Here is a 71,828-nt window from a genome sequence, read left to right as displayed (position 1 = left end):
GAATTTTGTAAATGAAAATAATCTCTCCATTTTTACTCAGTCTTTATTATTTTTGGCTACCTATTTAAAAGAGTGTGGATGCATCCCAGACAAGCTCTCACCATGCCAAACTCACAGAGGTCACAAGCAGGTGACATTGGGGACCATACTTCTTCTTCTTTCTTGTTAATGTTTAAACAATTAAATTAATTGGGGTGATATTGGTTAAGTAAGATTATATGAATTTCAAGCAACGCATTCTGTAAGAAATCATCTGTACGTTACATTGTGTACTCCCAACCCAGAGGGGAGTGTCCCTTTGTCACCACGTGTTTGAGCCCCTCTGCCCTCTTCTGCCTCACCCAGCCCCCTCTTTCCCTCTGGTGCCCACCACACTGTTGTCTGCGTCTGTGACTCTGCTTGTTTGGTTCTTTATGTTTTTTGTTCCTATGTGAGTGACACTCTGTGGTTCTGGCCCTTTCCCACCTCACTTATTTCACTTAGCATGATCCTCTCAGGATCCACCCCTGTCATCACAGTGACAGTATTTTTTAATACAGGTTTTACGTGAATGCATTATTGTGATAAAGCCCAGAAGAATCCAAGGTGATGCATTGAATTCTCCTCCATCTCTGCCTCTCCATGTCAGTTGTACTTTACCTTGTTTATATCTGTCCCTTTTTCATTATGCCATGAATTTCTAAATCACAAGTCCTGTTATTATCGCTCCTTCTCAACACGTTGAATAGTGTGCCTGGCATAGAGAAAATAGTCAAACATATGCTTAAATGAATGAGTGCTGGTACAGCAGAACCCATTTTGTGAGTGAGTCAAAAAATGAACGAATGGAGGAAATAAATGAGGGAGGGAAGGAAGGGAAAAAAGGGAGGAGAGAGGAAGGGAGGAAGAAACAAGAAAGTAAAGGAAAAGAAGGGGACAGAGGGAATCTGATTTCCCTACTTATCTGAAAACACCCACTAATATTAGGGAGGAGAAAGGTACATTATGACTAAGAAACAAACGTCAAAGAACTCATCGGAGCCATGAAGTAAGCAGTAACCTTTGTGGGAATGAAAACAAAAGGAATTTCATTTAATAAAGAGCTTTGGGGTCAGATTGACCTTGATTCACAGCCCTTCATCTTCCCCTTACTAGTTGAGAGACCTTGAAATAGCTTTTGGATACTTCAGTTGTACCTGTGCCTTTGATGAGGAATCAAGTACCATCCTCCCGTGTGCCATGTAAGAAAAGGGGGCCATTGCAGGAGTGAGTGGCTGGCTGGTGCCTCTCCATGCAGAGCTGTGCTGGAGCTGACGTCCCTGCTAGGGAACCATCCCAATGCAAGAAGGGCTTCCCAGGCAACCTCTGGGTTTCAGAAATTACACCAGCTGTTGGTTTCTTCCATTAAAAACTGGAATGTGTCAAAAAAAACACTGCAATGTAAAACTGGAATTAGACCAAATTGTGGTTTTTTTTGGCGGGATGGCCCATGAAATTAGAATCTGGTAGTGAACCTTCTGTCATTTCTGGGATGGAAGAAAGATGATCTTCTAAAGAACCTAGAATTGTAGGTAAGTTCACACAATTCCCCTCTGCATTTCACTTTTTGAATGGCTCCACAGATGAATATGTTTCCATAGTTTATTCCCTTCTTTCTTGCTGGAGCAAAGGTGAAATGAAAGTTTTGAATCTTTGCATCAGCATTTGAATTTTTCACTAAATAGGGACCTATTTTAGTTTGGTGATATTCACTTAAAAATAGAGTAATTGTAGTAATCTCTCTACATAGTAGCTTTGAGAATCTTACTTCTTTGACCCTAGCAAAATAATAATAGAATGGTAATAATAATAATAATGACATAACAGAAAGTATATAGTGAAAGCTTTTGTTCACATTCCTATGTCCTATGCTTGTACACTGAAAGCAATCATTTTTATTGACTCATTAAATATTATGATTTATTCCCACCTCTCTTGCTACCACATCTGGCTCTCTCCTGAACACCCACCTTGCAATAGGTTCATTCACCCTTCACAGGCTGTCTGCTGCTGTCCTTCCAGGCAGGGACACCTAAGAGCAGTTGCCCATTGTCACATAATTTGGGTTTGGGTCAGGTTACGTCACAGTGGGCAGAGAAAGGGCTGAGTGAGGCCAGCATATGTTAGGATTCCTTCTGGACAGGGGTCAGTTTGGTGCAGAGGTGGGGGTGAGTCAGACTTGAGTGATGTCACCTCCCCTGGGAGAAGGTGAGAAGTGGGGACTGTAGACACTCCCTCCAAAGGGTGTTGCTCTAACAACTAAGCAAAGACAAGAGGCAGGTGAGACCAGCATCTCTGTGCTCCCCCTGCCATCTCTGTTTTCTTCCTTGTGGTGTGTGGTCCCCTGTTCTGTGTCCCATGCTCAGTCGTCTTCCTGTACACGTACCTTCAAAAGGACTGCTGAGCTGCACCCCTGGACCTGCCTCATGTTGTGTTCCCCTGGAGAGACACACTGTGTCTGACTCCTCATTGCCACCAATAGGTCACAATGAATAAGGCCATGTTCTCTTCAAAGACCAGTTCATAGATGAAGTGCGCCAAGTCCATTCCTCAGAGGGTTTATAGCCAAAGGGAGAATTGGAGGTTGACCCACAGAAACCAAAAAGAACGGAGGACTTGGGCAGCCTAAAGGAAGGAGGGTTCCCTTCCTGTGTGAAGCATGGGTCCGCCCCTGAGGAGCGGGTACTCTGTGGGGACTGGGTGAAGGAGTCACTTGTCAGTGGGGTGACATGAGGCAGGTGAGGAGTCACAGGGCAAGAGCCAAGTGTGCCTACTAGGGAAGCACAGGGGTCACTGGGTAGTTCAGGTGACCCAAAGGGGCCCCTGAACCAGAAAAACAAGAATAGAGAGCAGCATGGCATCCCTGAAGGTCAGTAGGGGAGCTTCAAAGGGGACCTGCAGGGATTTGGGGATCCACCCGTGCAGTCTATCTCTACACAGTAACTAACCAGAATAACAAAAGAGCAAGATTCTTGGTTTTTGAACCAAGTGGTTCTATTTTATTTAAATTCCATGTCTTTGCAAAGGGCACATTTCTGACTTCTCTGTGACAACTGATTCTCAGTTTTCAAATTACTTCCGTACACAGCATTTCATTGTTGGCCAGAGACAGTTGCCTATTGATCTTCTATATCCAAGACAACGCAATGGCAAGCATAGACCACTTCTCCTCAGGCATGCTGCAGGATTGCGAACCTGAGAAAAACCTACAAGGAAAGTAAAAAGGGGCAAAGAATGTCAGAAATCAAAGCACCATTTTCAAAAGCAATCTGTGTCTGTGTGTACTTGAGAGAACCCTCAAGGTCATGGTCACCCCATTATGATAATAAGAGATGAGTCTGTAAAGTTAGGATCCCCTTTCCAGACAGGTGAGAACTGCTGAGGTTCAAGAGGTTCCTTATGTTTCTAGAACCAGCTGCTTAAATTCTCTGAGCTGGGGGCCTAGGGATGGGTGGGACTAGACAGATCCCGTGTCTGTCCACGACCTCCAACAGAGAGTCACCAGGAAGCCCTGCAAGGTCAGGTTCGCACACAGCCCAGTGGTTTCAGAATCAGAAACAGCCAGCAGGTGTCTATTTTTAAGTTTGTCTTCCAAATCATTTCCTCAGTGAAGTATGGGAGCTGAGATAGAGCTTAGGTGGAGAGATTGTTGAAGGAGAACCTAATGACTAAGTAAGTGACCATTGAAACTAAAGATCGCTTCTAGGACTCCTTCTGTAGTAGTGTTTCTCATCTCTGGGAAGTATGTGAGACCTCACACTTCCTGGATCCTCTCTTCCTGGCCTTTTCAGTCTTTCTGCCTTCCTTCCCCTCTTCCTGCTCTTCCCTCCTCCCTCCTTGATACTGCTCTGTGTTGGAATACAACCATGGACACAACAAATAAAATGACAACTTTCCAACATAGTGTGCATCGAAGAGAAAAGACGGAGAACAGAGAGATGTGGGTGCGGAGACACAGGAAGACAGGGGAGAGAGAGAAGGTGAAGGAGAGAGATCAGGGCACAGAGAGGGACTGCCCTGCCGTGCCCACCTGTGCAGCCCCTGGCTCTGCCCCACTCACCTGGCACAGACACCAGGAACACAAAGAAGAGGGCAAGCAGAAGGTGGTGGAGCCTCATGCTGGCGGCTGGGAAGCTGAGCAGCTGAGTGGAGGGGAAGTGAAGCCTTGCCTTTATATAAGACTGCAGGTTCCTGCGGAGTTCAACAGAGTGGTACCTTGGGTGACTTCAGAGTTACTAAATTGTCCATTTCTCCTGTTCCTCATGAGCAAGTCCTCCAGAGGACAAAGCATACCTCCTCCTCTGTATGCAACCTGGGAGGGGGTAACTCTGGGAGAACGTGCAGTTCGGGCAAGGACAGAAGCAGGGCAGGGCTGTCTCCAAGCCAGGACAAACTTTGTGGAGCTCATCTGCTTGCCCCGTGCAACTTTGAATCTGTCAGTGCTGTGTTTCCTGTACAGTCTCAGGTCACACTAGGAACTGGGTCTTTCTACAGGAATTGTGAGGGACAAGAGACAGGTGGGCCTGAGCCTCTGCAGGTTACCAAGGATGGTGAGAGTGGTGTGGAAAATCTCCAAAATTTACCATCATCCCAGGTGGCAGGTGATGAGACAGTACATCGTCGGTTTCTCTTCCTCAGAGGAAAAATTGAGGATGAAATGGTGACTCCAACTTCTCCTCGGAGTCTCTGTATCACAAAGCAAGGGCAGCCCTTGCAGCTTAGGGTCACTCAGATACTCAGGGGACATGCAGCTGTCCCTGACAGCAGTGCTGGAGAGCCAGTGGTTTGTCCTCTCCTCAGACATGTCAAGGCTGGGCTCTCCCTGTCATTTGGGTCCAGTGGGGACTCTCTGAGGGAATGGAAGGAACTCCACACCCTCTCTGTCCTCGATGGCACCAGGTTCTGAATGCACCCATGACCTCAGGCTATGGGAGGTCTGGGGGTGTCACCAGAACCTCCCTGTTGCTCTGAGACATAGCCCAGTAAATGGTGGCCCCTGGCCAGGGGCAGCCCTGTGCCCCACACCCAGGGGTAGCGAGTTCATAGACCAAAGAAGGCGCATCCATCCCGATTCCTTTTTCTGCAGTCTGAGGATATTTGAGAGAGAGAAACATCTACTCACATAGATTATAATCCTCTGTAGAGAATGTATCAATGCATTTGTTTCAGATGTGGTGGTGAAAAAATCCATAATCCAGGGTCATTTATGACCAGTGCTCTAAGGAGACGCTGGAGAGAGATGTGGAATGTGGTCACGGTCCACTCTGTGTGCTCATTAACATGCTGAGCTTCAGAGGCCCCAGGTGACGGGCTGGGTGGAGATGCACTCACAGGAAGCTGTGGGTGCCATCAGGTGTCAGGGTGGGGGTGGCCTTCACACGGGAGTTTCTGATGGGCCCTGGAGAATGTCGCAGCCAGGCAAGGAAGGATGTTGTGAAGGAGACCCCATCACTGGCATTCCACTTCTCTGTGGTAATTTTCTTCCCCTCCTGGTGTCCATGTTAGTTCTGAAACCTGGTCCCCGTCATGCTGACCCTAACGCTGTCCCTTCCTGGCCAGGCGAGCCTCCAGCAAAGCTGGGTGGGCAAGGGGGTCTCTGTGAGTTCTGTCTGGACTCATCAGGTTTCCAAAATATTTCTCTGGTCTGGTGAAAGGACTCAGCCAGTATTGTGGGGGTCACCCTGGTGATCTCATCCTGTGTCTCTGAAGAGCGAGGACAATCCCCTTGCAAGTCCCAGTGCCATTTACAGACACCAAATAACAAGTCATTTTTAAGAAGTGAGACTGAGTGTCATTTACAATGATCCAGGGAACACTCTCATTCCCCAGGGGTTCCAGGAATGAGCTTCACAGCTGTGGGTTTCATCCCTCGTCAGTTTTCCATCTGGACCCACATGGGAGGAGGCTGTGTCCTGTCTACGTTGCATTAAGGAAGCTTCCTTGGGGAAATTCCACGCCCTGCTCAGGGTCTTGGAGGAAGCTGAAGGGAGTTAGAGGTTTTCAGGTTTTTCCTGTTTGGTGTCAGTTCTGACCCCTACTGCCTACAGTTTCCAGTATCAAAGGAATACTGGTATACTGATATTTAGAAGTCCACTGTGGAAGAGGTGGATTGCAGGATTCCCCCGCTACCATTTTCCAATGCCAGAGAGCCAGCAGGAGCATTTTAAAGGAATTGTTATGGAGAAATCCTTGGCATATCACAGTGTATGAGCCCCAGGTTCCATTATAAAGATCTCTTATTTTTATCTCTTGTAAAATGATTTTCCAGTAAGTCTAGTGAACATGAACTTCCAGATTATAGGTTTTTCCTTACAATGAGGATTTGTCAGATCCACTCTCTTAGCAGGTTTCAGATACACACAATGGATTATTAACTGTACTCACCATGGTGTGCCCCACATGCCGTGGATTGTTGCCCTTATAACTGCTGCTTTGTTGGGTCTCAGACCACCCTCACCCCCACTTCCCCAGGAGACCACCAGTCTGTTCTGTGGATCTGAGTCAGTTTTTTAAGATTCCACACACAAGGAGTTTAGATGGTGGTTGTCTTTCTCTGTCTCCCTTACACCACTTAGCACAAGGCCCTCGAGTTTCCTGGATGGTGTTGCAAAGGGCAAGGTTTCCTTTCTCCTTGTTGAGCCATGTGCCTTGGCACATATGCCTGTGTTTCTTCACTCATCCATCCGTGGTGGAAACCTCGGTGGTTCCTGTGTGCTGCAGGGGGCACAGGGGGCAGATACCTTTCCTGGGCAGTGTGTCATCCCTCCAGACAAGAGTGTTCTTCAGTACTTTTACCCCACTTAGACCCGAGCCCCCACGTACATGTCACATGATCTGTATTCACCTGTCTGTCAGTGAGCATGAAAGCTGTTTTCGAGGCTTAGCTACTGTGAATATTCCTCTAGGGACCAGGGGAGTGCAGATATCTTTCTGAGGCCCTGCTTTCTTTGCCTTTAGGTGCACATTTGGAAGGGGATTGCTGGATCGGGTGGTAGATGTATTTTTAGGTTTTGGGTGAACGGCCATACTGTTGTCCTCAGTGGCTGTGCCTGTTTATAGTCCCTTCAAACATGCAAAAGGCTTCCTTTTCTCCCCATCTTTGATCTTCTATTTTCCTCAGTAGCTATGCTAACAGGTAGGAGGTCATATTGAGATTTTGATTTGCATTGCCTTAGTGATTAGTAATGTTGACCATCTTTGCACACACCTGTCGACCACGCATGGCAAAGGAAACCATCAACACAGTGAACAGGCATTTTGGGGAATGGGAGAAGTATTTGCAAACCGTGTATCTGACAAGGGGTTAATATCTGATATAGAAAGGATCTCATGAAACTCAGTAACAACAACAACAAAGAACCCCTGATAAACTTGCAGAGGACCTGAGGAGCATTTTGCCAAAGACATACACGTGGTCACTGGACTGTTGACAAGGAGTGCCCTGAATTTGTAGTTGCTCCTGGTGGTACACCTCAAACTCCTTTAAAGACAGAGTGTGGCCTGACCTTGCATGAGGTCAGGGTGAGGGTACCGACGTCTGCCACCTGGTGGCAGCTCTCTATCTGTGTCCCTTGAGATGCAGAGCTGTGGTCCTGCTTCCCTGAAGCTTGGGCTACAGCTGCGGCCTCCTGTGAGTTGTTCCTTTGTCCTCAGTGACCCAGTGAGAGCACTCCCGGTGGCATCTATCCTCTCCAGGACCCAGCGTTTGGCTTTTCCTTCCCTGCTGTGTGTGCGTTGTCTCCCCCTCTGGTGTTTCCTGTGGGTTTATCTCCTTCAATGCTGGCTTATTGGTGGTAGAAGGTGAGCCTGTTGATTTATGGAGCATTTCTCACTTCTACCAAACAAGCCTTCAATTGTTATAAATCTCTCTCTTTGAGTGCTACTTAAGCAGGGTGGCTACAGAGTTTTGTATGTTGTGTTTTAAGTTCTGATTTGTTAGAAATATTTTCTAATTTGTTCTGTGATTTGTCCCGGACCCACTAGAAACATGCTGGTTAGTTTCTGCAAAGTTGGAGGCTTTCCAGATATTTTCCTGTTATTGATATCTTTTCAATTCTGCTGGAGATACTGACATACACTGGATGATTTTAAATTACTTTGATGTTTGAGACTTGTTCTATAGCTCAGTGTGGGCTATATTGTGTAACATGTTAGTGTATTCTGCTCTGATTGGGTGAAGTGTCTAATAAATTCCCATTGGGTCTATTGGCTGATAGGTTTTTTCAAGTCTTACACATCTTTACTGATACACTGATATGTTTTCTGCTTCATTTTCCTTGTAGGCAGATAAATGTTGAAATATCCACTTATGATTAATTAATTTGTTTGTTCTCTCATTTCTGTCAGTGTTTCTTGAAAATGTTTGCCATTCTGTTATTAGGTACATTCTGAGTTTGTATTAGTGTGTGTTCCCGGTGAATGAATGAACCACCTTAAGACTGGAAACTGCTCCCTGCCCTCCGTCTGTTTAGTTCTGTTAATGCTTTGTCCCAAAGTCTACGACGTGATTTATAGTCAGTTAGCTGAGTAGAGAGACTATTTCCTTTCTTTGGATTAATATTTCCAATTTGTATCAATTTCTATCAGTTTCACCTTTAATCTATGTCCTTATGTTTGATATCTCACGTGATTTTTAAAACGTAAATAATGTGCATCTGAGTCTCATCTTTACTGGCTTTACAATCTTTCCCTTTAAGACTGAGTGCCTAGGCCCTTAGCAGCTGAATTCATTTCTCCATGTACAGCCACATTCCACCTGGCTTCACTTTTTCTTCTGCCTAAAGAAATAATAATTCTCCTCCTCCTCCTCATTCTTCTTCCTCCCCTTCTTCTTCTCTTCTTTCTTTTTCCTCTTCCTCTTCCTCTTTTTCTTTCTCTTCCCCCTCCTCCTCTTTCTTCTTATTCTCTTCCTCTTACTCCTTCTTTTTTTAAAATTTTAAACAGTGCCAGTTTTTGCTGGTGAGGATTTTTCTAAGATTTCTTATTGTGGTTTGAAAATTTATAGCTCCCCTTAAGACTAGACTTGCATTTTTAGAGCAGTTTTAGGTTCACAACAAAATTGAGGGCAAGGTACAGAGATCCCAGATATACCCTCTACCCCGACCTGCACAGCCCTTGATAGCGAGCACACCCACCAGACAGTAGGGACACTTGTGAAAGCCAACAACCCCAAACTGACACATCATCATCACCCAGAGTCCATTTTACCATTTAAAAAAATATTTTGTTTATTTGCATTTAGAGATAGGGGAAAGGAAGTAGGAAGAGTGGGAGAGGAACATCGATGTCTGGTTGCCTCTCATGTGCCCCTTACTGGGGAGCTGGCCCCCAATCCAAGCATGTGTCCTGACTGGGAATCAAACCTGAGAGTTTATTTTATTATTTTTTTTAAATTTTTATTTTAATCATTATTCAAGCACAGTTTTCTCCCTTTTACTGCCATTCCAGCACACCCACCCAACCGCCCCCCTCTTCCCTCCCGTTACTACCCTCCCCCTAGTTTTTGTCCATGCGTCCGTTAAATTTGTTCCTGTAAACCCTTCCCATTCTCCCCTAAAATTCCCTCTATTCTCCCCTGTGGTCACTGTCAGTCTGTCCTCTATTTCAGTGACTTTGACTATATTTTGCTTGTTTCTTTGTTTTGTTGATTAGGTTCCTGTTAAAGGTGAGATCATGTGGTATTTGTCTTTCACTGCCTGGCTTGCTTCGCTCAGCACAATGCTTTCCAGCTCCATCCATGCTGTCTGCAAAGGGTAGGAGCTCCTTCTTTCTCTCTGCTGCATAGAATTCCATTGTGTAAATGAACCATAGTTTTTTGATCCATTCATTTACTGATGGGCATCTAGGTTGCTTCCAGCACTTGGCTATTGTAAATTGTGCTGCTGTGCACATTGGGGAACACAGGTTCTTTTGGATTGGTGTTTTGGGGTTCTTAGGATAGAGTCCCAGCAGTGGAATTGCTGGGTCAAAAGGCAGATCCATTTTTAGTTTTCTGAGGAAGTTCCATACTGTTTTCCATAGTGGTTGCACCAGTCTGCAGTCCCACCAACAGTGCACTAGGGTCCCCTTTTCTCCACAACCTCTCCAACACTTGTTTGTTGCTCTGTTTATGATGGCCATTCTGACTGGTGTGAAGTGGTATCTCACTGTGGTTTTAATTTGCATCTCTCTGACAGCTAGTGATATTGAGCATCGCTTCATGTGTCTTTGGATTTTCTGTATGTCCTCCTTGGAGAAGTGTCTGTTCAAGTCCTTTGCCCATTTTTTAATTGGGTTGCTTGTCTTCTTAAAGTGGAGTTGTGTAAGTTCTTTATATATTTTGGTGATTAAATCCTTGTCTGAGGTATCATTGGCTAATATGTTTTCCCATACAGTTAAACCTGTGACCTTTAGGTTCACAGGCTGATGTGTAATCTACGGAGCCACATCAACCAGGGCTTACATGCAACTTAATATATAAGCTTAATTTTTTTCTGGGAAATTGTTAATCTATCATCATTATCAGTGGTGGGCAAACTTGGAAAACCTTCTAAATTTCTTCATGCTTCTCCTTCCTTATTTGTCACATGGAGTGTGTTGTGCACAGTATGCTTCTTCTCAGCTATGATGTTAATCTGTTTTTACATATTTTAATGCCTCAGTGGATTAAGAGACACTTTGACCCCTCTACTCTGGGCTCCTAGGTCAGCCACTGGCTCATCCTACTAGTTGGATCTACAGTTTACCCGGTGCCATCTGGGTAAGATACACAAGGAGGTGGAAGACAAGGGACAGGAACCTCATGGTGGGCATAAATTTTGGGGTTACAGGAAAAACTGGTAGTGTCTGGTGGTGTCTCCTTATTCTGTGCACATCAGTGGAGGCAGGTGATCTGTGAAAGAGTTTGAAACGCTCAGCCAGACACAAGAAGCCTGTGTTCCTAATGAAGGTGTGCAGTTGAGTCTCAGCTGTAATTTGATGAGGGTTTGTCTATAGACACATGGGTAGAGATCCAACTTTCTGCCTGACCATAAGGAAGAACTTGAGAGTTAAGTCAGCATTTCCCCCTTGATTTTCACTTCTGCTTATGACTTGGAGGTTTGGTACTTACTTCTTCTGCTTGAGAAGAACAATAATTCAAAATCTTAGTTGATGGGCAAATTATCTAGTCATTCATTCATCTTTATGGCAGATGTATATAGCCCTTTATGACAAGTTGGTTTCTTGTTTAGGAATATGAACACCATCTCCCTTTTTAGGAGGTAAATAAGGAGGTGAAATTTTTTAAATGAAAATAATCTTTCCTTTTTTACTCAGTATTTTTGTTTTTGGCTACCTATTTCCCAGAGCGTGGATGCATCCTATACAGGCTCCTACCTTGCCAAACTCTCATAGACGTCATGAGCAGGTGAGACTTTGGGGACCACAATCCTTCTTCTTCTTTCTTGTTATTTTTTAAACAATTAAATTAATTGGGGTGATTTGGTTAAGTAAGATTATATCAATTTCAAGCATAGCATTCTGTAATAAATCGACTGTATTTTACATTGTGTGCTCCCTACCCAGAGGGGAGTGTCCCTTTGTCACCATGTGTTAGAGCCCCTCTGCTCTCTTCTACCTCACCCAGCCCCCGTTTCCTGCTGGTGCCCACCACACTGTTGCCTGTGTCTGTGACTCTGCTTGTTTGTTGCTTTATGTTTTATATCCCACGTGTGAGTGACATCCTGTGGTGTTTGCCCTTTCCCAGCTCACTTATTTCACTTAGCATGGTCCTCTCCGGATGCACCCATGTCATCACAGTGACAGTATTTTTTAATACAGGTTTTACGTCAATGCATTATTGTGATAAAGCCCAGAAGAATCCAAGGTGATGCACTGAAGTTCTCCCCCATCTCTGCCTCTCCATGTCAGTTCTACTTTACCTTGTTTATATGTCTCCCTTTTTCACTATGCCATGAATTTCTAAAATAACAAGTCCTGTTACTATCTCACATTCTCAACACCTTGAACAGGGTGCCTGGCATAGAAAAAGTAGTCAACATATGTTTAAATGAATGAAATCTAGTACAGCAGAACTGATTTGTGAGTGAGTCAAAAAATGGATGCATGATGGAAATAATGAGGGAGGAAGGAAAGGCAAAAAGGAAGGAGGGAGGGAGGGCAGGGAACAAGAAATCAAGGAATAAAGGAAAAGAAGGGGACAGATATCTGATTTCCCTTTTTATTGAAAAACAGCCACTAACATTAGGGAGGAGAAAGGTACATTATGACTAAGATACAAACATGTGAGATCTCATCGCAGCCATGAAGTAAACAGTAACTTTTGGGGGAATGAAAAGAAAAGGAATTTCAGTTAATAGTTAATGAGCTTTGGAGTCAGATTGATCTTGGTTCACAGTCCTTCATCTGCCACTTATTAGTTGAATGATCTTGAAGTAGCCTTTTAAAACTTCCGTTTCACCTGTATCTTTGATGAGGAATCAAGTACCACACTCCCTTGTACCATCTCAGAAACTGGGAGATCAGTGGAGTGAGTGGCTGGCTGGTGCCTCTCCATGCAGAGCTGTGCTGGAGCTGACGTCCCTGCCAGGGAACCATCCCAATGCAAGAAGGGCTTCCCAGGCAACCTCTGGGTTTCAGAAATGACACAAGCTGTTGGTTTCTTCCATTAAGATATAGAATGTCTCAGAAGAACACTGCAATTTAAAACTGGAATTTGACCAAGTTGTATTTTTTGGGGGTTGGCCCATGAAATTAGAATCTGGAAGTGAACCTGCTGTCAGTTCTGAGATGGAAGAAAGATGATCTTCAAAAGAATCTAGAATTGTAGGTAAGTTCACGCAATTCCCCTCTGCATTTCACTTATTGAACGGCTCCACAGATGAATAAGTTTCCACAATTTGTTCCTTTCTTTTTTGCTGAAGCAAAGATGAAAGGAGAGTTTTGAATCTTTGCATCAGCATTTGAATTTTTCACTAAATAGGGACCTATTTTAGTTTGGTGATATTCACTTAAAAGTAGAGTAAGTGTCGTAATCTGTTTAAATAAGTCACTACTGAATTCCACACAGTAACTCTGAGGGTTGTACTTCCTTGACTCTAGCAAAATAATAATAGTGTAATAATAATATTAATAGAACAAAGTGTATGGACGGAAAGCTTTTGTCCACATTCCTACCTCCTATGCTTGTACACTGGAAGCAATCATTTTTATTGACCCCCTAAGTGTTATGATTTATTCCCACCTCTTCTTCTCCCACATGTGGCTCTCTCCTGAACACCCACCTTGCAATAGGTTCCTTCACCCTTCACAGGCTGTCTGCTGCTGTCCTTCCAGGCAGGGACACCTAAGAGCTGCTGCCCATTGCCACATAATTAGGGTTGGGTCAGGTCACATCACAGTGGGCAGAGAAAGGGCTGAGTGAAGTCAGCATGCATTATGATTCCTTCTGGACAGGGGTCAGTTTGGTGCAGAGGTGGGGGTGAGTCAGACTTGAGTGATGTCACCCCCCAAGAGAAGGTGAGAAGTGGGGACTGTAGACTCTCCCTCCAAAGGGTGTTGCTCTAACAACTAAGCAAAGACAAGAGGCAGGTGAGACCAGCATCTCTGTGCTCCCCCTGCCATCTCTGTTGTCTTCCTTCTGGTGTCTGTTCCCCTGTTCTGTGTCTCATGCTCAGTCATCACCCTGCACACATACCTTCAAAAGGACTGGTGTGATAGACCCCTGACCTGCCTCATGTTGTGTCCCCCTGGAGAGACACACTGTGTCTGACTCCTTGTTGCCAACAAATGGGTCACAATGAATAAAGCCATGTTTTCCTCAAAGATCAGTTCATAGATGAAGTGGGCCAAGTCCAGTCCCATAGAGGTTTTATAGCCAAAGGGAGAATTGGAGGTTGACCCACAGGAACCAAAAAGAAGGGAGGACTTGGGCAGCATAAAGGAGGGCGGGGTCTTTTCCTGTGTGGAGCACAGGTCCCTGAGGAGCGGGTACTCTTTGGGGACTGGGTAAAGGAGGCACTTGTCAGAGGGGTGAGATGGGGCAGGTGAGGGCTCATGGGGCTAGAGGAAGCAAGAGCCAAGTGTGCCTACTAGGGAAGCACAGGGGTCACTGGGTAGCTCAGGTGACCCAAAGAGGCCACTGAACCAGAAAAACAAAGAAGAGAGCAGCATGGTGTCCCTGAATGTCAGTAGGGGAGCTTCAAAGGGGCCCTGCAGGGATTTGGGGATCCACCCATGCGATCTTCTCTACATAGTAACCAGAATGACAAAAGAGCAAGATTCTTGGTTTTTGAACCAAGTGGTTCTATTTTATTCAAATTCCATGTCTTTGCAAAGGGCACATTTCTGTCTTCTCTGTGACAACTGGTTCTCAGTTATCAAATTACTTCCGTACACAGCATTTTATTGTTGGCCCGAGACAGTTGCCTATTGATCTTCTATTTCCAAAGCAACGCAATGGCAAACATATACCTTTTCTCCTCAGGCATGCTGGAGGATTGAGAACCTGAGAAAAACCTACAAGGAAAATGAAAAGGGGCAAAGAATGTCAGAAATCAAAGCACCATTTTCAAAAGCAATCTGTGTCTGTGTGTACTTGAGAGAACCCTCAAGGTCACGGTCACTCCATTATGATAATAAGAGATGAGTCTGTAAAGTTAGGATCCCCTTTCCAGACAGATGAGAACTGCTGAGGTTCAAGAGGTTCCTTATGTTTCTAGAACCAGCTGCTTAAAGTCTCTGAGCTGGGGGCCTAGGGATGGTTGGGACTAGACAGATCCCGTGTCTTGAGGACCTCCAACAGAGAGTCACCAGGAAGCCCTGCAAGGTCAGGTTCGCACACAGCCCAGTGGTTTCAGAATGAGAAACAGCCAGCAGGTGTCTATTTTTAACCTTTGTTTTCCAAATCATTTCCTCAGTGAAGTATGGGAGCTGAGATGGAGCTTAGGTGGAGAGATTGTTGAAGGAGAACCTAATGGCTAAGTAACTGACCATTGAAAATAAAGATCGCTTCTAGGACTCCTTCTGTAGTAGTGTTTCTCATCTCTGGGAAGTATGTGAGACCTCACACTTCCTCGATCCTCTCTTCCTGGCATTTTGTCTTTCTGCCTTCCTTCCCCTCCCTCTGCTCTTCCCTCCTCCCTCCTTGATCCTGTTCTGTGTTGGAACACTCCATGGACACAACGAATAAAATGACAACCTCCAACATAGTGTGTGTAGAAGAGAAAAGACAGAGAACAGAGGGATGGGGTGGGGAGACAGAAGAAGACAGGGGAGAGAGAGAAGGCGATAGAGAGCGATCAGGGCACAGAGAGGGACTGCCCTGCCCTTCCCTCCTGTGCGGCCCCCTGGCTCTGCCCCACTCACCTGGCACAGACAGCAGGGACACAAAGAAGAATGCAAGCAGAAGGTGGTGGATCCTCATGCTGGTGGCTGGGAAGCTGAGCAGCTGAGTGGAGGGGAAGTGCAGCCTTGCCCTTATATAAGGCTCCAGGTTCCTGCAGAGTTCAGCAGGGGCTGTAACTTGGGTGACTTCAGAGTAACTAAATTGTCCATTCCTCCTGTTCCTCATGAGCAAGTTCTCCAGAGGACAAAACATACCTACCTGGGAGGGGAAACTCTGGGAGAACCTTCAGGTGAGGCAAGGACAGAAGCAGGGCAGGGCTGTCTCCATGCCAGGATAAACTTTCTGGAGTTCATCTGCTTGCCTCGTGCAACTTTGAATCTGTCAGTGTTGTGTTTTCTGTACAGTCTCAGGTCACACTAGGAACCAGGTCTTTCTACAGGAATTGTAAGGGACAAGAGACAGGTGGGCCTGAGCCTTCATAGGCTACCAAGGATGGTGACAGTGATGTGGAAAATCTAAGATTTACCATCATCCCAAGTGGCAGGTGATGAGACAAGTGTATGCTGTGTTTCTTTCTCTTCCTCAGAAGAAAAATGGTGGGTGAAATGGTGGCCCAACCTGTGTCCCCGGATGTCTGTATTGAAAGCAAGGGCAGCCCTTGCAGCTTAGCGTCACTCAGATACTCAGGGGACATGCAGCTGTACCTGACAGCCGTGCTGGGAGCCAGTGATTTGTCCTCTCCTCAGAAATGTCAAGGCTGGGCTCTCCCTGTCATTTAGGTCCAGTGGGGGACTCTCTGAGGGAATGGCAGGAGCTCCACACCCTCTCTGTATTCGATGGGCACCTGGTTCTGAATGCACCCATGAACTCAGGCTCTGCATGGTCTGTGGGGGCCACCCAGAACCTCCCTATTGCCCTGAGACCCAGCCGAGTAAACGGTGGCCCCTGGACCAGGACAGCCCTGTGCTCCATGCCCAGTGGTGTGTGTTCAGAGACCAAGGAGGGAACATCCATCCCAATTTCCTCCTCTCCAGTCAGAGGATGTTTGAGAGAGAGAAACATCTACTCACAAAGATTATAATCATCTGCAGAGAATGTATCGATGCATTTGTTTCCGATGTGGTAGGAAAAAGTCCATAATCCAGGGTCATTTTTGACCAGTGTTCTAAGGAGATGCTGGGAGAGAGATTTGGAATGTGGTCATGGTCCACTCTGTGTGCTCACTAAAATGCCGAGCTTCAGAGGCCCATGGTGACGGGCTGGGTGGAGATGCGCTCACAGGAAGCTGTGGGAGCCATCAGGTGTCAGGGTGGGGGTGGCTTCACAGGGGAGTATCTGATGGGCCCTGGAGAATGGCACAGCCAGGCATGGAAGGGACGTTGTGAAGGATACCATCACTGGCATGCACCACTTCTCTGTGGTCACTTTCTTGCCCGTCCTGGTGACCAGGTTAGTTCTGAAACCTGGTCCCCGTCATCCTGAACCTAACGCTGTCCCTTCCTGGCCAGGTGAGCCTCCAGCAAAGCTGGGTGGGCAAGGGGGTCTCTGTGAGCTCTGTCTGGACTCATCAGGTTTCCAAAATATTTCTCTAGTCTGGTGAAAGGACTCGGGCAATATTGTGCGGGTCACCCTGGTGATCTCATCTTGTGTCTCTGAAGAGTGAGGACGATCCCCTTGCAAGTCCCAGTGCCATATACAGACACCAAATAACGACAGTCGTTTTACAAAGTGAGACTGAGTGTCATTTAAGACGATCTGGGGAACAGTGCCATTCCCCAGGGGTTCCAGGAATGAGCTTCACAGCTGTGGGTTTTATCCCTCCTCTGTTTTCCATCTGGACCCACAGCCCAGAGGAGGCTGTGCCCTGTGTGCATTGCTTTAAGGAAGCTTCCTTGGGGAAATTCCACGCCCTGCTCAGGGTCTTGGAGGAAGTTGAAGGGAGTTAGAGGTTTTCAGGCTTTTCCTGTTTGGTGTCAGTTCCGACCCCTACTGCCTACAGTTTCCAGTATCAAAGGAATACTGGTATACTGATATTTAGAAGTCCACCGTGGAAGAGGTGGATTGCAGTATTCCCCCGCAAATATTTTCCAATGCCAGAGAGCCAGCAGGAGCATTTTAAAGGAATTTTTATTGAGATGCCCTTGGCATATCACAGTGTATGAGCCTCAGGTTTCATTATAAAGATCTCCTATTTTTATCTTTTGTAAAATGATTTTCCCAGTAAGTCTAGTGAACATTCACTACCAGATTATAGGTTTTTCCTTATAATGAGGACTTCCCAGTCCCACTCTCTTAGCAGGTTTCAGGTACACACACGGGATCATTAACTGTACTCACCATGCTGTGCCCTGCATCCCCCGGACTGTTGCCCTTATAACTGCTAGTTTGTTGGGTCTCAGACCACCCACACCCCCACCTTCCCCTGCAGACCACCAGTCTGTTATCTGCATCTGAGTCAGTTTTTTAAGATACCACCCACAAGGAGTTTAGATGGTGGTTGTCTTTCTCTGTCTCCCTTACACCACTTAGCACAAGGCCCTGGAGTTTCCTGGATGGTGTTGCAAAGGGCAAGGTTTCCTTTTTCCTGGTTGAGTTATGTTCCTTGGCACATATTCCTGTGTTTCTTCACTGATCCATCTGTGGGGGAAACCTCGGTGGTTGCTGTGTGCTGCAGGGGGCACAGGGGGCAGATACCTTTCCTGGGGAGTCTTCTCATCCCTCCAGACAAGAGCGTTCTTCTGTAATTGTTGCCCCACTTAGACCCGAGCCCCGACGTACATGTCACATGATCTGTATTCTCCTGTCTGTCAGTGAGCATGAAGGCTTTTTTTGAATCTTAGCTACTGTGAATATTCCTCTAGGGACCAGGGGAGTGCAGATATCTTTCTGAGGCCCTGCTTTCTTTGCCTTTAGGTCCACATTTGGAAGGAGATTGCTGGATCCTGTGGTAGATGTATTTTTAGGTTTTGGGTGAATGGCCATACTGTTGTCCACAGTGGCTGTGCCTGTTTATAGTCCCTTCAAACATGCAAAAGGCTTCCTTTTCTCCCCACCTTTGATCTTCTATTTTTCTCAGTAGCTATGGTAACAGGTAGGAGGTGATAATGAGGTTTTGATTTGCATTTCCTTGGTGATTAGTAATGTTGACCATGTTTGCACATACCTGTCGGCCACGCATGGAGAAGGAAACTATCAAAAACGTGAATAGGCAGTTTAGGGAATGGGAGAAATATTTGCAAACCCTGTATCTGACAAGGGGTTAATATCTGAAATAGAAAGGATCTCATCAAACTCAATAACAACAATAACAAAGAACCCCTGATAAACTTGCAGAGGACCTGAGTAGATGGAGACATTTTGTCAAAGACATACGTGTGGTCACTGGACTGTTGACAGGGACTGCCCTGAGTTTGTAGTTGCTCCTGGTGGTACACCTCAAACTCCTTTAAAGACAGAGTGTGGCCTGACCTTGCATGAGGTCATGGATGAGGGTGCAGATTTTGCCACCTGGTGGCAGCTCTCTGTCTGTGTCCCCTAAAATGCAGAGCTGTGGTCCTGCTTCCCTGAAGCTTGGGCTACAGCTGAGGCCTCCTGTGAGTTCTTCCTTTGTCCTCAGTGACCCAGTGAGAGCACTCCCGGTGGCATCCATCCTCTCCAGGACCCAGCGTTTGCTTTTCCTTCCCTGCCGTGTGTGGGTTGTCTTTCCCCTTTGTTTCCTGTGGGTTTATCTCCTTCAATGCTGGCTTATTGGTGGTAGAAGGTGAGCCTGTTGATTTGGGAGCATTTCTCACTTCTACCATACAAACATGCATTGTTATAAATCTCTCTCTTTGAGTGCTACTTAAGCAGGGTGGCTACAGAGTTTTGTATGTTGTGATTTAATTCCTGATTTGTTAAAAAGATTTTCTAATTTATTCTGTGATTTGTCCCTGACCCACTAGAAACATACTGGTTAATTTCTGCAAAGTTGGAGGCTCTCCAGATATTTTTCTGTTATTGATATCTTTTCAATTCTGCTGGAGATACTGACATACACTGGATGATTTTAAATTGCTTTGATCTTTGAGACTTGCTTGATAGCTAAGTTTGGGCTATAATGTGTGACATTGTAGTGTATTCTGCTCCTATTGGGTGAGGTGCGTAATGAATTCCTGTTGGGTCTATTGGCTGACAGGGTGGTTCAAGTCTTGTACATCTTCACTGATACACTGATGTGTTGTCTGCCTCATTTTTCCTTACAGGCAGATAAATGTTGAAATATCCACTTATGATTATTAATTTGTTTGTTCTCTCATTTCTGTCAGTGTTTCTTTAAAATGTTTGCAGTTTTGTTATTAGGTAAATTCTGAATTGGAATTACTGTCTGTTCCTGGTGAATGAATGAACCACTTTAGACTGGAAACTGCTCCCCACCCTCTGCCTGTTTAGTTCAGTTAATGCTTCATCCGAAAATCTACGATGTAATTTATAGTCAGTTAGCTGAGTACAGAGCCTATTTCTTTGTTCAATTAATATTTCCAAAGCTTAGCAATTTCTGTCCTCTTATCTTCAATCTATCTCTTTATTTTTGTTTGATATCTCAAGTGGTTTTCAAAAAATAGATAATGTGCATCTGAGTCTCATCTTGACTGTCTCTACAACCTTTCCCTTTAAGACTGAGTGCCTAGGCCCTTCGCAGCTGAATTCATTTCTCCATGTAGAGCCACATTCCACCTGGCTTCACTTTTTCTTCTGCCTAAAGAAATAATAATTCTCCTTCTTCTCCTCCCTTCTTCCTTTCTTCCTCCTCCTTCTCTTTCCTCTCCTTCTTCTTCCCCTTCTCCTGCTCCTTCTCCTTCTTTTGCCTCCTCCTCCTCCATTTCTCCTCCTCCTCCTCCTCCTCCTTCTTCTTCTCCTTCTCCTTCTTCTTCTTCTTCTTCTTCTTCTCCCTCTCCTCCCCTTCCTCCTCTTCCTCTTCTTCCTTCTCTCCCCCCTCCTTCTCTTTCTTCTTTTTCTCCTCCTCTTACTGCTGTTCCTGCTTTTTAAAATAGTGCTAGTTCTTGTAGGTGAGGATTTTTCTAAGATTTGTTTTTGCTTTTTAGAAGTTTATACCTTCTCTTAAGGCTAGTCTTCGCATTTTTGGAGCAGTGTTACGTTCACAACAAAATTGAGGGGAAGGTACAGAGATCCCCAATGCATCTTCCACCCCCACCTGCACAGCCATCCATAGCGAGCACACCCACCAGACAGGAGGGACACTTGTGAAAACCAACAACCCCAAACGGACAGATCATCATCACCCAGAGTCCATTTTACCGTTTTTTAAAATATTTTATTTATTTGTTTTTAAAGAGAGAGGAAAGAAGGAGAAAGAGTGGGAGAGAATCATCAATGAGTGGTGGCTTCTCATGTGCCCCCTAATGGGGAGCTGGCCCACAATCCAGCCATGTGCCCTGAATGGGAATCAAACCTGTGACTTTCAGGTTCACAGGCTTATGTGCAATCTACTGAGCCACATCAACCAGGGCTTACATGTTACTTAAAATAATAAGCTTATTTTTTCTGGGAAAATGTGAATCTATCATCATTACTAGTCATGGGCAAATTGAAAAAGCATTTTTCATTTCTTGATGCTTCTCCTTCCTTATTTGTCAGGTGGAGAACGTTGTGCACACTATGTCTCTCTCAGCTACAATGTTAATCGGTTGTTCCATATTTCAGTGCCTCAGTGGATTAAGAGACATTTTGTACCCCTCTACTCTGGGCTCCTAGGTCAGCCACTGGATCATCCTACCAGTTGGATCTACAGTTTACCTGGTGCCATCTGGGTAAGACACACGAGGAGGAGGAGGAGAAGGGGCAGAAGCCTCATGGTGGGAAGTGAATTCTTGCATTACAGGAAGAACTGGCAGTGTGTGGTGGTGGCTCCTTGTTCAGTGCACATCAGTGGAGGCCGGAGACCTGTGAAAGAGTTTGAAACGCTCAACCAGAGACAAGAAGCCTGTCTTCCCAATGAAGGTATGCAATTGAGACTCGGCTGTAATTTGAGGAGGTTTCGTTTATGGACACGTGGGTACAGACCCAAGTTTCTGCCTGACCAAAAGGAAGACCTTGAGAGTTAAGTCAGCATTTCCTCCTTGATTCTCACTTCTGCTTAGGACTTGGGGGTTTGGTACTTTTTCTGCTTGAGATAAACAATAGTTTAAAAACTGAGTTGATTTGGCAAATTATCTAGTCATTCATTCATCTTTATGGCAGGCGTCTCTACCCCTTTATGACAAGTGAGTTTCTTGCTTAGGAATATGATTACCATCTCCCTTTTTAGGAGGTAAATAAGGAGGTGGAATTTTGTAAATGAAAATAATCTCTCCTTTTTTACTCAGTCTTTATTATTTTTGGCTACCATGCCCGCTAAAAGGGTGTGGATGCATCCCAGACAAGGTCTCACCATGCCAAATTCTCACAGAGGTCACGAGCAGGTAAGACTTTGGGGACAACAGTACTTCTTCTTCTTTCTTGTTAGTTTTTAAACAATTAAATTATTTGGAGTGATATTGGGTAAGAAAGATTACATCAATTTCAAGTGTAGCATTCTGTAATAAATCATCTGTATATTACATTGTGTGCTCCCCAACCAGAGTGGAGTGTCCCTTTGTCACCATGTGTTTTAGCCCTTCTGCCCTCTTCAACCTTACCCGGCCCCCTGTTTCCTGCTGGTGCCCACCACACAGTTGCCTGTGTCTGTGACTCTGCTTGTTTGTCGCTTTATGTTTTATATCCCACATGCCAGTGACATCCTGTGGTTCTTGCCCTTTCCCAGCTCACTTATTTCACTTAGCATGGTCCTCTCAGGATCCACCCATGTGATCACAGTGACAGTATTTTTTAATACAGGTTTTACATGAATGCATTATTGTGATAAAACCCAGAAGAATCCAAGGTGATGCATTGAAATTCTCCTCCGTCTCTGCCTCTCCATTTCAGTTCTACTTTACCTTTTTCATTTGCCTCCCTTTATCATTATGCCATAAATTTCTAAAAAATAAGTCCTATTATATCGCACCTTCTCAACACCTAGAACAGGTTGCCGGGCATAGACAAAGTAGTCAAACATATGTTTAAATGAATGAGTGCTAATACAGCAGAACCGATCTGTGAGTGAGTCAAAAAATGGTTGCATGGAGGAAATAATGAGGGAGGGAAGGAAGGGAAAAAAGGAAGGAGGGAAGGAGGGAGGAAGGAAGAAAGAAAGGAAGAAAGGAAAAGAAAGGGTCAGATGTCTGATTTCCCTTTTTATCGAAAAACAGCCACTAACATTAGGGAGGAGAAAGGTACATTATGACTAAGATACAAACGTGTAAGATCTCATCGCAGCCATGAAGTAAACAGTAACTTTTGGGGGAATGAAAAGAAAAGGAATTTCAGTTAATAGTTAATGAGCTTTAGAGTCAGATTAATCTTGCTTCACAGTCCTTCTTCTGCCACTTATTAGGTGAATGATCTTTAAGTAGACTTTTGAAACTTCAGTTTTACCTGTATCTTTGATGAGGAATCAAGTACCACTCTCCTGTGTCCTGTCTCAGAAAGGGGGACATTGCAGGAGTCAGTGGCTGGCTGGTACCTCTCCATGCAGAGCTGTGCTGGAGCTGACGTCCCTGCTAGGGAACCATCCCAATGCAAGAAGTGCTTCCTAGGCAACCTCTGGGTTTCAAAAATCACAGAAGCTGTTGGTTTCTTCCATTAAGTTATAGAATGTCTAAGAAAAACACTGCATTTAAAACTGGAATTGGACCAAATTGTCTTTTTTGAAGTGGTTGACCATAAAATTAGAATCTGGTAGTGAACCTTCTGTCATTTCTGGGATGGAAGAAAGATGATCTTTAAAATTACCTAGAATTGTAGGTAAGTTCACACAATTCCCCTCTGCATTTCACTTATTGAATGGCTCCACAGATGAATAAGTCTCCATAGTTTATTCCTTTCTTTCTTGCTGGAGCAAAGGTGAAAGGAGAGTTTTGAATCTTTGCATCAGCATTTGAGTTTTTCACTAAATAGGGACCTATTTTAGTTTGGTGATGTTCACTTAAAAATAGAGTAAGTGTAGTAATCCCTCTACATAATAGCTTTGAGAATTTTACTGCTTTGACCCTAGCAAAATAATAATAGAATGGTAATAATAATAATAATAATAATGACATAACAGAAAGTATAGAATGAAAGCTTCTGTTCACATTCCTGTCTCCTATGCATGTACACTGAAAGGGATCATTTTATTGACTCATTAAATATTATGATTTATTCCCACCTCTACCTCTACCATATCTGGCTCTCTCCTGAACATCCACCTTGCAATAGGTTCGTTCACCCTTCACAGGCTGTCTGCTGCTGTCCTTCCAGGCAGGGACAGCTAAGAGCAGCTGCCCATTGTCACATAATTCGGGGTGGGTCAGGTCACGTCCCAGTGGGAAGAGAAAGGGCTGAGTGAGGTCAGCATGCATTATGATTCCTTCTGGACAGGGGTCAGCTTGGTGCAGAGGTGGGGTTGAGCCAGACTTGAGTGATGTCACCTCCATGGGAGAAGGTGAGAAGTGAGGACTTTAGACACTCCCTCCAAAGCGTGTTGCTCAAACAAGAAGCAAAGACAAGAGGCAGGTGAGACCAGCATCTCTGTGCTCCCCTTGCCATCTCTGTTGTCTTCCTTGTGGTGTGTGGTCCCCTGTTCTGTGTCCCATGCTCGGTCATTTTCCTGCACACATACCTTCAAAAGGACTGGTGTGATAGACCCCTGACCTGCCTCATGTTGTGTCCCCATGGGGAGACACACAGTGTCTGACTCCTTGTTGCCAACAAATTGGTTACAATTAATAAAGCCATGTTTTCCTCAAAGATCAGTTCATAGATGACATGGGCCAAGTCCACTCCCATAGAGGTTTTATAGCCCAAGGGAGAATTGGAGGTTGACCCACAGGAACCAAAAAGAAGGGAGGACTTGTGCAGCCTAAAGGAAGGAGGGGTCCCTTCCTGTGTGGAGCATGGGTCCGGCCCCTGAGGAGTGGGTACTCTGTGGGGCCTGGGTGAAGGAGGCACCTGTCAGAGGGGTGACATGAGGCAGGTGGGGGGTCACAGGGCAAGAGCCAAGTGCGCATACTAGGAAAGCACAAGGGTCACTGGGGAGCTCAGGTGACCCAAAGAGGCCCCTGAACCAGAAAAACAGAAGAAGAGAGCAGCATGGGGTCCCTGAAAGTCAGTAGGGGAGCTTCAAAAGGGCCCTCCAGGGATTTGGGGATCCACCCGTGCGATCTATCTCTGCATAGTAACCAGAATGACAAAAGAGCAAGATTCTTGGTTTTTGAACCAAGTGGTTCTATTTTATTCAAATTCCATGTCTTTGCAAAGGGCACATTTCTGACTTCTCTGTGACAACTGGTTCTTAGTTTTCAAATTACTTCCGTACACAGCATTTTATTTTTGGCCAGAGACAGTGGCCTATTGATCTTCTATTTCCAGGGCAACGTAATGGCGAGCATCGACCTCTTCTCCTCCCACATGCTGCAGGACTGAAAACCTGAGAGAAACCTACAAGGAAAAAAAAAGGGGCAAAGAGTGTCAGAAATCAAAGTACCATTTTCTTTTTTTTTAAAATATATTTTATTGATTATGCTATTACAGTTGTCTGCTTTCCCCCTTCCCTCCCCTCCACCCTGTACCCGCCTCCCACCCACATTCCCCCCTTTAGTTCATGTCCATGTGTCATACTTATGAGTTCTTTTGCTTCTACATTTCCCGTACTATTCTTGTCCTCCCCCTATGTATTTTCAACCTACATTCTATGCTACTTATTCTCTATACCTTTTCCCCCTCTCTCCTCCTCCCACCCCCCTGCTGCTAACCCTCCATGTGCCCTCCATTTCTGTGGTTCTGTTCCTGTTCTAATTGTTTACTTAGTTTCTTTTGGTTTTGCTTTAGGTGTGGTTGTTAATATTTGTGAGTTTGCTGTCCTATTACTATACATGTCTTTTCTTTATCTTCTTTTCTTAGATAAGTCCCTTTAGCATTTCATAAAATAAGGGCTTGGTGATGATGAACTCCTTTAACTTGACCTTATCTGAGAAGCACTTTATCTGCCTTTCCATTCTAAATGAGAGCTTTGCTGGATAGAGCAATCTGGGATGTAGGTCCTTGTCTTTCATCACTTGGAATATTTCTTTCCAGCCCTTTCTTGCCTGTAAGGTCTCTTTAGAGAAATCAGCTGACAGTCTGATGGGAACTCCTTTGTAGGTTACTGTCCCCTTATCTCTTGCTGCTTCTAGGATTCTCTCCTTCGTTTTTACTTTGGCTAATGTAATTATGATATGCCTTGGTGTGTTTCTTCTTGGGTCCAACTTCTTTGGGGCTCTCTGAGCTTCTTGGATTTCTTGGAAGACTGTTCCCTTTGCCAGATTGGGGATGTTCTCCTTTATTATTTGTTCAAATACGTGCTCAATTTGTTGCTTTTCCCCTTCCGATTCTGGTACCCCTATAATTAGGATATTGGAACGTTTAAAGGTGTCTTGGATGCTCTTAATCTTTTCGTCGATTTTTTGAATTCTTATTTCATCATGCTTTCCTGCTTGGTTGATTCTATCTTCCTTCTGGTCCACTGTATTGTTTTGAGACTCAGATTCCTTCCTTTCACTATTGGCTCTCCTCCACATATCTTCCTGCATCTCTTTTATGGTAACCTGCATTCTTTTATCTAATTTGTGCCCAAAATCAACCATTTCCATGAGCTTTCTGATCACCAGTGTTTTGAACTGCGCATCTGATAGATTGGCTATTTCTTGGTCGCTCAAAAGGATGAGTCCAGGGGGACTGATCTTGTCTGTTGAAAACATGCTTTTCCCCTGTCTCTCCTTTTTTTTTTTTTCGGTCTGGTTGCTCTTGTTATGGTGGGGGGCATAGACTTAGGTGTTCACTGGGGCTGGACACCCCAGTTGCTAGATCGTGATGATATATATGGGGGCGGGGTAGGAGCGGGAGAGGGGACGGGAGAAAACAATGGCGATAGTTCCGTTCTCCTGGACTCAGACCCTTCTCTGGGCTCCCAGGTCAAAGCACCATTTTCAAAAGCAATCTGTGTCTGTGTGTCATTGAGAGACCCTCAAGGTCATGGTCACCGCATTATGAAAATAAGAGATGAGTCTGTAAAGTTAGGATCCCCTTTCCAGACAGAAGAGAACTGCTGAGGTTCAAGAGGTTCCTTATGTTTCTAGAACCAGCTGTTTAAAATCTCAGAGCTGGGGGCCTAGGGACGGGTGGGACTAGACAGAGCATGTGCCCGTTGAGGACCTCCAACAGAGAGTCACCAGGAAGCCCTGCAAGGTCAGGTTCACACACAGCCCAGTGGTTTCAGAATCAGAAACAGCCAGCAGGTGTCTATTTTTAACCTTTGTTTTCCAAATGATCTCCTCATTGAAGTATGGGAGCTGAGATAGAGCTTAGGTGTAGAGATTGTTGAAGGAAAACCTAATGCCTAAGTAACTGACCACTGAAAATAAAGTTTGCTTCTAGGACTCCTTCTGTAGTAGTGTTTCTCATCTCTGGGAAGTATGTGAGACCTCACACTTCCTCGATCCTCTCTTGCTGGCATTTTCAGTCTTTCTACCTTCCTTCCCCTCCTTCTGCTCTTCCCTCCTCCCTCCCTGATACTGTTCTGTGTTGGAATACAGCCATGGACACAACCAATAAAACCACAACTTTCCAACATTGTTTTTCTAAGGTAATAGGTGACCTCACGTCTCTATCTCCTGTTTCTCTCTTCCTTTCTCCCAATTCCTCCTTTCTCCTTATCATCCATTTCTGTCACACCGAGGACAAAGTTAAGCATGGGCATCCAGCTGTCAGAGCTCCAAGCCCTGAGCCAAGAGCAGCCCTGTTGGGGACGTGTCCTCAGGGATCCTCAGGCCCAGAAGGCAAAGGCAGAAATGTCTCCCCAGATAGTGGCTGCCCACGTCCAGGATAGGCTTTGTTATTGTCTAGGTTACTGGAGACTCCACCCTTCAGTATAAGACTTAGAAAGTGACACTCTACATGTCTGACCTTAGAAAAAATCCAATTTCTTGGTTGTATTAAATAAGAAAAGCTACCCATGAGAGGCCGCCTCTGTTAGCAGTATCTGATCCTGGATCTTGGTGAGTAGATGATGTTTACAAGCTGGCCGGGGCCTCGGGGAGGCTCAGGGAAGGTTCTGCACCTGCTTACCTGGAGGCGATGGGCAGGGCACTCGGATCTCATGAACAAGTGAGACACTCTCTTTGGTCTAAGAGTGTGTGTAGAAGAGAAAAGACAGAGAAGGGAGGGATGGGAGTGGGGAGACAGAAGAAGACAGGGGAGAGAGAGAAGGTGAGGGAGAGAGATCAGGGCACAGAGAGGGACTGCCCTTCCCTCGCCACCTGTGTGGCCCTCTGGGTCTGCCCCACTCACCTGGCACAGACAGCAGGAGCACGGAGAAGAATGCAAGCAGAAGGTGGTGGAGCCTCATGCTGGCGGCTGGGATGCTGAGCAGCTGACTGGAGGGGAAGCAGAGCCTTTCCCTTATATAAGGCTCCAGGTTCCTGCAGAGTTCAGCAGGGGCTGCAACTTGGGTGTCTTCAGAGTAATTAAATGGTTCATCCCACCTGTGCGTCATGATAAAGTCCCTTAGAGCACAAAGCATACCTACTCCTCTGTATGCAAACTGGGAGGGGGAAACTCTGGAAGAACCTTCAGGTGGGGTAAGGAGGGAATGAAGGTGGGGCTATCTCCACACAGGAATAAACTTTCTGGAGCTCATCTGCTTTCCCTGAGCAAGTGTCAGTCTGCCAATGCTGTGTTTCCTGTACAGTCTCAGGTCACACTACAAACCAGGTCTCTCTATAGTAATTGTGAGGGACAAGAGACAGGTGGGCCTGAGCCTCCATAGGTTATCAAGGATGGTGACATTCATGTGGAAAATCTCCTAAAATTTACCATCATCCCAGGTGGCAGGTGGTGAGACCGGTACTGTAGGGGACCAGTTTGTTTCAGTCTGGAAGATGTGGCTCAGCTCTGTAGGGAAACCTACAGAAGCGAAGTGGTGGGCAGGAGCCAGACCTTGAAACCGACTTTTCCCGTGGGAATCAGGCCTAGAAAATGCATACTGACTGTTATGGCATGTTCTTGCTAAAACTCTGTCACCCTGGTCTGAAACAACAAATGTGAATCATCCATCTTCCAGGTAGTTTCCAAAGCCTGTGTGATTTCTCCCAAGGACAGACCTAATCAGCTTGATGCCATTCCCCTCTGCATGTCATTTTCATTTCCTTGATTGTACCTAAAATGTAGACAAGAATATTCTGTGTAATTAATAGATGATAAATCTCTCTCTGATGTAAGCCCCGAGAAAACAATAAAAGGTTGTCTAGGCAAGGGTCGGGGTGCTCTCCAATCGAAGGAATGGCCCAGGCACTCATAGACCCTCACCCCTTGAGAGACTTGCCGTGCCGTCCCCTTTTCCTTCACAGGACTGCTGTCATCCATGCATTTATTTTCTCTTTCAGCCACAACAGGCGGACTCTGCTGGCCGGAGTCCACCACATGTGGTGCCCAGGAACAGGGACCCAGAGGCTACCACTGTTGTTGTGGCCAACACGCCAACGAGGGTGGAATGCATGCAACAGCCCAGGTAAGGGCCGATAACCCCGAGAGCTTGTTGCTAAGGTCGTAGGGTGTGGTGTATTTCAGGGAAAAAGGGATATTTTTCCAAGGTCACCCTCTCTTGTGACCACACTCTCTTTAGTAAGCAGAAGCCTTGCTCTCTCTCTCTCTCCACCAATCGCCTCTCCCTGAGAGCACAGGAGGAGCATTTAAGAGCCACAAGGGCACTCCTCACAACAAACCCACCCGTAATAGGACGAGTGGGACGTGGGCTGGGGAAGAACACTAGGTTTCCGCCAACTGCAAGCAAAAGCCCACGCAAAGACAGGCACACTGTAAAAACACTCACACGCCCATCCCCGCAGCACAATCCCTAATCAGGTTGTAGGCTTGGGAGAGAGAGCAATGAATTTTCCCTTCAATTAGCTTTTTTTCTTACAAGGGCCCCTGCACATTCTTTCTTTAAAAGCTGCCTTTTGAAGCCCCTTTGATTCTGCCTTTTCCCTCTGCCCGCCTGTAAACAGAAAAGCAGATAATAAATGAGTGTTTGGGTTTCAACCGGACTCCGAAGATTGCTTTGAGGACTCAGTGTTAGTTCCAGGATTGTTCATGAGTGTCTCAGCTTCTTGCTGAAGCACCGAAGATAAGAGGCATTCCTCCCTCGGGCTTGAGATCACAGCATTTCTATGAGAGCAGGGGCCTCGTGGAGGGGTCTGGGGTAAATCCCCAAAACATGTAGCGGCCTCACAGGGAATTAATTGCAATCACAGTAATTTAACTCTCGGCTCGGTCAGGAAGCATGATATAAAGGTTGGTCACCTGGCGCTTCAAGCTGCCCTCACAGTCTTAGACACGTGGGAGAAACCTGAGACCCATAAGCAGGGTTAGGGTACCCTGGACACCAGGTAGCCCCCTCCCAACCGTTTTCACCAACAGGACATTTTCGACCCACCACACTGTACTCCCCGTGTACTCCACGCTGTAATCACCTAATTAGCTAGGGTTTAGGATGGGCTGCGGAGTCTGAAAGGCAGAAATTGGAAGTGAAAACAGAACTTTTTAACAACAAGAATGGGCTCCCTAAAGAACAAGAGCAATGTTTTATGCTAATATAGCCATTTTTTAAAGCTGCTAAGTATCTCCTTGATAAAGGATCTTTAGACTTAGTCATTTAGGAAAAAGTTGGGCAGAAGTTGAAACAGCCCCAGGTGGTGTCAGATAAAGGTGTCTCACTCCCTCCTTTAGAGGATTTAATTTGAAAACACCGGTTTGCTTGAATTTTATTTTTATTTGTGTTTTAGAAGCAACATTTCAGTCTCAAAATGTTTGGGTAAGTAGAATGAGATCTCTAATGTTATTACATCATAAGGATTCTACTGAGAAAAAGTTTAAACTGATTATTTATAAAAAAGATTTCACTTCCCTCAGACAGTACAAAATGCACGAATGTAAACAATGGGAAAAGGTGTCTTTGAACCATCGTGGATCCTCTTTCTGAAGGCCCGGGGACTGCTTCGGTCCTGGGAACAAACCTAGCATCCTCCCTCCCTCTTCTGCAGTCTCCCTAAAAGTTTCAAGGATGCTGGATAATGAGATAGCTGACTTCTGAGCACATTCCAGAATATAGTAATCACAAAAACGTAAATGTATACAAAAAGCTGTTTCGAGAAGTTATGAATGTGTTCATAAATTTGTCAATCTAAAGATGCTATAAGTTGGATGGAAGGTGTGACATGTTAAAAAATATATTAAGAATCCTCCTTGTCTATGCCTGAGTTGTGACCTTTTGTTGTAAAAATAAAATATAAGTGTACTGCCTCCCGGGGAGAACTAGCCCTTCTCCACGGAAGACTAAGCATTATTTTTTACGTCAGTACCTGTAAACACTGGTCGTTTCCTCGGGGAAGAACTGGCTATTCTCCCAGGGGGAGCAGTTAGTCTGTGGAGTCACAAGAGGCCCTTGGTGTGTAACCACTTTTGTCTAAGACGTATGTGAGTGGAGCACCCCTCTTCATGACTCATAGTCGATCCCACTCAGGCCTGCCTGGCCCCTTAGTGGATGGTGACAATAAGGCAGATGCCTTAGTTAGCGTCTTCACTGCTTTCCAGCAAGCACTAGCTTCTCACCAGTGTTTTCATCAAAACAGCCAGGCACTTCCAAGACAATTGGATATGCCCCGTTCTCAAGCCAGGCGAATTGTTAAGGAACGCCCTGACTGTCGAGCCCTTACTAAGGTGCCACCACCCATGGGAGCTGACCCTCAAGGACTAGGTTCTCAGAGGATTTGGCAAACAGATGTCACTCATCACTCTCCCTTTGGAAAATTCAAATACATTCACATTTCTATTGATATTTATTCTGATGCCCTACATGCATCTGCTTTGACAGGAGAATCTGTGAAAAATATTCCAGCCCATTGGCTCGAAGCCTTTAGTCATTTAGGACGGCCTCAGCACATGAAAACTGATAATGGCCCAGGATATCTTGCCCGTTCTACTCAAGCCTTCCTTCAGCGTTGGCATATCCAACACAAAACAGGAACACCTTATAATCCAACCGGTCAGGCAATTAATTGCTGAATGGGTGCATCATGCCTTTAAACATCTTCTTAAAAAACAAAAAAGGGGGAGCCAAGAGTCTACCCCTCAAAAATGGATTATGTTAGCTATGTTTACCTATAATTTTCTAAACTGTGATGAAACATTTTGTACTCCAATTGAGAAACATGTTCAGAAGAAAGAACCAAAGTCATCTTATCCTCAGGTTTTATCTAGAGATCCCCTGGGAGATGGTACTTGGCAGGGCCCTGTAGTCCTCTGAACGTGGGGAAGAGGCTGTGTGTGTGTTTCCATCCCTACAGGTCCTGTCTGGCTTCCTCATCATGAACCAAACAGACATCAAGCTCCACTACCTGGAGATGACAGCGACCAGCTGACAGACCAGGTGGCCCAGCTGACCCTGAGCAACCAGCAGGAACACAGACCCCCACAGCGTCACACACGGGTTTGAATTCGCCAGTAAAGGGGGATACAGACCACCTCAATACTGGGGGCCGAGGCTCAGATGCCTCTGGTAGAGAGTAATAATATCCCCATGCCTCGTAATGTTCCTTTCAGACATGCCCCCACCACATGGGGGGATATTAAGACTCTTAATATTCAAGCTGAGAAAATTCTTCTTGAAAATAAGGTAGAAGACACCCCAGGAAATAGGTTTATTGCTTACTTAGCAGTGTTGTCAGCCAATTCAGCTGAAGCTTTGCTTGTAATTGCCATTATACTCTACCTAGGGGGGCAGGGCATAACTACTGAAAGTAATTCCTCTCATATTTATTGGGCTCACATTATTGACCCGCTGGTATTTAAGGTGCATACATGGTGGAATGTTGAACCTCCCCTTTCCACTAATGACACCCAGTGGACTGGAGTGGTGTGGAGGCCCTCTGATGGCCCATTAGAAAAAAAAACAAGCACTGGATGTCAGTGCCAGAAGTACCATTTATGTTACTGAATACTTAGCAGTTTGTTTTTCTGTTCTCACTGACACTTTGTGTTTACCTGTAAGAGAAAAATTCTATACTGCAAGCAAGACGCAGTACAATGATTACTATCAGCTCTCTGTGATAACCAGGTGGCCCGTGTACCCAGGAGGGGATTTATCATCCTCTCAATTCCCCTCCAGTTCCTCCTTGTACTTTAGACAAAAGCCTTGAAGACTAAGTCTCTTGGTCTTTATGCAGAGGACCGAATGCTACTGTTGGTTTTCTCCCCAAAAGTCCTTTTGTGGTGAAGAACTGGGGACCTAATTGGAAAATACTGGCTAAATCTGGCCCAATAACAGTTTCAGCTCAGCCTCAAATCCCATATACTAATATGTGGTGGCAGGGGTCCGGTACCAGGGCACCTATTATCAGAATTATTTCTCCCAACCACACTAGCCCTTAGCATTACAATTCTTGAAAAATTGGCTTGCCTTTTATTTCTAGAAAATGCCTGTGTAAAAATTTATTTGAAAGTCTCTACCAGGATGGCCCTCAAAATAAGATTGGGTCACAGTTTGTACTTCTCACCCTTACTTGTTTTTGGCAACTCCAGGGACAGCCCAGGTCTTTTATAATAAATCAGCAAAAATTTATCCTTTGCCTGTCCCTGCAGGCTCCATATATGCCAGTTGTCTTACTCACCTCAATGCTACTCAGTGAAGCCTCACTACAGTTCATATACTTAGAAGACAAACTCAAATGTGGGTGCCAGGCAATGTACCCAGAGAATGGGAAGATCCTAATGGCATAGTAGCGCTTAACAGTGTGTTGGCCTCTTTAAGAGCCCAATGGTTTGTTGGCATCTTAATAAATTGCACTTACTGTTTCTGCCCTAGTTGTCACAGCTACCGCTACCACGGGAACCCCTGCCCTCATTGGGTCAGTTCAAACTGCTCATACTGTTGATGTTCTCTTAACCAGTACTAACTTAGAAATGCTTCAACAGGCCCAGATTGATCAACAAATCCTGACTTGGCCTTCTGCAGTCAAATCAGCCCTCAAATGGATTGGTGAATGCCAGGACATGCTAGTGACCCATCAGCAGCTGACCTGTGATCCTGGTTTCTCCAAACTGTGTGTCACCCCACTACAGTGGAACTCTAGCCAATACTCCTGGAGTGATATTCAACATCACCTAAGAGGAGATTTTTATACTAATTTAAAGGGACAAATTAATAAATTGCAACTGGAATTACACCAACAGTTGCAGGACATTCAACGCTTAACTAAAGCAGGAGATTCTTCAAACCTTTAGAGGTAATCTTGGCTCATTAGCCTAACACACTGGATTGATGGACTCAAACTAAGACTGGGGTTCATTGGAGCCACTGGTTGTTTACTGATTTTAATAATGCTATGTATATCATGATGCATTTACAAACTGTTTGCCCAGGGTCGCAAGAGAGACCAGCAAGTAGCAAGTCTTGTGGGTGCATCACCACAACAGCCTTAACAAAAGAGAAGAAGGGGGCAGGAGATTTTAGGGGACCGGTTTCTTTCAGAATGGCAACTGTGACTCAGCTCTGTATGGAAAACGTACAGAAGCGAAGTGGTGGTCAGAGCCAGACCTTGAAACTGACTTTTTCCATGGGAATCAGGCCTAGAAAATGCATACTGACTGTTATGGCTTGCCCTTGGTAAAACCCCATCACGCTGGTCTGAAACAAATGTGTATTGTCTATATTCCAGGTAATTTCCAAAGCCTGGGTGAATTCTCCCAAGGACAGAGGTAATCAGCTTGCTGCCATTCCCCTTTGCATGTTATTTTCACTTCCTTGATTGTACCTAAAATGTAGACAACAATATTCTGTGTAATAGATAATAAATCTTTCTCTGATATAAGCCACGAGAAAACAATCCAAGCCTGTCTAGGCAAGGGTCGGGGCGCTCTCCTCTGAGGGAGTGGCCAAGGCACTCATAGACACGCCCCCCTTGAGAGAGTGGCAGTGCCGTCCCCTTTTGCTCCACAGGACTGCTGTCGTCCGTGTGTTTATTTTCTCTTTCAGCCATAACAGGTAGACTCTGCTGGCCGGACATACATGGTCTGTTTCTCTTCCTCAGAGGTAAAAGGGAGGGTGAAATGATGACCCCACCTGTCTCCTCAGAGTCTCTGTATCACAAAGCAAGGGCAGCCCTTGCAGCTCAGTGTCACTCAGATACTCAGGAGACATGCAGCTGTCCCTGACAGCACTGCTGGGAGCCAGGGATTTGTCCTCTCCTCAGACATGTCAAGGCTGGGCTCTCCCTGTCATTTGGGTCCAGTGGGGACTCTCTGAGGAAATGGCAGGAGCTCCACACCCTCTCTATGTTCGATGGCACCTGGTTCTGAATGCACCCATGACCTCAGGCTCTGGGAGGTGTGGGGGTGCCACCCAGAACCTCCCTATTGCTCTGAGACCCAGCCCAGTAAACGGTGGCCCCAGGGCAGGGACAGCCCTGTGATCCATGCCCAGTGTGGTGTGTTCAGAGACCAAAGAAGGCGCATCCATCCCGATTCCTTCCTCTGCAGTTGGAGGATGTTTGAGAGAGAGAGAAACATCTACTCACATAGATTATAATCCTCTGCAGAGAATATATTGATGCATTTGTTTTAGATGTGATGGGAAAAGTCCTATAATCCAGGGTCATTTTTGACAAGTGGTCTAAGGAGACGATGGAGAGAGATGTGGAATGTGGTCACGGTCCACTCTGTGTGCTCATTAAAATGCCGAGCTTCAGAGGCCCCAGGTGACGGGCTGGGTGGAGGTGGGCTCACAGGAAGCTGTGGGTGCCATCAGGTGTCAGGGTGGAGGTGGCCTTCACAGGAGAGTTTCTGATGGGCCCTGGAGAATGGCGCAGCCAGACATGGAAGGAAGTTGTGAAGGGGACCCCATCACTGGCATGCCACTTCTCTGTGGTCACTTTCGTCCCATCCTGTTGACCAGGTTAACTCTGAAACCTGGTCCCCGTCATCCTGACTCTAATGCTGTCACTTCCTGGCCAGGCGAGCCTCGAGCAAAGCTGGGTGGTCAAGGGGGGCCTTTGTGAACTCTGTTTGGACTCATCAGGTTTCCAAAATATTTCTCTGGTCTGGTGAAAGGTCTCTGCCAAGATTGTGCAAGTCACCCTGGTGATCTCATCCTGTGTCTCTGAAGAGTGAGGACGATCCCCTTGCAAGTCTCAGTGCCATTTACAGACACCAAATAATGACAGTCGTTTTTACATAGTGAGACTGAGTGTCATTTACCATCCAGGGAACAGTGTGATTCCCTAGGGGTTGCAGGAATGAGCTTCTCAGCTGTGGATTTCATCCGTCGTCCGTTTTTCATCTGGACCCACATGGGAGGAGGCTGTGCCCTGTCTGCCTTGCTTTAAGGAAGCTTCCTTGGGGTAATTGCACACCCTGCTCAGGGCCTTGGAGGAAGTTGAAGGGAGTTAGAGGTTTTCAGGCTTTTCCTGTTTGGTGTCAGTTCCGACCCCTACTGCCTACAGTTTCCAGTAACAAAGGAATACTGATATACTGACATTTAGAAGTCCACCGTGGAAGAGGTGGATTGCAGGATTCCCCCGCAACCATTTTCCAATGCCAGGGAGCCAGCAGAAACATTTTAAAGGAATTTTTATTGAGAAACCCTTGGCATATCACAGTGGATGAGCCCCAGGTTCCATGATAAAGATCTCCTATTTTTATCTTTTGTAAAATGATTTTCCCAGTAAGTGTAGTGAACATGCATTACCACATTATAGGTTTTTCCTTATAATGAGGACTTGCCAGATTTTCTCTCTTAGCAGGTTTCAGATACACACACGGGATTATTAACTGTACTCACCATGCTGCGCCCTGCATCCCCCGGACTGTTGCCCTTATAACTGCTAGTTTGTTGGGTCTCAGACCACCCTCACCCTCACCTCCCCCGGAGACCACCTGTCTGTTCTCTGCATCTGAGTCAGTTTTTTAAGATTCCATACACAAGGAGTTTAGATGGTGGTTGTCTTTCTCTGCCTGCCTTACACCACTTAGCACAAGGCCCTGGAGTTTCCTGGATGGTGTTGCAAAGGGCAAGGTTTCCTTTTTTCTGGTTGAGTCATGTTCTTTGGCACATATTCCTGTGTTTCTTCACTCATCCATCCGTGGAGGAAACCTCGGTGGTTGCTGTGTGCTGCAGGGGGCACAGGGGGCAGATACCTTTCCTGGGCAGTGTTCTCATCACCCCAGACAACAGTGTTCTTCTGTACTTGTTGCCCCACTTGGACCTGTGCCCCCACATACATGTCACATGATCTTTATTCACCTGTCTGTCAGTGAGCATGAAAGCTATTTGGGAGTCTTAGCTACTGTGAATATTCCTCTAGGGACCAGGGGAGTACAGGTATCTTTCTGAGGCCCTGCTTTCTTTGCCTTTAGGTGCACATTTGGAAGGGGATTGCTGGATCGTGTGGTAGATGTATGTTTAGGTTTTGGGGGAACCGCCATATTGTTGTCCACAGTGGCTGTGCGTGTTTACAGTGCCTCCAAACATGCAAAAGGCTTCTTTTTCTACCATCTTTGATCTTCTACTTTCCTCAGTAGCTATGCTAACAGGTAGGAGGTGATATTGAGATTTTGATTTGCATTGCCTTGGTGATTAGTAATGTTGACCGTCTTTGCACACACCTGTTGGCCACACATGGCAAAGGAAACCATCAACAACGTGAACAGGCAGTTATGGAATGGGAGAAGTATTTGCAAACCCTGTATCTGACAAGGGGTTAATATCTGAAATAGAAAGGATCTCATCAAACTCAGTAACAACAACAAAGAATCCCTGGTAAACTTGCAGAGGACCTGAGGAGCCATTTGGCCAAAGACATACACGTGGTCACTGGACTGTTGATAGGGAGTGCCCTGAATTTGTATTTGTTCCTGGTGGTACACCTCAAACTCCTTTAAAGACAGAATGTGGCCTGACCTTGCATGAGGTCAGGAGTGAGAGTGCAGATGACTGCCACCTGGTGGCAGCTCTCTGTCTGTGTCCCCTGAGATGCAGAGCTGTGGTCCTGCTTCCCTGAAGCTTGAGCTACAGGTGAGGCCTCCTTTGAGTTCTGCCTTTGTCCTCAGTGACCCAGTGAGAGCACTCCTGGTGGCATCATCCTCTCCAGGACCCAGCGTTTGCTTTTCCTTCCCTGCCGTGTGTGGGTTCTTTCCCTTTCCGTGTCCTGTGGGTTTATCTCCTTCAATGCTGGGTTATTGGTGGTAGAAAGTCAGCCTGTTGATTTGGGAGCATTTCTCATTTCTACCAAACAAGCATTTAATGTTATAAATCTCTCTCTGAGCTCTACTTAAGTGGCGTGGCTACAGAGTTTTGTATGTTGGTTTTAATTTCTGATTTGTTAAACATATTTTCTAATTTGTTCTGTGATTTGTCCCTGACCCACTAGAAACATGCTGGTTAGTTTCTGCAAAGTTGGAGGCTTTCGAGACATTTTCCTGTTATTGATATCTTTTCAATTCTGCTGGAGATACTGACATACACTGGATGATTTTAAATTGCTTTGATCTTTGAGACTTGGGTGATAGCTCAGTGTGGGCTATAGTGTGTAACATGTTAGTGTATTCTGCTCTTATTGGGTGAAGTGTCTAATAAATTCCTATTGGGTCTATTGGCTGATAGATTTTTTCAAGTCTTACACATCTTTACTGACATATTGATATATTGTCTGCTTCTTTTTTCCTTACAGGCAGATAAATGTTGAAATACCCACTTACAATTTTTAATTTGCTTGTTCTCTCATTTCTGTCAGTGTTTCTTGAAAATGTTTGCAATTTTGTTATTAGGTAAATTCTGAGTTAGTATTAGTGTGTGTTCCTGTTGAGTGAACGAACCACTTTAAGACTGGAAATTGCTCCCTGCCCTTTGCCTGTTTAGTTCTGGTAATGCTTTGTCCCACAATCTACAACGTGATTAATAGTCAGTTAGCAGTGTAGAGCCTATTTCCTTTCTTTGGATTAATATTTCCAAAGTTTATCAATTTCTATCCTTTCATCTTTAATCTATCTCTTTATGTTTGATACCTCAAGTGATTTTTAAAACATAAATAATGTGCATCGTGTCTCATCCTTACTGGCTTTACAATCTTTCCCTTTAAGACTGAGTGCCTATCCCCTTAGTAGCTGAATTCATTTCTCCATGTAGAGCCACATTCCACTGGAATTCACCTTTTTATTCTTGCTAAACAAATAAGAATTCTCCTCTTCTTTGTCCTCCCCTTCTTCTTCTCTTTCGTCTTTTTCTCCTCCTCTTACTCCTGCTCCTTCTTCTTTTTTTTAAATAGTACCAGTTTTTGGTGGTGAGGATTTTTCTAAGATTTCTCTTTGTGGTTTAAAAAATTATAGCTCCAATCCTGGCTGGCATAGCTCAGTGGATTGAGCTCGGGCTGGGAACCAAAGTGTCCCAGGTTCCATTCCCAGCCAGGGTACATTCCTGGGTTGCAGGCCATAACCCCCAGCAACCGCACATTGATGTTTCTCTCTCTCTCTCTCTCTCTCCCCACTTCCCTCCCTAAAAATAAAATAAATAAACAAAATCTTTAAAAAAAATTTATAGCTTCCCTTAAGACTTGACTTGCATTTTTAGAGCAGTTTTAGGTTCACAACAAAATTGAGGGGAAGGTAGAGAGATCCCAGATGTACCTTCCACCCCAACCTGCACAACCCTTGATAGCGAGCACCCCCACCAGACAGTAGGGACACTTGTGAAAACCAGTAACCCGAAACTGACACATCATCATCACCCAGAGTCCATTTTACCATTTTTAAAATATTTTGTTTATTTGGTTTTAGAGAAAGGGGAAAGGAAGGACACAGAGTGGGAGAGGAACATCCATGTCTGGTTGCCTCTCATGTGCCCCTTACTAGGAAGTTGGCCCCCAATCCAGGCATGTGCCCTGACTGGGAATCAAATCTGCCACTTCTTTTTTATTTGTATATTATTTTTAATTTAACCATTGTTCAAGTACAGTTTTCTCCCCTTTACTCCCATTCCAGCCCACCCACCCAACTGTCCCCACTTCCCTCCCATTACCACCCTCCCCCTAGTTTCTGACCATGTGTCCTTTAAATTTGTTCCTGTGAACCCTTCCCATTCTGCCCTGAAATTCCCTCCCCTCTCCCCTCTGGTCACTGTCAGTTGTCCTCTATTTCAGTGACTTTGACTATATTTTGCTTGTTTGTTTGTTTTGTTGTTTAGGCTCCTGTTAAAGGTGAGATCATGTGGTATTTGTCTTTCACTGCCTGGCTTGTTTCGCTCAGCACAATGCTTTCCAGCTCCATCCATGCTGTTGCAAAGGGTAGGAGCTCCTTCTTTCTTTCTGCTGCATAGAATTCCATTGTGTAAATGCACCATAGTTTTTTGATCCATTCATTTACTGATGGGCATCTTGGTTGCTTCCAGCACTTGGCTGTTGTAAATTGTGCTGCTATGAACACTGGGGTGCATAGGTTCTTTTGGATTGGTGTTTCAGGGTTCTTAGGATAGAGTCCCAGCAGTGGAATTGCAGGGTCAAAAGGCAGATCCATTTTTAGTTTTCTGAGGAAGTTCCATACTGCTTTCCATAGTGGTTGTACCAGTCTGCAGTCCCACCAGCAGTGCACTAGGGACACCTTTTCTCCACAACCTCTCCAAAACTTGTTGTTTGTTGCTCTGTTTATGATGACCATTCTGTCTGGTGTGAAGTGGCATCTCATTGTGGTTTTAATTTGCATGTCTCTGATAGCTAGTGATATTGAGCAGCATTTCATGTGTCTTTGGATCTTCTGTATGTCCTCCTTGGAGAAGTGTGTGTTCAAGTCCTTTGCCCATTTATTAATTGGGTTGCTTGTCTTCTTAGAGTGGAGTCATATGTTCTTTATATATTTTAAAGATTAAACCCTTGTCTGAGGTATCATTGGCAAATATGTTTTCCCATACAGTTAAACCTGTGACTTTTAGGTTCACAGGCTGATGTGTAATCCACTGAGCCACATTAACCAGGGATTACATGCAACTTAATATATAAGCTTATTTATTTTCAGGGAAATTGTTAATCTATCATCATTACCAGTGGTGGGAAAACTTGGGAAAACCTTTTTAATTTCTTCATGCTTCTGCTTCCTTATTTGTCAGGTGGATTGCGTTGTGCACACTATGCTTCTTCTCAGCTACCATGTTAATCTGTTGTTACATATTTCAATGCCTCAGTGGATTAAGAGACATTTTGGCCCCCTCTACTCTGGGCTCCTAGGTCAGCCACTGGCTCATCCTACCAGTTGGATCTACAGTTTACCTGGTGCCATCTGGGTAAGACACACGAGGAGGAGGAAGAGAATGGACAGGAGCCTCATGGTGGGCAGTGAATTCTTGGATTACAGGAAGAACTGGCAGTGTCTGGTTGTGTCTCCTTGTTCAGCGCACATCAGTAGAGGCAGGTGATCTTTGAAAGAGTTTGAAATGCTCAGCCAGAGACAAGAAGCCTGTCTTCCTAATGAAGGTGTGCAATTGAGGCTCGGCTGTAATTTGAGGACGTTTCGTTTATGGACACGTGGGTATAGACCCAAGTTTCTGCCTGACCAAAAGGAAGACCTTGAGAGTTAAGTCAGCATTTCCACCTTGATTGTCACTTCTGCTTAGGACTTGGAAGTTTGGTACTTTTTCTGCTTGAGATAAACAATAATTTAAAAACTGAGTTGACTCACCAAATTATCCAGTCATTCATTCATCTTTATGGCAGTTGTCTCTACCCCTTTATGACAAGTGAGTTTCTTGTTTAGGAATATGATGACCATTTCCCTGTTTAGGAGGTAAATAAGGAGGTAAGATTTTGTAAATGAAATAATCTCTCCTTTTCTACTAACTTTTTTGTTTTTGGCTACCTGTGTAAAAGGGCATGGATGCATCCTAGACAAGCTCTCACCATGCCAAACTCTCACAGACGTTACAAGCACGTGAGACTCTGGGGACCACAATATTTCTTCTTCTTTCTTGTTAGTTTTTATACAATTAAATTAATTCGGGTAATATTGGTTAAGTAAGATTATATCAATTTGAAGTGTTCAATTCTGTAAGAAATCATCTGTACATTACATTGTGTGCTCACCAAAAGAGGGTGTTACAGAACAAACAAGGGGGGGGGCCTGAGATGATATAGTATTACTGAAAGAAGCCCCCAGGTTCGTTATGTTCGACACCAGAGGAAAGACATCTGTCAATGCCAGAGATTTATGAAAAGGAGAGGAAACGTTTATTTAATGCTATACAAACTTAAAGTAGGGACCTAATGTCTTCACCAAAAATCCTAAAGTCCCTTAAAACACCCACAAACAGACACAGTCCTTCCTTCCTTCCCCCTTTGCCCAGTCCAGAGTACCATATCTCCTAAAGCTGCGGGGGTCCCTACTCTGGCAAAGGCACGTGGTCCTCTCTCCCCGGACCACGGGAGTCCCCACTCTGCCAGGGCCGCGTGGTTCTCTCCCTCATGGCTGCTGGAGTCTCCACTCCATCAAGGCTGCATGGTTCTCTCCCTCAGGGCCAAGAGAGTCTTCACTCTGCTAAAGCTGTGTTGTTCTCTCTTGCAGGGCTGTGCATGACTCTCCCCCTCAAATGGCTGCAGAGTCTCGGTTTAAATCCCAGCACTAATCTTCCTCTGAAGCCCCATTTCTGGCTCCTCTCACAATTGGCTACAGCTGCCAGATTCGGGGCAGGTGTGGCCCTGTGGTGTGGAGCCAATTATCTCCAGGCTCTTCTGGATCTTATTACAGATCCCTATTTGAGGCTCCCCGCTTGGCTGCACCCTGTTACAAGGGTAGTGTCCTTTTGTCACCATGTGTTTGAGCCCTTCTGCCCTCTTTGACCTCCACCCAGCCCGATTTCCTGCTGGTGCCCACCACACAGTTGCCTGTGTCTGTGACTCTGCCTTTTTGTTGCTTTATGTTTTATATCCCACGTGTGAGTGACATCCTGTGGTTCTTGCCCTTTCCCACCTCAATTATTTCACTTACTATGATCCTCTGAGGATCCATCCATGTCGTCACAGTGACAGTATTTTTTAATACAGGTTTTACGTCAATGCTTTATTGTGATAAAGCCCAGAAGAATCTAAGGTGATGCACTGAAGTTCTCCCCCATCTCTGCCTCTCCATGTCAGTTCTACTTTACCTTGTTTATATGTCTCCCTTTTTCACTATGCCACAAATTTCTAAATCACAAGTCCTGTTATTATCTCACATTCTCAACACCTTGAACAGGGTGCCTGGCATAGAGAAAGTAGTCAACATATGTTTAAATGAATGAAATCTAGTACAGCAGAACTGATTTGTGAGTGAGTCAAAAAATGGATGCATGATGGAAATAAATGAGTTATTGAAGAAAGGGAAAGAAGGAAGGAAGGAGGGAGGGAGGAAGGAAGAAAGAAAGGAAGAAAGGAAAACAAGGAGACAGAGAAAATCTGATTTCCCTACTTATCAAAAAACAGCCACTAATATTAGGGAGGAGAAAGGTACATTATGACTAAGAAACAAACGTCAAAGAACTCATCAGAGCCATGAAGTAAGCAGTAAACTTTGGGGGAATAAAAAGAAAAGGAATTCCACTTAATAGTTAATGAGCTTTGGGGTCAGATTGACCTTGGTTCACAGTCCTTCATCTGCCCCTTATTAGCTGAGTGATCTTGAAATAGCTTTTTGATACTTCAGTTTTACCTGTACCTTTGATGAGGAATCAAGTACCACGCTCCCGTGTCCCATCTCAGAAACTGGGAGATCAGTTGAGTGAGTGGCTGGCTGTACCTCTCCATGCAGAGCTGTGCTGGAGCTGACGTCCCTGCCAGGGAACCATCCCAATGCAAGAAGCGCTTCCTAGGCAACCTCTGGGTTTCAGAAATCATACAAGCTCTTGGTTTCTTCCATTAAGGTATAGAATGTCTCAGAAAAACACTGCAATTTAAAAGTGGATTTGACCAAATTGTTTTTTCTTGGGGGGTGGCCCATGAAATTAGAATCTGGTAGTGAAACTTCCGTTATTTCTGGGATGGAAAAAAGATGATCTTCAAAAGAACCTAGAATTGTAGGTAAGTTCACACAATTCCCCTCTGCATTTCACTTATTGAATGGCTCCAGAGATGAATAAGTTTCCACAATTTGTTTCTTTCTTTCTTGCTGGAGCAAAGGTGAAAGGAGAGTTTTGAATCTTTGCATCAGCATTTGAATTTTTCACTAAATAGGGACCTATTTTAGTTTGGTGATATACACTTAAAAATAGAGTAAGTGTGGTAATTTGTTTAGATAAGTCACACTTAATTCTACAAAGTAGCTCTGAGGGAGTCACTTCCTTGACTCTAGCAAAATAATAATAGTGTAATAATAATATTAATAGAACAAAGTGTATAGAGTGAAAGCTATTGTCCACATTCGTACCTCCTATGCTTGTACCCTGAAAGCAATAATTTTTATTGACTCCCTAAATATTATGATTTATTCCCACCTCTTCCTCTACCACATGTGGCTCTCTCCTGAACACCCACTGAGCAATAGTTTCCTGCACCCTTCACAGGCTGTCTGCTGCTGTCCTTCCAGGTAGGAACACCTAAGAGCAGCTGCCCATCAGCACATAATTAGGGTTTGGGGCAGGTCACGTCAGAGTCAGCACAGAAAGCATTGAGTGAGGTCAGCATGCATTATGATTCCTCTAGACAGGGGTCAGTTTGGTGCAGAGGTGGGGGTGAGTCAGACTTGAGTGATGTCACCCCCAAGAGAAGGTGAGAAGTGGGCACTGTAGACACTCCCTCCAAAGGGTGTTGCTCAAACAACTAGCAAGGACAAGAGGCAGGTGAGACCAGCATCTCTCTGCTCCCCCTGCCATCTCTGTTGTCTTCCTTCTGGTGTGTGGTCCCCTGTTCTGTGTCCCATGGTCGGTCGTCTTCCTGCACACATACATTCAAAAGGACTGCTGTGCTAGACCCCTGACCTGCCTCAAGTTGTGTCCCCCTGGAGAGACACACTGTGCCTGACTCCTCATTGCCACCAAATGGGTCCCAATGAATGAAGCCATGTTTTCCTGAAGGACCAGTTCATAGATAAAGTGAGTCAAGTCCACTCCCATAGAGGTTTTATAGCCAAAGGGAGAATTGGAGGTTGACCCACAGGAACCAAAAAGAAGGGAGGACTTGGGCAGCCTAAAGGAAGGAGGGGTCCCTTCCTGTGTGGAGCATGGGTCCGGTCCCTGAGGAGCGGGTACTCTGTGGGGACTGGGTGAAGGAGGCACTTGTCAGTGCGGTGACATGAGGCAGGTGAGGGGTCACAGGGCAAGAGCCAAGTGTACATACTAAGAAAGCACAGGGGTCACTGGGGAGCTCAGGTGACCCAAAGGGGCCCCTGAACCAGAAAAACAGAGGAAGACAGCAGCGTGGGGTCCCTGAAGGTCAGTAGGGGAGCTTCCAAGGGGCCCTCCAGGGATTTGGCGATCCACCCTGGTTATCTATCTCTGCATAGTCACCAGAATGACAAAAGGGCAAGATTCTTGGTTTTTGAACCAAGTGGTTCTATTTTATTCAAATTCCATGTCTTTGCAAAGGGCACATTTCTGACTTCTCTGTGACAACTGGTTCTCAGTTTTCAAATTACTTTCGTACACAGCATTTCATTGTTGGCCAGAGACAGTAGCCTATTGATCTTGTATTTGCAGGACAACGGACATTCCAGCATACACCTCTTCTCAACAGGCATGTTATAGGATCCAAATCCTGAGAAAAACCTACAAGGAAAATAAAAAGGGGCAAAGAATGTCAGAAATCAAAGCACCGTTTTCAAAAGCAATCTGTGTCTGTGTGTACTTGAGAGAACCCTCAAGGTGGTGGTGACTGCATTATGATAAAAGAGATGAGTCTGTAAAGTTAGGATCCCCTTTCCAGACAGATGAGAACTGCTGAGCCTCAAGAGGTTCCTTTTGTTTCTAGAACCAGCTGCTTAAAGTCTCTGAGCTGGGGGCCTAGGGACGGGTGGGACTAGACAGAGCTTGTGCCCGTTGAGGACCTCCAACAGAGAGTCACCAGGAAGCCCTGCAAGGTCAGGTTCGCACTCAGCCCAGTGGTTTCAGAATCAGAAACAGCCAGCAGGTGTCTATTTTTAACCTTTGTTTTCCAAATCATTTCCTCAGCCAAGTATTGGAGCTGAGATAGAGCTTAGGTGGAGAGATTGTTGAAGGAGAACCTAATGACTAAGTAAGTGACCATTGAAACTAAAGATCGCTTCTAGGACTCCTTCTGTAGTAGTGTTTCTCATCTCTGGGAAGTATGTGAGACCTCACACTTCCTCGATCCTCTCTTCCTGGCCTTTTCAGTCTTTCTGCCTTCCTTCCCCTCTTCCTGCTCTTCCCTCCTCCCTCCTTGATACTGCTCTGTGTTGGAATACAGCCATGGAGACAATGAATAAAATGACAACTTTCGAACATAGTGTGCCTAGAAGACAAAAGACAGAGAACAGAGTGATGTGGGTGGGGAGACAGAGGAAGACAGGGGAGAGAGAGAAGGTGAAGGAGAGAGATCAGGGCACAGAGAGGGACTGCCCTGCCCTTCCAACCTGTGAGGCCCCCTGGCTCTGCCCCGCTCACCTGGCACAGACAGCAGGAACACAAAGAAGAATGCAAGCAGAAGGTGGTGGATCCTCATGCTGGCGGCTGGGAAGCTGAGCAGCTGAGTGGAGGGGAAGTGAAGCCTTGCCCTTATATAAGGCTCCAGGTTCCTGCAGAGTTCAGCAGGGGCTGTAACTTGGGTTACTTCAGAGTTACTAAATTGTCCATTTCTCCTGTTCCTCATGAGCAAGTCCTCCAGCATACCTACTCCTCTGTATGCAAAATGGGAAGGGGAAACTCTGGGAGAACCTTCAGTTGGGGCAAGGACAGAAGCAGGGCAGGGCTGTCTCCATGCCAGAATAAACTTTCTGGAGTTCATCTGCTTGCCTCGTGCAACTTTGAATCTGTCAGTGCTGTGTTTCCTGTACAGTCTCAGGTCACACTAGGAACCAGGTCTTTCTACAGGAATTGTGAGGGACAAGAGACAGGTGGGCCTGAGCCTCCATAGGTTACCAAGGATGGTGACAGTGGTGTGGAAAATCTCAAAAACTGACCAACATCCCTGGTAGCAGGTGATGAGAAAGTACATGGTTTGTTTGTCTTCCTCTTAGGAAAAATGGAGGGTGAAATGTTGACCAACCTGTGTCCCCTGAGTCTCTGTATCAAAAGCAAGGGCAGCCCTTGCAGCTTAGGGTCACTCAGATACTCCGGAGACATGCAGCTGTACCTGACAACTGTGCTGGAGAGCCAGTGATTTGTCCTCTCCTCAGACATGTCAAGGCTGGGCTCTCCCTGCCATTTGGGTCCATTGGGGACTCTCTGAGGGAATGGCAGGAGCTCCTCACCCTATGTGTGTTGGATGGCACCCGGTTCTGAATGCACCCATGACCTCAGGCTATGCGAGGTCTTGGGGTGCCACCCAAAACCTCCCTGTTGCTCTGAGACCCAGCCTAGTAAACGGTGGCCCCAGGACAGGGACAGCCCGAAGCCCCACACTAAGGGGTAGTGTGTCAGAGACCAAGGAAGGCACATCCATCCCGACTCCTTCCATTTCAGTCGGAGGATGTTTGAGAGAGAGAAACATCTACTCACATAGATTATAATCCTGTGTAGAGAATGTATCAATGCATTTGTTTCAGATGTGGTGGTGAAAAAATCCATAATCCAGGGTCATTTTAGACCAGTGCCCTAAGGAGACGCTGGAGAGAGATGTGGAATGTGTTCACGGTCCACTCTGGGTGCTCATTAAGATGTGGACTTCTGAGGGCCCAAGTGAAGGGCTGGGTGGAGGTGCGCTCACAGGAAGCTGTGGGTTCCATCAGGTGTCAGGGTGGGGGTGGCCTTCACAGGGGAGTTTCTGATGGGCCCTGGAGAATGGTGCAGCCAGACATGGAAGGATGTTGTGAAGGAGACCCTATCACTGGCATGCCACATCTCTCTTGTCACTTTCTTCCCCTCCTGGTGACCAGGTTGGCTCTGGAACCAGGTCTCCGACATCCTGACCTTAACCCTGTGTCTTCCAGGCCAGGGAGCCTGTGGCAAACCTGGGTGTGCTAGGGGGTCTCTGTGCACTCTATCTGGACTCATCAGGTTTCCAAAATATTTCTCTGGTCTGGTGAAAGGACTCGGCCAATATTGTGCGTGTCACCCTGGTGATTTCATGCTTTGTCTCTGAAGAGTGAGGACGATCCCCTTGCAAGTCCCAGTGCCATTTACAGACACCAAATAATGACATTCATTTTTGCAAAGTGAGACTGAGTGTCATTTACCATCCAGGGAACAGTGTCATTCCCCAGGGGTTCCAGGAATGAGCTTCACAGCTGTGGGTTTCATTCCTCCTCCGTTTTCCATCTGGACCCACAGGGGAGGAGGCTGTGTCCTGTTGCATTGCTTTTTTATTTATTTATTTATTTATTTATTTATTTTATTTTAATCATTGTTCAAGTACAGTTTCCCCCCCCCTACTCCCATTCCAGCCCACCCACCCAACCCTCCCCCCTTCCCCCCATTACCCCCCACCCCTAGTTTTTGTCCATGTGTCCTCCAAATTTGTTCCGGTAATCTCTACCCATTCCCCCCTGAAATTCCCTCTTCTCTCCCCTCCGGCCACTGTCAGACTATCCCCTATTTCAGTGTCTTAGGTTATATTTTGCTAGTTTTTTGTTTTGTTTTGTTTTGTTTTGTTGTTTAGATTCCTGTTAAAGGTGAGATCATGTGGTCTTTGTCTCTCACTGCCTGGCTTGTTTCACTTATCATAATGCTTTCCAGCTCCATCCACGCTGTCGCAAAGGGTAGGAGCTCCTTCTTTCTTTCTGCTGCATAGAATTCCATTGTGTAAATGTACATAGATTTTTGATCCATTCATTTACTGATGGGCATCTTGGTTGCTTCCAGCACTTGGCTATTGTAAATTGTGCTGCTATGAACATCGGGGTGCAAAGGTTCTTTTGTATTGGTGTTTTAGTGTTCTTAGGATAGAGTCCCAGCAATGGAATTGCTGGGTCAAAAGGCAGATCCATTTTTAGTTTTCTGAGGAAGTTCAAAACTGCTTTCCATAGTGGTTGTACCAGTCTGCATTCCCACCAACAGTGCACTAGGGACCCCCTTTCTCCACATCCTCTCCAACACTTGTTGTTTGTTGCTTTGTTTATGATGGCCATTCTGACTGGTGTGAAGTGGTATCTCATTGTGGTTTTAATCTGCATCTCTCTGATGGCTAGCGATATTGAGCATCGCTTCATGTGTCTTTGGATTTTCTGTATGTCCTCCTTGGAGAAGTGTCTCTTCAAGTCCTTTGCCCATTTTTTAATTGGGTTACTTGTCTTCTTAGAGTGGAGTCGTGTAAGTTCTTTATATATTTTGGTGATTAAACCCTTGTCTGAGGTATCATTGGCAAATATGTTTTCCCATACAGTTGGTTCTCTTTTTATTTTGATACTGTTTTCCTTAGCTGTGCAAAAGCTTTTAATCTTGATGAGGCCCCATTTGTTTATTCTTTCCTTTATGTCCCTTGCTCTAGGAGATAAGTCACTAAAAAAGTTTCTGCGTGAAATATCTGAGATTTTCCTACCTACGTTCTCTTCTAGGACTTTAATGGTGTCACGCTTTATATTTAAGTCTTTTATCCACCTTGAATCTATTTTTGTGTAAGGTGTAAGTTGGTGCTCGAGTTTCATTTTTTTGCACGTAGCTGTCCAGTTCTCCCAACACCATTTGTTGAAGAGGCTATTTTTATTCCAATTTATGTTGGTGCTTCCTTTGTCCAATATTAATTGACCGTAGAGGCTTGGGTTTATTTCTGGGCTCTCTGTTCTGTTCCATTGGTCTATGTGCCTGTTTTTATGCCAGTACCAGGCTGTTTTGATTACAGTGGCCTTGTAGTATAGTTTAGTGTCAGGTATTGTGATTCCTCCTACTTTACTCTTCTTTCTCAAAATTGCAGCAGCTATTCGGGGTCGTTTATGGTTCCATATAAATTGTTGAAGTGTTTGTTCTATGTCTGTGAAATATGCCATTGGTACTTTAATAGGTATTGCATTGAATGTGTAAATTGCTTTTGGTAGTATGGACATTTTAATGATATTAATTCTTCCAATCCATGAACACAGTATATGTTTCCATTTGTTTGTGTCTTCCTTGATTTCTCTCCTCAGTGTTATGTAGTTTTCTGAATACAGGTCTTTTACCTCTTTGGTTAGGTTTATTCCTAGGTATTTTATTTTTCTTTTTGCTATTTCAAATGGGATTTTTTTCTTGATTTCTGCTTCTGCTGTTTCATTGTTGGTGTACAGAAATGCCCTTGATTTCTGGATATTGACTTTGTATCCTGCTGTTTTGCCAAATTCATTTATTAGGTCAAGCAGTTTTTTGGTGGAGTCTATAGGATTTTCTATGTACACTATCATGTCATCTGCAAACAGTGACAGTTTTGTTTCCTCCTTTCCGATTTGGATTCCTTTTATTTCTTTTTCTTGTCTGATTGCTGTGGCTAGAACTTCCAGTACTATATTGAATAGAAGTGGTGAAAGTGGACATCCTTGTCTTGTTCCTGTTCTTAGTGGAAAAGATTTTAATTTTTGCCCATTGAGTATAATGTTGGCTGTAGGTTTCTCATATATGGCCTTCATTATGTTGAGGAATGCTCCCTCTATTCCCACTTTACTGAGTGTTTTTATCATAAATGGGTGCTGTACCTTATCAAATGCTTTTTCTGCATCTATTGATATGATCATGTGGTTTTTGTCTTTGCTTTTGTTTATGTGATGTATTACATTTACTGATTTGCGTATATTGTACCATCCTTGCATACCTGGAATGAATCCCACTTGGTCATGGTGTATGATCTTCTTAATGTACTGTTGGATGCGGTTTGCCAGTATCTTGTTGAGGATTTTAGCGTCAATGTTCATCAGCGATATTGGCCTGTAGTTTTCTTTCTTTCTTGTGTCTTTATCTGGTTTTGGAATTAAGATGATGTTGGCCTCATAAAAAGAGTTTGGGAGTCTTCCATCTTTTTGGATTTTTTGAAATAGTTTGTGAAGGATAGGTGTTAGTTCTTCCTTAAATGCTTTGTAGAATTCTCCTGTGAAACCATCTGGTCCAGGGCTTTTGTGTGTTGGGAGTTTTTTGATTACTGCTTCAATTTCTTTTGCTGTTATTGGTTTGTTCAGGCTTTCTGCTTCCATTTTATTGAGTTTTGGAAGGTTATATTTTTCTAGAAATTTGCCCATTTCATGTAGGTTTTCAAATTTCTTGGCATACAGCTCTTTGTAGTAATTTGTTACAATCCTTTGTATTTCTGTGGTATCTGTTGTACTCTCCTCTTTCATTTCTGATTGTGTTTATTTGGGTTTTCTCTCTTTTTTTCTTGATGAGTCTGCTTAAAGGCTTGTTGATTTTGTTTATCTTTTCAAAGAACCAACTCTTGGATTCATTGATCTTTAGAATTGTGCTTTTAGTCTCTATGTCATTTAATTCTGCTCTGATCTTGGTTATTTCCTTCCTTCTGCTTGCTCTGGGCTGTCTTGTTGTTGTTCCTCGAGTTCTTGTAGACGTAGGGTTAGGTTGTTTGTTTGAAATGTTTCTAACTTTTTTAGGTGGGCCTGTATCACTATGATCTTCCCTCTCAGGACTGCCTTGGCTGTGTCCCATAAGTTTTGGGTTGTTGTGAGTTCGTTTTCATTTGTTTCCAAAAACCGTTTGATTTCTTCCCTAATATCATTCTTGACCCATTCATTGTTTAATAGCATGCTGTTTAATCTCCATGAATTTGAATGTTTTGGGTTTTTTTCCTTGGGGTTGGTTTCTAGTTTCAGTCCCTTGTGATCCGAGAAATTGCTTGGTATGATTTCAATTTTTTTGAAATTGTTGAGGCTTGTTTTGTGTCCTATCATGTGGTCAATCTTTGAAAATGTTCCATGTACATTTGAAAAAAATGTGTATTTAGCTTCTTTGGGATGGAGGGTTCTGTAAATATCAGTAAAGCCCAGTTCGTCTAGGGTATTGTTCAATGCCACAATATCTTTGTTGATATTTTGTTTGGAAGATCTGTCCATTTTTGATAGTGGGGTGTTAAAATCCCCCACAATAATTGTGTTGCTGTCCATATCTTTCTTGAAGTCCTCTAAGATTTTCTTTATGTATTTGGGTGCTCCTATGTTGGGTGCATATATATTTACAATATTTATGTCTTCTTGGTGAATTCTTCCCTTGAGTATTATGAAATGACCTTCTGGGTCTCTCTTTATCGTCCTTCTTTGGAAGTCTATTTTGTCAGATATGAGTATTGCTACCCCGGCTTTTTTTTCCTGTCCATTTGCTTGGAAAATTTGTTTCCAGCCCTTCACTTTCAACCTGTGCAGATCTTTTATCCTGAGGTGGGTCTCTTGTAGACAGCATATGTGTGGGTCATGTTTTCTTATCCAATCAGCTATTCTATGTCTTTTGATTGGAGTGTTTAATCCATTTACGTTTAAGGTTATTATTGATAGGTACTTATTCATTGCCTTTTATGTACGTGTGATCCTCTCTCACTCTCTCTTTTCCTTTCTTTCCTTAAAGCTGTCCCTTCAGCATCTCTTGCAGAGCTGGTTTAGTGGAGGTGTATTCTTTTAGACTTCTTTTGTCTGAGAAGCTTCTTATTTGGCCTTCTATCTTAATTGAGAGCCTTGCTGGGTAAAGTAGTCGTGGTTGCAGGCCTCTGGTTCTCATTACTTGGATTATTTCTTGCCATTCTCTTCTGGCTTGGAGTGTTTCCATTGAGAAGTCAGCTGTTAGCCTTATTGGGGCCCCCTTGTATGTTACTTCCTGTTTCTCCCTTGCTGCCTTTAAGATTCTCTCTTTGTCTTGAAATTTTGCCATTTTAATTATGATGTGTCTTGAGGTGGGCCTCTTTGGGTTCCTCTTGATTGGGACTCTCTGTGTTTCCTGGATTTGTGTGACTTTTTGTCTCATCAAATCAGGGAAGTTTTCCATCATCACTTGTTCAACTAGGTTTTCTATCCCTTGTTCTTCTTCTTCTCCTTCTGGTATCCCTATTATACGGATATTATTACGTTTCATATTGTCTTGCATTTCTCTCAATCTCTCTTCATTTTTTCTGAGCCTCTTTTCCTTTTCTTGCTCTTTCTGGGTGTTTTCTTCTACTTTGTCCTCTAGCTCGCTGATCCGATCTTCTGCTTCATCGATCCTGCTTTTCATTCCTTCTACTGTGTTCTTCAGTTCAGAGATTGTATTCTTCATTTCCTCTTGGCCCTTGTTGAGAGTTTCTATTTCCTTTTTTATGCTGATGTAGTTTTCATTGAGTTCATTGTAGCTTCCCTGTAGTTTCTTGTAGCTCATTGTGAGCTCATTGAGCTTCCTGACAATCACTGCTTTGAATTCAATATCTGATAGTTGAATTGCCTCTGTTTCACTTAGCATTCTTTTTGAGGCTTCCTCCTTTCCTTTCATTTGGGGATTATTTCTTTGTCTTCCCATTGTTTGTGAGACTCTTCTTGTTCGCCTCAGCTTCTCATATTGATCTGTTCTGGCTCCCTGGGTTTATGATGTGAACTTCTTTAGTAGAATAGCAGTGAATTTCAGTGGTGCTGTTTCCTTGACCCCCCAAGCTCGCTGGTCTTGGGCTGTCATTTAAGTTGGCTTTGTGTTTGCCTTTGGGTTTTCATTGTTGTTGAGTCTTTCTTTGGTGGTTCCTTCCTGCCAGCTGGTTAAATGTGGGTCACTCTGTCCACTACCTTCTGTATTTTGTCGCGCTGGTGAGGGCAGGTTGTGTTGAAGCTGGTTCTTCTGTGTGTACAAGGTTTAAAGAAATCTTGTTCAGTTGTTTGTATTGGGTACTGTCTCTACTGTTTAGTTGTATTTCCAGATAAGTCCTGGATTGAGGTTTGTGTGGTTACTACTCCCTCCTTCACCTTCTTCTGCTGTTCTCTGTTAGTGGTTCCTTTGTTGTTGGGTTTCCTCTTCCAGTGGGTATCCTGGTGTTCACCTCCTCCACCTATTCTTTTTTGTCATCAGTTGGAGCGGAAGGCAAAATGGTTTAAGACAGCAACAGAGAATTCTATGCTATTTACAGTAGTAGCAAGTAGGGAAGATATAGGAGATCCTTTCACTATGTATAGTGTTAACCATGGTCTTCCACCCAGCTAGCTGATTTTTAGAAAGGATGGAAAGAAGATAAGACTCTTGTTGGGGGAGGAAGGATTGTGAGTTGGATCTATAAAGCAGAGAAGTTGTGGGCGGTCAGATTCTGGGGTAAGGTGAGAGTGAAGGATAGTAAATAGGTGTAGTGTGTGAGAGAATAGAGTTAACCACTACAGTAATAGAGTTCAGGAAACTTTGAAATGGGCTAAGATCTGGGGGGGGGAGTGTTGTGAAGTAATTACAATTGCATGGAACAGCAGTTATTTACAATAATATTATGGCAACATTCATATGGCAGAGTCTATGAAATCTAGATAACAAGGATAGGGAGTACAGAACATCGAGTAGTATGCTGATGGGACCCAGGTGAATTAATGGACAGTAGATTAGTAATACAGTATAGAAAGAGATATCAGGGGAAAGCTGTCAGGTCATACAATAAAACCAGCCTAGCAAAGCAGGCTATACAAAAATAAGAGGGATATAAAAATACTGTTAAAAAAAAGATGTAGGAACACTGGAAAAATAATAATAATACAAATATGCAATAACTTGCAGGTTCTCTGTAATAGCAGAGTGACATTTATCTCACTGTCCCAGCTGTTGTGATGCCCCTTCTTTGGGTTCAACTTTGGTCTTTTCACCGATCCAGGATTTTGTCTCACTTGTAGGTATTTAGGAAAAAATTTAAAAAAGTAAAAAATAGAAAAGGCAGACGAAGGCAGGAAGAAGAGATAAAATTGGAGGACAGGAAGGAGGAAGGAATAAAACAAGATCAGGTAAGAGAGGAAAAAGAAGTCAAAAGAGAATAAAAACAATAAAACTTAAAAAATTAAAAATTGTTAAAAAAATAGAATCAAATTAAAAAGTCTCTTGATTTCAAAGTGGCCAAACCGGTTTTTCTGCTCTTGCTGGTTGAGGCAGGCTGAAGGATGATTTGTTTGGCTTTTCTTCCTTGGGCCCTGGAGATGGTACTGGCTCTTCAGCTTTGGGCCCTGGGTGTGAGAATCAGGTCTTTCCCCAGGGTTACTGCTGTGGGCTGGTGTGCGGGGATGCTCCCCCCGCAGGCGCCGCCCCCGCGCCGACGCTCCCGTGAGCGGGCGCGGGCGCGGCCGGTCCGCTGCCTGCGCTCTCACAGCTGGGGAGCAGACAGGCCAGAGCCACTGATCACTTCAGGAGAATTCCCCAAACAGTGTCTGTGTTCTTTCACTCCTTCCTCTTGAGAAATTCCTCCCGATCGAGCCCGCCACTCCCCACAGTGGCCTGGCTTCTCTCACCGCCAAAGCTCGAGCCAGAATGGTGACCCTGGGAGTCCGGGTCCCCTGCGCGACTCGGCTCTGGTGTCCACCGCCTCCAAAGCTGCTCGCCACCCCGGTGTGTTTGCCCTGTGCACTGCTTTAAGGAAGCTTCCTTGGGGAAATTCCACGCCCTGCTGAGGGCCTTGGAGGAAGCTGAAGGGACTGAGAGGTTTTCAGGCTTTTCATGCTTGGTGTCAGTTCCGACCCCTACTGCCTACAGTTTCCAGTATCAAAGGAATACTGGTATACTGATATTTAGAAGTTCAGCATGGAACAGGTGGATTGCAGGATTCTCCTGCTACCATTTTCCAATGCCAGAGAGCCAGCAGGAGCATTTTAAAGGAATTTTTATTGAGATACCCTTGGCATATCACAGTGGATGAGTCCCAGGTTCCATTATAAAGATTTCCTATTTTTATCTTTTGTAAAATGATTTTCCCAGAAAGTCTAGTGGACATGAACTACCAGATTATAGGTTTTTCCTTACAATAAGGACTTGCCTGTTCCACTCTCTAAGGAGGTTTCAGATACACACACCAGATTATTAACTGTACTCACCATGCTGTGCCCTGCATCCCTGGGATTGTTGCCCTCATAACTGCTAGTTTGTTGGGTCTCAGATGACCCCCACCCCCACTTCCCCAGGAGACCACCAGTCTGTTCTGTGGATCTGAGTCAGTTTTTTAGGATTCCACACACAAGGAGGTTAGATAGTGGTTTTCCTTCTCTGCCTGCCTTACACCACTTAGCACAAGGCCCTCGAGTTTCCTGGATGGTGTTGCAAAGGGCAAGGTTTCCTTTTTCCTGGTTGAGTTATGTTCCTTGGCACATATTCCTGTGTTTCTTCACTCATCCATCCGTGGTGGAAACCTCGGTGGGTCCTGTGTGCCGCAGGGGGCACAGGGGGCAGATACCTTTCCTGGGCAGTGTTCTCATCCCTCCAGACAAGAGTGTTCTTCTGTACTTTTACCCCACTTAGACCCGCGCCCCCATGTACATGTCACATGATCTGTATTCACCTGTCTGTCAGTGAGCATGAAGGCTTTTTTCGAATCATAGCTACTGTGAATATTCCTCTAGGGACCAGGGGAGTACAGATATCTTTCTGAGGGCCCTGCTTTCTTTGCTTTAGGTGCACATTTGGAAGGGGATTGTTGGATCGTGTGGTAGTTGTATTTTTAGGTTTTGGGGGGACGGCCATATTGTTGTCCACAGTGGCTGTGCCTATTTACAGTCCCTCCAAACATGCAAAAGGTGCCCTTTTCTCCCCATGTTTGATCTTCTTATTTCCTTAGTAACTATGCTAACAGTTAGGAGGTGATACTGAGGTTTTGATTTGCATTGCTTTGGTGATTAATAATGTTGACCATCTTTGCACACACCTGTCAGCCCCGACCGGTAAAGGAAACCACCAACACTGTGAACAGGTGTTGCGTTCACTTGATGTTCACCGTGAGGCAGTTAGGGAATGGGAGATGTATTTGCAAACCCTGTATCTGACAAGGGGTTAATATCTGAAATAGAAAGATCTCATCAAACTCAGTAACAACAACAACAAAGAACCCCTGATAAACTTGCAGAGGACCTGAGGAGCATTTTGCCAAAGACATACACGTGGTCACTGGACTGTTGATAGGGAGTGCCCTGAGTTTGTAGTTGCTCCTGGTGGTACACCTCAAACTCCTTTAAAGACAGAGCGTGACCTGACCTTGCATGATGTCAGGAGTGAGGGTGCAGATGACTGCCACCTGGTGGCAGCTCTCTGTCCGTGTCCCCTGAGATGCAGAGCTGTGGTCCTGCTTCCCTGAAGCTTGGGCTACAGCTGAGGCCTCCTTTGAGTTCTGCCTTTGTCCTCAGTGACCCAGTGAGAGCACTCGCGGTGGCATCATCCTCTCCAGGACCCAGCGTTGGCTTTTCCTTCCCTGCTGTGTGTGCCTTGTCTTTCCTTTCCCGTGTTTCCTGTGGGTTTATCTCCTTCCATGCTGGCTTATTGGTGGTAGAAAGTCAGCCTGTTGATTTGGGAGCATTTCTCACTTCTACCAAACAAGCATTCAATGTTATACATCTCTCTCTGAGCGCTACTTATGTGGCTTGGCTACAGTTTTGTATGTTGTGTTTTTATTTCTGATTTGTTAAACATATTTTCTAATTTGTTCTGTGATTTGTCCCTGAGCCATTGGAAATATGCTGGTTAATTTCTGCAAAGTTGGAGGCTTTCCAGATATTTTTCTCTTATTGATATCTTTTCAATTCTGCTGGAGATACTGACATACACTGGATGATTTTAAATTGCTTTGATCTTTGAGACTGGTTTTGTAGCTCAGTGCCGGCTGTATTGTGTGACATTTTAGTGTATTCTGCTCTTATTGGGTGAAGTATCTAATAAATTTCCACTGGGTCACAGTGGCTGACAGGGTGGTTCAAGTCTTGTACATCTTTACTGATACACTGATGTGTTGTCTGCCTCATTTTTCCTTGCAGGCAGATAAATGTTGAAATATCCACTTATGATTATTAATTTGTTGTCTCATTTCTGTCAGTGTTTCTTTAAAATGTTTGCAATTCCGTTATTAGGTACATTCTGAGTTAGTATTAGTGTGTGTTCCTGGTGAATGAATGAACCACTTTAAGACTGGAAACTGCTCCCCGCCCTCCACCTGTTTAGTTCTGGTAATGCTTTTTCCCAAAATCTATGACATGATTTATAGTCAGTTAGCAAACTATAGAGCCTATTTTCTTTCTTTGGATTGATATTTCCAAAGCGTATCAATTTCTATACTTTCACCTTTAATCTATATCTTTATGTTTGATATCTCCAGTGATTTTTAAAAAATAGATAATGTTCATCTGGGTCTCACCTTGATGGTCTTTACAATCTTTCCCTTTAAGATTGAGTGCCTAGGCCCTTAGCAGCTGAATTCATTTCTCCATGTACAGCCACATTCCACCTGGTTTATTTTTTCTTCTGCCTAAAGAAATAATATTCTTCTTCTCCTTCTTCTCTTCCTTCTTTTTCCTCCTCCTCTTCCCATTCTTCTTCTTCTTCTCCTTCCTCTCCTTCCTTCTCCTCTTGGTTATCTTATCTTCCCCCTTTTCCTCTTTCTTCTTTTTCTCCTCCTCTTACTCCTGCATTTTTTAAAAATAGTGCCAGTTTTTGCTGGTGAGAATTTTTCTAAGATTTCTTTTTGCTGTTTAGAAATATATAGCTTCCATTAAGACTAAACTTGCATTTTCAGAGCAGTTTTAGGTTAAAAAGAAAATTGAGGGGAAGGTACACAGATCCCCAATGTATCTTCCACCCCTACCTGTACAGTTCTCATAGGCCCCCAGACATCAGGGACACTTATGAAATCCGACAACCCCGAACTGACACACCATCATCACCCAGAGTCCATTTTACCATTTTAAAAAATATTTTGTTTATTTGCTTTCAGAGAGAGAGGAAAGGAAGGAGAAAGAGTAGGAGAGAAACATCCATGTCTGGTTGCCTCTCATGTGCCCCTTACTGGGAAGTTGGCCCCCAATCCAGGCGAGTGCCCTGACGGGGCATCAAACCTGCGAGCTTTAGGTTCACAGGCTGATGTGTAATCCACTGAGACACATCAACCAGGGCTTACATGCAACTTAATAAATCAGCTTATTTTTTTTCTGGGAAAATGTTAATCTATCATCATTACTAGTGGTGGGCAACCTTGGGAAAACCTTTTTAATTTCTTCATGCTTCTCCTTCCTTATTTGTCAGGTGGAGTGTGTTGTGCATACTATGCTTCTCTCAGCTACCATGTTAATTGCTTGTTCCATATTTCAGTGCCTCAGTGGATTAAGAGACACTTTGTACCCCTCTACTCTGGGCTCCTAGGGCAGCCACTGGCTCATCCTACCAGTTGGATGTACAGTTTACCTGGTGCCATCTGGGTAAGACACACAAGGAGGAGGAAGAGAAGGGAGAGGAGCCTCATGGTTGGAAGTGAATTCTTGGGTTACAGGAAGAACTGGCAGTGTGTGGTGGTGGCTCCTTGTTCAGTGCACATCAGTGGAGGCAGGTGACCTGTGAAAGAGTTTGAAATGCTCAACCAGAGACAAGAAGCCTATCTTCCTAATGAAGGTGTTCAATTGAGTCTCGGCTGTAATTTGAGGAGGTTTCATGTATAGACACATGGGTACAGAGCCAAGTTTCTGCCTGACCAAAAGGAAGACCTTGAGAGTTAAGCCAGCATTTCCTCCTTGATTCTCACTTCTGCTTACGACTTGGAGGTTTGGTACTTTCTCTGCTTGAGAAGAATAATAATTTAAAAACTGAGTTGGTTCGACAAGTTATCTGGTCTTTCATTGATTTTTATGGCAGGTGTCTATACCCCTTTATGACAAGTTAGTTACTTGTTTATGAATATGAACAGCATCTCCCTTTTTAGGAGGTCAATAAGGAGGTGGAATTTTTTAAATGAAAATAATCTTTCCTTTTTTATTCAGAATTTTTTATTTTGGCTACCTATTTAAAAGAGCATGGATTCATCCTAGACAAGCTCTCACCATGGCAAACTCTCGCAGACATCACAAGCAGGTGAGATTTTGGAGACCACAATACTTCTACTTCTTTCTTGTTAATGTTTAAACAATTAAATTAATTCGGGTGTCATTGGTTAAGTAAGATTATTTCAACTTCAACTGTAGCATTCTGTAATAAATCATCAGTGTGTTACATTGTGTGCTCCCCACCCAGAGGGAAGTGCCCCTTGGTCACCACGTGTTTGAGCCCCTCTGCCCTCTTTAACCTCACCCAGCCCCCTGTTTCCCGCTGGTGCCCACCACACTGTAGCCTGTGTCTGTGACTCTGCTTGTTTGTTGCTTTATGTTTTGTATCCCACGTGTGAGTGACATCCTGTGGTTCTTGCCCTTTCCCACCTCAATTATTTCACTTAGCATGGTCCTCTCCGGATCCACCCCTGTCATCACAGTGACAGTATTTTTTAATACAGGGTTTATGTCAGTGCATTATTGTGATAAAGCCCAGAAGAATCCAAGGTGATGCACTGAAGTTCTCCCCCATCTCTGCCTCTCCATGTCAGTTCTACTTTACCTTGTTCATATGTCTCCCTTTTTCACTATGCCATGAATTTCTAAAATAACAAGTCCTGTTACTATCTTACATTCTCAACACCTTGAACAGGGTGCCTGGAATAGAGAAAGTAGTCAAACATATGTTTAAATGAATGAGTGCTAGTACAGCAGAACTGATTTGTGAGTGAGTCAAAAAATGGATGCATGGAGGATATAATCTGGGAGGGAAGGAAGGGAAAAAAGGAAGGAGGGAAGGAGGGAGGAAGGAAGAAAGCAAGGAAGAAAGGAAAAGAAGGGGTCAGATGTCAGATTTCCCTTTTTATTGAAAAACAGCCACTAATATTAGGGAGGAGAAAGGTACATTATGACTAAGATACAAACGTGGAAGATCTCATCACAGCCATGAAGTAAACAGTAACTTTTGAGGGAATGAAAAGAAAAGGAATTTCAGTTAATAGTTAATGAGCTTTAGAGTCAGATTAATCTTGCTTCACAGTCCTTCTTCTGCCACTTATTAGGTGAATGATCTTGAAGTAAACTTTTGAAACTTCAGTTTTACCTGTATCTTTGATGAGGAATCAAGTACCACTCTCCTGTGTCCTGTCTCAGAATGGGGGACATTGCAGGAGTGAGTGGCTGGCTGGTACCTCTCCATGCAGAGCTGTGCTGGAGCTGACGTCCCTGCTAGGGAACCATCCCAATGCAAGAAGCGCTTCCTAGACAACCTCTGGGTTTCAAAAATCACAGAAGCTGTTGGTTTCTTCCATTAAGTTATAGAATGTCTAAGAAAAACACTGCATTTAAAGCTGGAATTGGACCAAATTGTCTTTTTTGAAGTGGTGGACCATAAAATTAGAATCTGGTAGTGAACCTCCTGTCATTTCTGGGATGGAAGAAAGATGATCTTCAAAAGAACCTAGAATTGTAGGTAAGTTCACACAATTCCCCTCTGCATTTCACTTATTGAATGGCTCCACAGATGAATAAGTCTCCATAGTTTATTCCTTTCTTTCTTGCTGGAGCAAAGGTGAAAGGAGAGCTTTGAATCTTTGCATCAGCATTTGAATTTTTCACTAAATAGAGACCTATTTTAGTTTGGTGATGTTCACTTAAAAATAGAGTAAGTGTTGTAATCCCTCTACATAGTAGCTTTGAGAATTTTACTGCTTTGACCCTAGCAAAATAATATTAGAATGGTAATAATGATAATAATAATGACATAACAGAAAGTATAGAATGAAAGGTTCTGTTCACATTCCTGTCTCCTGTGCATGTACACTGAAAGGGATCATTTTTATTGACTCATTAAATATTATGATTTTTTCCCACCTCTCCTTCTACCACATCTGGCTCTCTCCTGAACACCCACCTTGCAATAGGTTCGTTCACCCTTCACAGGCTGTCTGCTGCTGTCCTTCCAGGCAAGGACACTTAAGAGCAGCTGCCCATTGTCACATAATTTGGGTTTGTGTCAGGTCACAACCCAGTGGGCAGAGAAAGGGCTGAGTGAGGTCAGCATGCATTATGATTCCTTCTGGACAGGGGTCAGTTTGGTGCAGAGGTGGGGTTGAGTCAGACTTGAGTGATGTCACCTCCCTGGGAGAAGGTGAGAAGTGGGGACTGTAGACACTCCCTCCAAAGGGTGTTGCTCAAACAAGAAGCAAAGACAAGAGGCAGGTGAGACCAGCATCTCTGTGCTCCCCCTGCCATCTCTGTTGTCTTCCTTGTGGTGTGTGGTCCCCTGTTCCGTGTCCCATGCTCGGTCGTCTTCCTGCACACGTACCTTCAAAAGGACTGGTGTGCAACACCCCTGACCTGCCTCATGTTGTGTCTCCATGGGGAGACACACACAGTCTGAGTCCTTGTTGCCAACAAATTGGATACAATTAATAAAGCCATATTCCCCTCAAAGACCAGTTCATAGATGACATGGGCCAAGTCCACTCCCATAGAGGTTTTATAGCCCAAGGGAGAATTGGAGGTTGACCCACAGGAACCAAAAAGAAGGGAGGACTTGGGCAGCCTAAAGGAAGGAGGGGTCCCTTCCTGTGTGGAGCATGGGTCCGGCCCCTGAGGAGTGGGTACTCTGTGGGGACTTGGTGAAGGAGGCACTTGTCAGAGGGGTGATATGAGGCAGGTGGGGGGGTCACAGGGCAAGAGCCAAGTGTGCATACCAGGAAAGCACAGGGGTCACTGGGGAGCTCAGGTGACCCAAAGGGGCCCCTGAACCAGAAAAACAGAAGAAGAGAGCAGCATGGGGTCCCTGAAGGTCAGTAGGGGAGCTTCCAAGGGGCCCTCCAGGGATTTGGGGATCGACCCGTGCGATCTATCTCTGTACAGTTACCAGAATGACAAAAGGACAAGATTCTTGGTTTTTGAACCAAGTGGTTCTATTTTATTCAAATTCCATGTCTTTGCAAAGGGCACATTTCTGCCTTCTCTGTGACAACTGGTTCTCAGTTTTCAAATTACTTCCGCACACAGCATTTAAATCCACGCAGGGCGCAGTTGCTTACTTCTCTTCTATTTCCAGGGCAACGCGATCGCCAGCATGCACCTCCTCTCGCCCTGCATCTTCCAGGATATGAAATCTGAGAAAAACCTACAAGGAAAATAAAAAGTGTCAAAGAATGTCAGAAATCAAAGCACCATTTTCAAAAGCAATCTGTGTCTGCGTGTCCTTGAGAGAACCCTCAAGGTCATGGTCACCCCATTATGATAATAAGAGAGGAGTCTGTAAAGTTAGGATCCCCTTTCCAGACAGGTGAGAACTGCTGAGCCTCAAGCGGTTCCTTTTGTTTCTAGAACCAGCTGCTTAAATTCTCTGAGCTGGGGGCCTAGGGATGGGTGGGACTAGACAGATCCCGTGTCTGTCCACGACCTCCAACAGAGAGTCACCAGGAAGCCCTGCAAGGTCAGGTTCACACACAGCCCAGTGGTTTCAGAATGAGAAACAGCCAGCAGGTGTCTATTTTAACCTTTGTTTTCCAAATCATTTCCTCATTGAAGTATGGGAGCTGAGATAGAGCTTAGGTGGAGAGATTGTTGAAGGAGAACCTAATGACTAAGTAACTGACCATTGAAAATAAAGATTGCTTCTAGGACTCCTTCTGTAGTAGTGTTTCTCATCTCTGGGAAATATGTGAGACCTCACACTTCCTGGATCCTCTCTTCCTGGCCTTTTCAGTCTTTCTGCCTTCCATCCCCTCTTCCTGCTATTCCCTCCTCCCTCCCTGATACTGTTCTGTGTTGGAATACAGCCATGGACACAGTGAATAAAATGACAACTTTCCAACATAGTGTGGCTAGAGGAGAAAAGACAGAGAACAGAGAGATGTGGGTGGGGAGACAGAGGAAGACAGGGGAGAGAGAGAAGGTGAAGGAGAGAGATCAGGGCACAGAGAGGGACTGCCCTGCCCTTCCCACCTGTGAGGCCCCCTGGCTCTGCCCCGCTCACCTGGCACAGACAGCAGGAACACAAAGAAGAATGCAAGCAGAAGGTGGTGGATCCTCATGCTGGCGGCTGGGAAGCTGAGCAGCTGAGTGGAGGGGAAGTGGAGCCTTCCCCTTATATAAGGCTCCAGGTTCCTGCAGAGTTCAGCAGGGGCTGTAACTTGGGTTACTTCAGAGTTACTAAATTGTCCATTCTTCCTGTTCCTCATGAGCAAGTCCTCCAGAGGACAAAGCATACCTACTCCTCTGTGTGCAAACTGGGAGGGGAAACTCTGGGAGAACCTTCAGGTGAGGCAAGGACAGAAGCAGGGCAGGGCTGTCTCCATGACAGAATAAACTTTCTGGAGCTCAGCTGCTTGCCCCGTGCAACTTTGAATCTGTCAGTGCTGTGTTTCCTGTACAGTCTCAGGTCACACTAGGAACCGGGTCTTTCTACAGGAATTGTGAGGGACAAGAGACAGGTGGGCCTGAGCCTCCATATGTTACCAAGGATGGTGACAGTGGTGTGGAAAATCTCAAAAATTGACCAACATCCCTGGTGGCAGGTGATGAGAAAGTACATGGTTTGTTTGTCTTCCTCTTAGGAAAAATGGAGGGTGAAATGATGACCAGCCTGTGTCCCCTGAGTCTCTGTATCAAAAGGAAGGGCAGCCCTTGCAGCTCAGTGTCACTCAGATACTCAGGGGACATGCAGCTGTATCTGAGAGCAGTGCTGGAGAGCCAGGGATGTGCCCTCTCCTCAGACATGTCAAGGCTGGGCTCTCCCTGCCATTTGGGTCCTTTGGGGACTCTCTGAGGGAATGGCAGGAGCTCCTCACCCTATGAGTGTTGGATGGCACCCGGTTCTGAATGCACCCATGACCTCAGGCTATGTGAGGTCTGGGGGTGCCACCCAAAACCTCCCTGTTGCTCTGAGACCCAGCCTAATAAACAGTGGCCCCAGAACAGGGACAGCCCTGTGCCCCACACTAAGGGCTAGCATGTTCAGACCAAGGAAGGCACATCCATCCCGACTCCTTCCACTTCAGTCGGAGGATGTTTCAGAGAGAGAAACATCTACTCACATAGATTGTAATCTTCTGTAGAGAATGTATCAATACATTTGTTTCAGATGTGGTGGTGAAAAAATCTATAATCCAGGGTCATTTTTGACCAGTGCCCTAAGGAGACGCTGGAGAGAGATGTGGAATGTGGTCACGGTCCACTCTGGGTGCTCGTTAAAATGTGGATTTCAGAAGCCCAGGTGAAGGGCTGGGTAGAGATGCACTCACAGGAAGCTGTGGGAGCCATCAGGTGTCTGGCTGGGGGTGGCCTTCACAGGGGAGTTTCTGATGGGCCCTGGAGAATGGCGCAGCCAGGACTGGAAGGCTGTTGTGAAGGAGACCCCATCACTGGCATGCCACATCTCTCTTGTCACTTTCTTCCCCTCCTGGGGACCAGGTTAGCTCTGGAACCAGGTCCCCGACATCCTGACCCTAACCCTGTGTCTTCCAGGCCAGGGAGCCTCTGGCAAAGCTGGGTGTGCTAGGGGGTCTCTGTGAGCTCTGTATGGACTCATCAGGTTTCCAAAATATTTCTCTGGTCCGCTGAAAGGACTCGGCGAATATTGTGTGAGTTACCCTGGTGATTTCATGCTTTGTCTGATTTCATGCTTTGAAGAGTGAGGACGATCCCCTTGCAAGTCTCAGTGCCATTTACAGATGCCAGATAACGTCAGTCGTTTTTACAAAGCGAGACGGAGTGTCATTTACGATGACCCAGGGAACAGTGTCTTTCCCCAGGGGTTCGAGGAATTAGCTTCACAGCTGTGGATTTCATTCCTCGTCTGTTTTCCATCTGGACCCACAGGGGAGGAGGCTGTGCCCTGTGTGCATTGCTTTAAGGAAGCTTCTTTGGGGAAATTCCACGCCCTGCTCAGGGCCTTGGAGGAAGCTGAAGGGACTGAGAGGTTTTCAGGCTTTTCATGCTTGGTGTCAGTTCCGACCCCTACTGCCTACAGTTTCCAGTATCAAAGGAATACTGATATACTGATATTTAGAAGTCCATTGAGGAAGAGGTGGATTGCAGGATTTTCCCACCACCATTTTCCAATGCCAGAGAGCCAGCAGGAGCATTTCAAAGGAATTTTTATTGAGAAACCCTTGGCATATCACAGTGTATGAGCCCCAGGTTCCATTATAAAAATCTCCTATTTTTATCTTTTGTAAAATGAGTTTCCCAGTAAGTCTAGGGGACATGAACTACCAGATTATAGGTTTTTCCTTACAATAAGGACTTGCCAGTTCCACTCTCTTAGCAGGATACAGATGCACACACCGGATTATTAACTGTACTCACCATGCTGTGCCCCGCATCCCCGGGATTGTTGCCCTTATAACTGCTAGTTTGTTGGGTCTCAGACCACCCACACCCCTACCTCCCCCGGAGGCCATCAGTCTGTTGTCTGCATCTCAGTTAGTTTTTTAGGATTCCACACACAAGAAGGTTAGATGGTGCTTGTCTTTCTCTGCCTGCCTTGCACCACTTAGCACAAGGCCCTGGAGTTTCCTGGATGGTGTTGCAAAGGGCAAGGTTTCCTATTTCCTGGTTGAGCCATGTTCCTTGGCACATATGCCTGTGTTTCTTCACTCATCCATCCGTGTGGGAAACCTCGGTGGTTGCTGTGTGCTGCAGGGGGCACAGGGGGCAGATACCTTTCCTGGGCAGTGTTGTCATCCCTCTAGACAAGAGTGTTCTTCTGTACTTGTTGCCCCACTTAGACCTGCGCCCCCACATACATGTCACATGATCTGTATTCACCTGTCTGTCAGTGAGCATGAAAGCTGTTTTTGAGTCTTATCTACTGTGAATATTCCTCTAGGGACCAGGGGAGTACAGATATCTTTCTGAGGCCCTGGTTTCTTTGCCTTTAGGTGCACATTTGGAAGGGATTGCTGGATCCTGTGGTAGATATAATTTTAGGTTTTGTGGGAACGGCCATACAGTTGTCCACAGTGGCTGTGCCTGTTTTAAGACCCTCCAAACATGCAAAAAGCTCCCTTTCTCCCCATCATTTATGTTCTATTTTCCTCAGTAGCTATGCTAACAGGTAGGAGGTGATATTCAGGTTTTGATTTGGATTGCCTTGGTGATTAGTAATGTTGACCATCTTTGCACACACCTGTCGTCCACGCAGGGCAAAGGAAACCACCAACACTGTGAACAGGCAGTTTAGGGAATGGGAGAAGTATTTGCAAACCCTGTATCTGACAAGGGGTTAATATCTGAAATAGAAAGGATCTTCGAACTCAGTAACAACAACAACAACAAAGAACCCCTCATAAACATGCAGAGGACCTGAGGAGCATTTTGCCAAAGACATACATGTGGCCACTGGACTGTTGATAGGGAGTGCCCTGTATTTGTATTTGTTCCTGGTGGTACACCTCAAACTCCTTTAAAGACAGTGTGGCCTGACCTTGCATGAGGTCAGGAGTGAGGGTGCAGATGACTGTCACCTGGTGGCAGCTCTCTGTCTGTGTCCCCTGAGATGCAGAGCTGTGGTCCTGCTTCCCTGAAGCTTGGGCTACAGCTGAGGCCTCCTGTGAGTTCTGCCTTTGTCCTCAGTGACCCAGTGAGAACACTCCCGGTGGCATCCATCCTCTCCAGGACCCAGCGTTTGTTTTTCCTTCCCTGCTGTGTGTGCATTGTCTTTCCCCTTTGTTTCCTGTGGGTTTATCTCCTTCAATGCTGGCTTATTGGTGGTAGAAAATCAGCCTGTTGATTTGGGAGCATTTCTCACTTCTACCAAACAAGCATTCAATGTTATACATCTCTCTCTGAGCGCTACTGAAGCGTCAGGTCTACAGAGTTTAGTATGTTGTGATTTAATTTCTGATTTGTTAAAAAGATTTTCTAATTTGTTCTGTGATTTGTCCCTGAGCCATTGGAAATATGCTGGTTAATTTCTGCAAAGTTGGAGGCTTTCCAGATATTTTTCTCTTATTGATATCGTTTCAATTCTGCTGGAGATACTGACATACACTGGATGATTTTAAATTGCTTTGATCTTTGAGACTTGCTTTGTAGCTCAGTGCCGGCTGTATTGTGTGACATTGTGGTGTATTCTGCTCTTATTGGGTGAGGTGTCTAATAAATTGCCACTGGGTCACAGTGGCTGACAGGGTTGGTCAAGTCTTGTACATCTTTACTGATACACTGATGTGTTGTCTGCCTCATTTTTCCTCTCAGGCAGATAAATGTTGAAATATCCATTTATGATTATTAATTTGTTTGTTCTCTCATTTCTGTCAGTGTTTCTTTTAAATGTTTGCAATTTTGTTATTAGGTAAATTATGAGTTAGTATTAGTGTGTGTTCCAGGTGAATGAACGAACCACTTTAAGACTTGAAAGTGCTCCCTGCCCTCCGTCTGTTTTGTTCTGGTAATGCTTCATCCCAAAATCTACGACGTGATTTATAGTCAGTTAGCTGAGTAGAGAGCCTATTTCCTTTGTTCGATTCATATTTCCAAAGCCTATCAATTTCTATCCTCTTATCTTTAATCTATCTCTTTATTTATGTTTGATATCTCAAGTGGTTTTCAAAAAATAGATAATGTTCATCTGGGTCTCACCTTGACTGTCTCTACAATCTTTCCCTTTAAGATTACCTAGGCCCTTAGCAGCTGAATTCATTTCTCCATGTAGAGCCACATTCCACCTGGTTTCACTTTTTCTTCTGCCTAAAGAAATAATAATTCTTCTTCTCCTCCCTTCTTCCACTCTTCCTCCTCCTTCTTCTTCCTCCCCTTCTTCGTCTCCTTCTCCTCCTCCTTCTTTTTCCTCCTCCTCCTCCTCCTCCTCCTGTTCTGCTTCTTCTTCTTCTTCTCCTCCTCCTCCTTCCTCTCCTCACCCTCCTCCTCTTCCTCTTCTTCCTTCTCTTCCCCCTCCTTCTCTTTCTTCTTTTTCTCCTCCTCTTACTGCTGTTCCTGCTTTTTTAAATAGTGCTAGTTTTTGTTGGTGAGGATTTTTCTCAGACTTCTTTTTGCTTTTTAGAAGTTTATACCTTCTCTTAAGACTAGTCTTTGCATTTTTGGAGCAGTGTTACGTTCATAACAAAATTGAGGGGAACGTATAGAGATCCCCAGTGCATCTTCCACCCCCACCTGCACAGCCCTCCATAGCGAGCACACCCACCAGACAGTAGGGACACTTGTGAAAACCAACAACCCCAAATGGACACATCATCATCACCCAGAGTCCATTTTACCGTTTTTTAAAATATTTTATTTATTTATTTTTAAAGAGAGAGGAAAAAAGGAGAAAGAGTGGGAGAGAATCATCAATGAGTGGTGGCTTCTCATGTGCACCCTAATGGGTAGATGGCCCACAATTCAGGCACGTACCCTGACTGGGAATCAAACCTGTGACTTGCAGGATCACAGGCTTATGTGCAATCTACTGAGCCACATCAACCAGGGATTACATGTTACTTAAAATAATAAGGTTATTTTTTTAGGGAAAATGTGAATCTATCATCATTACTAGTCGTGGGCAAACTTGAAAAAGCCTTTTTAATTTCTTAACGCTTCTCCTCCCTTATTTGTCAGGTGGAGTGCGTTGTGCACACTATGTCTCTCTCAGCTACGATGTTAATCGGTTGTTCCATATTTCAGTGCCTCAGTGGATTAAGGGACACTTTAGCCCCCTCTTCTGGGCTCCTAGGTCAGCCACTGGCTCATCCTACTAGTTGGATCTACAGTTTACCTGGTGCCATCTGGGTAAGACACACAAGGAGGAGGAAGAGAAGGGACAGGAGCCTCATGGTGGGAAGTGAATTCTTGGGTTACAGGAAGAACTGGCAGTGTATGGTGGTGGCTCCTTATTCAGTGCACATCAGTGGAGGCAGGTGATTTGTGAAAGAGTTTGAAACATTCAGCCAGAGACAAGAAGCCTGTCTTCCTAATGAAGGTGTGCAATTGAGGCTCGGCTGTAATTTGAGTAGGTTTCGGAGACACGTGGGCACAGATACAAGTTTCTGCCTGACCAAAAGGAACACCTTGAGAGTAAGTCAGAATTTCCTCCTTGATTCTCACTTCTGCTTATGACTTGGAGGTTTGGTACTTTTTCTGCTTGAGAAAAACAATAATTTAAAAACTGAGTTGATTTGGCCAAGTATCTGGTCATTCATTCATGTTTATGGCAGGTGTCCCTACCCCTTTATGGCAAGTGAGTTTCTTGTTTAGGAATATGATGAGCGTCTCCCTTTTTAGGAGGTAAATAAGGAGGTGGAGTTTTGTAAAGGAAAATCATCTCTCGTTTTTTACTCAGTCTTTTCAGTTTTTGGCTACCTATTTAAAAGAGTGTGGATGCATCCTAGACAAGCTCTCACCATGCCAACCTCTCACAGACGTCATGAGCAGCTAAGACTTTGGGGACACAATACTTCTTCTACTTTCTTGTTAGTTTTTAAACAATTAAATTAATTGGAGTAATATTGGGTAAGTAAGATTACATCAATTTCAAGTGTAGCATTCTGTAATAAATCATCTGTATATTACATTGTGTGCTCACCACCCAGAGAGGAGTGTCCCTTTGTCACCATGTGTTTTAGCCCTTCTGCTCTCTTCAACCTTACCCAGCCCCCTTTCCTGCTGGTGCCCACCACACTGTAGCCTGTGTCTGTGACTCTGCTTGTTTGTTGCTTTATGTTTCATATCGCACGTGTGAGTGACATCCTGTGGTTCTTGCCCTTTCCCAGCTCACTTATTTCACTTAGCATGATCCTCTCAGGATCCACCCATGTCATCAGAGTGACAGTATTTTTTTTTCTTTTTTTATATATATATTTTATTGATTATGCTATTACAGTTGTCCCATTTCCCCCCTTCTCTCCCCTCCACCCTGTACCCCCGTCCCACCCACATTTCCCCCTTTAGTTCATGTCCATGTGTCATACTTATGAGTTCTTTAGTTTCTACATTTCCCGTACTATTCTTGCCCTCCCCCTATCTATTTTCAACCTACATTCTATGCTACTTATTCTCTATACCTTTTCCCCCTCTCTCCTCCTCCCACCCCCCTGCTGCTAACCCTCAATGTGCCCTCCATTTCTGTGGTTCTGTTCCTGTTCTAATTGTTTACTTAGTTGCTTTGGTTTTGCTTTAGGTGTGGTTGTTAATATTTGTGAGTTTGCTGTCCTTTTACTATACATGTCTTTTCTTTATCTTCTTTTCTTAGATAAGCCCCTTTAGCATTTCATAAAATAAGGGCTTGGTGATGATGAACTCCTTTAACTTGACCTTATCTGAGAAGCACTTTATCTGCCCTTCCATTCTAAATGAGAGCTTTGCTGGATAGAGCAATCTGGGATGTAGGTCCTTGTCTTTCATCACTTGGAATATTTCTTTCCAGCCCCTTCTTGCCTGTAAGGTCTCTTTGGAGAAATCAGCTGACAGTCTGATGGGAACTCCTTTGTAGGTGACTGTCCCCTTACCTCTTGCTGCTTCTAGGATTCTCTCCTTCGTTTTTACCTTGGCTAGTGTAATTATGATGTGCCTTGGTGTGTTTCTTCTTGGGTCCAACTTCTTTGGGGCTCTCTGAGCTTCTTGGATTTCTTGGAAGACTGTTCCCTTTGCCAGATTGGGGAAGTTCTCCTTTATTATTTGTTCAAATATGTGCTCAATCTGTTGCTTTTCCCCTTCTGATTCTGGTACCCCTATAATTCGGATATTGGAATGTTTAAAGGTGTCTTGGATGCTCTTAATCTTTTCCTCAAATTTTTGAATTCTTATTTCACCATGCTTTCCTGCTTGGTTGATTCTATCTTCCTTCTGGTCCACTGTATTGTTTTGAGACTCATAATCCTTCCTTTCACTATTGGCTCTCCTCCGCATGTCTTCCTGCATCTGTTTTATGGTGATCTGCATTCTTTCATCTAAATTTCGTCCAAAATCAACCAGTTCCGTGAGCTTTCTGATCACCAGTGTTTTGAACTGCGCATCTGATAGATCGGCTAGTTCTTGGTCGCTCAAAAGGATGAGTCCTGGGGGACTGATCTGCTCTGTTGAAAACATTTTTTTTTTTTTCCCCTGCCTCTCCTTTTTTTTCCGGTCTGGTTGCTCTTGTTACGGTGGGGGGCGGAGCCTTAGGTGTTCACCGGGGCTGGGCGCCCCCGTCGCTAGATTATGACGTTATATGTGGGGGCGGGAGCGGGAGCAGGAGCGGGGCGGGAGAAAACAATGGCGGTAGTTCCGTTCCCCTGGACTCAGACCCTTGTCTGGGCTTCTGGGCCGTGAGTTCTGCCCTGGTCCACAATCGCTGCCC

At 44.8% G+C, this 71,828-nt stretch overlaps 1 long non-coding RNA gene across 1 annotated transcript; it reads left to right on the top strand.

Annotated features, from left to right (window-relative positions):
• The first annotated feature begins 44,321 nt into the window (after positions 1-44,321).
• On the top strand, positions 44,322-59,776 carry LOC118497305. The gene is made up of 3 exons (XR_004899829.1): positions 44,322-44,455; positions 52,254-52,258; positions 59,766-59,776. It is a non-coding gene; the product is annotated as an uncharacterized LOC118497305 (long non-coding RNA).
• Positions 59,777-71,828: the final 12,052 nt, after the last annotated feature.

The sequence above is a fragment of the Phyllostomus discolor genome, chromosome 11 (genome assembly GCF_004126475.2).
Source record: "Phyllostomus discolor isolate MPI-MPIP mPhyDis1 chromosome 11, mPhyDis1.pri.v3, whole genome shotgun sequence".
NCBI classification, from domain to species: domain Eukaryota; kingdom Metazoa; phylum Chordata; class Mammalia; order Chiroptera; family Phyllostomidae; genus Phyllostomus; species Phyllostomus discolor.
Note: the sequence above shows the minus strand (reverse complement) of the source record. Positions and strands in the feature narration are given on the sequence as shown.